The sequence below is a fragment of the Nelumbo lutea genome, chromosome 7, assembly GCF_056320005.1.
Source record: "Nelumbo lutea isolate HS-2025 chromosome 7, American lotus-T2T, whole genome shotgun sequence".
Taxonomy (NCBI): domain Eukaryota; kingdom Viridiplantae; phylum Streptophyta; class Magnoliopsida; order Proteales; family Nelumbonaceae; genus Nelumbo; species Nelumbo lutea.
The window spans coordinates 17,599,092-17,671,180 of record NC_142690.1 but is presented as its reverse complement, the minus strand read 5'-3'; the positions used below and the strand labels follow the sequence as shown (position 1 = coordinate 17,671,180).

The following is a 72,089-nucleotide window of genomic DNA, read 5'->3' as shown; positions in this document are numbered from 1 at the left end:
ATGTAAAATTTTATTTATATTTTATATTTTTGTTATTTAATATATAATGTCATTAATTGACATGTCACGGTAAGGGTGTCGATGGACTGGTTTTAGACTGGACCTTGTACAGTCCAAAATCAATTTAGATGGATTAGATGGACCAAAAAAGCATAGTGGATTGAATCAATTCGGTCCAAAATATTTATTAGATTAGACTGGAATTGGTCCGTCCATAATAAATTTATATTAGATTTGGTTGGATTAAGCCAATATCTGGTCCATTTAAATAAAATAAGAATATATGTGTCTATGGACCAGGGTTGGGTTAAAACCAATCTAAATTAAAATGAATTTGAACAAATTAGATGGTCCAAACATTGAATTAGACTGGTTCAAATGGTCTAAATTATTCGTTGGATTAAATTAGACCCAGTCCATTTGTAATGGACTCACATTAAACTGGATCGGATTGAACCAAATCCAGTCCAATTGACACCCCTTTGTCAAGGAATGGAATAGCTGTTCCATTTTCAAGCAAGTTTTCAAAACATTGATGTTATGATGTATACAAGCCTATAAGCATACAAGGCTAAGGTTGGGCCTATCTTCACTTTAGATGGGCTTTAGAGCAGGTTTACCAGAAGTTCCAATTCAAACCCAACAGAAGCTACCTGATTAATTTTCCAAGCTGATGTTTTTTTTTTTTTCAGTCCGGATGAGATGGAGACAAAATAGTACACACCGGACTGAGCCGCTTATCACAATTGAATACCAGTGTTTAGTGTTCAGTGTATGAGTTTGTCTCCAGCCAATCCGAGCTCTTTTTTTTGGGGGGGAAAAGGTAATTTTCTTTAGGCACAAGGCAAGAAACTGAACAACAAACTACAAGAATCAAAGAAAAAACGTCCAAAGCCACAGAATCAAAGAAAGAGAACAAAAACCAACTAGACTAAAGTTGCATTTGGTATTCTTTATTTTAAGGACTAATATTCTTTTTGCTGTTAAAATTCCTTTATGAATCCTGAGTTTTTAATTGCAAAAAAGGAGATAAATTCTTAAAATAAGGAACGCTAAGTGCAGCTTAAGATTTTAGATCTCTTATTCATAAGAATTCTACCCATACCTATTCATAAAACATTACTCCCGTGCATTAGAAACATCTCCATATACAGAATAACTTATAAGAGCATGAGATTGCAATCTCATGTGAGCAGGTGTGGGCAGAATCATCATGGGTAGAAAATCCGGATTCGCAACTTAAAACTAACAAAACAAAAACTTAAACTTGAAAATCTCCAACTTCTTGAAGGACGGTATGAGCCCAGTCTGGGACAAGAGAGACGAAAGAGTCTTCCAAAGATTGGCCTTTGAGAGCAAAGCCACGAGAAGCTCTGTTACAGTTTCTAGGGATGAAAGCAAATTTGACAGAAAGATTCTGCAACTAGCGTTGAATATCTTTTACAAGCCATGACCAGCTACGCAGAAATTTTCAAACTGACCATGCAAAAGGGCTAACCAGGCTTCGATTTGGACCAGCCAAGTTGTACCAACTAATTATGTAATTCTTAATAAACAGGCTGCATGTGAGGCCCATTGGCCATACCCCGTACCTGTGGTAAATGGGATCTGCTGCCACAACTTGCTTGTAAATGATCCTAGATCTGTTACTCATAAGAACACTACCCACACCCACCCACAAGTAGAGGCACATTCCAAATCCAATCCAATTCATTAAAATGTAAATGGATTATAATGAATTTAATCCAAATGGAATGAAATATAAAAAAATTATATAAAAGCATTTTTGGTATTGAAAAAGCATTTTTGCAAAAATATTTTGATAAAAGTATTTTCATAAGAGTGCTTTTATAAAAGTACTTTATTGAAAGTACTTCGTAAAAGTTCTTTTATAAAGTATTTTTAGAAAAGTACTTCCATAGACATTTGTAAAAGTACTTCCATAAATTTTTTCTGTAAAAGTGCTTTCGTGTAAAAATACTTTTATAAAAGTGTTTTCATAAAATCAATGTTCAAAATATCGATATGCCTGATACGCTGGTAGGGGCGTATCGGGCGAATCAATATTGCATTTTATACTTTTTTTTTATTTTTTTCGCAACCGGTTTAGGGGGCTGGTTTAGGTCTCCTCCACCCCTTGAACCGGTCAGACCCCCGGTACACCCACTGTAGGGGCATATCGGAGGGGTCCCGAAATGATATGAATCGATCGATATGGGTCGATATGTCGATACTTTGAACTTGCATAAAACTACTTCTATAAAGTGTTTTTATAAAAATACTTTTGTAAAAGTACTTTTATAAAAGTGCTTTCATAAAAATATTTTTTTTTATAAAATTATTTTTGTAAAAGTGCTTTTGTAAAAGTACTTTCATAAAAGTGATTTTATGTTGGCTTCAATTTTGATTGATTTCAAATTGGACAAGGGTTTGGCCTCATGATCAGGTTATTGGAAATTTGGTTTAGGTCCAATTCAAATCAATAAGAATATAGACCAATTTATTTTGGATTGGCCCAACCCAATAATTATAATGGACTGCGCAAATCCGGTTTGATAAGGTTTGGATCGGATTGGATCCAAACCAAAACCGGTTGATTGACACCCCTACCCACAAGACATACACCACAAATGAGTGTATCTTTCCATGAATGGATGACAAATAATTATAGGAGATGTTCTCAATGTGTGGTTACAACGGCCCGTTTGGCAAGTCTTTTTGCATCGTCTTCTGTCTTTAGAAGCTCAGAAGACCGATTTTTGGTCTATTCCCATTTGGTTTGCGGAAGATCTAGTCATCAAAAGTTAGAGTATTGAAAAGACACAAGAAGCCTATTTTGGGAAACTCCAAATGGAGCTTTTTACATTTTTCTTGCTTTATTCTCACATGGAAAGACACAGAATGACGCACGATAGCCAAACTAGCTTCGAATTACTCAAATCTTCATGCAAAAGCTCAATGCATCTTTTTGACTGTTATAACTATCAGAAGACATTCCTAAAAAGACTTGCCAAATGGCCCTAATTTCTTGTGGGTAGGTGTGGGTGTTTGGGTCATGGTTGAGCTGGCTCTGGATGGCACGTGGCTGCCCAATCACCTCAGCCACATCGGCCCTACTCTACCATCTCCGCAGCATACATTGACTCCATGGCCATGACCGCGCTATGCTACTTCTGTAGCCCCCACTTTATCCTCCCAACCACGTCGACTCCACGTCATGTGGATAAGTATGATCAAGAACAGGAGATGATAGAAACAACTCTGCTGGGGATTAGGACACTATCCCAAAGACCTTGGTGGTTAACCTCATCTCGGCAGCCCTGGAAGCCTAATCCGATTAGGACACGGATTTTTGGCTGTAAAAAGATATCTCCCATTCAAAGTAAGGGATTCCAACTTTTAGCACCCATACTGTTACTTTGTTCGAACCAGCACTGTTCTCTAACTGCTCGGCCTAACCGCCCACTACCTTCTAATAACTTGAGCATCGGAGTATCTATTTAAGGATAAATCCTCAAGCCTCTAACATATCTCTTGATTACATATCTTGGAGAACGGAGTCCTTCCACTTCAAATCGAACAGAATCAGATACCACTAGCAAATCTAAATGTCTTCCGAGTGGGCGAATATGCCAATGCTCCGTGTATATGAAAACGCATGATTGAGGCTAGGCCAGGTTCACACACTTGTGTTCGCAGATCCCTGTTCACTATGAAATTGCGTGCAGCTCCATGGTTTGATCCTCCACCTCAACTCAACATGGGCAATCAGGATTGCCTAAATCTAGACCTTGACCGAGCCCAAGGGAAGTCCACGATTTGTCTAAATCCGACCTATTGCAATCTCCAGTCTGGCTAGCCGGTTTTGTTATTAATAGAAATATATGTTTAGATCTAGGATGTTGGATTCTTATCCTTTGATTGAAAGAACCATGTCGTTACATTGAAATATATTTATCAATCAGATCACAATGATTCAAAGAAGGTCACATGGATATGCCTTTAAATAAAATTGGATTGAATAGGAGATAGGGTGGTACTAAATTTGGACTAAACAAGGAGACAGAACAATTACTGTGGGTTTTTGTCAGAAAGAGATATGGTAAACTACACCAGTGTTGAGATGAAATGAGATTTTTGTTCGGGTAAACAGAAATGGGATGAGATCTAAATACTGTAAATGCTACTTTTGTGTATATACATGATTAATCTCACTTGCATCGTCATAATTCAAAGTATTGATTGTGGGTCATTAATAGTTAACATCACTTTCGTTCCTATCAAATTTTTGGTACTTTTGCCTCATGGTGGATGTTAAAGCCACCTTATCTAACATTGAAAATTTTTCTCAGAATTTTTTTTTCTCAACAATGATATTAATATGTGAAATTGAACTAATTCCCTCATTCCTTTTCATTTAACATATTGACAAGGTTAAAAACCAATACATTATCTTGATATTTTGAACCATAGCCCATAGCCCATAGAGATTTTCTTTTTATTTATTTATTTGTCGGTCTTTTAGTTTGAGAGCAGTGGGACTAGAAAGGGCAGCTGTGTCTTTGACTTTCAACCTGAAAAGCTCTTGTCCTGCATTTAATATAAACCTTTTCTTTAATAAATCCATGATATTAAGGCTCCATTTGGAAAGAGTGTAATTACAAATTTGTATAATGCAAAAACATGTATATATGTATGAACTCTATCCAAGGTTTTGCACTCTTACTAAACTGAGCCTAAAAGACCGACACATTGGACAACTAGCAATGCTGGTTAAAAAACTCCGGTACAAGGCGAAGTTATGGGCTTAGGAAGAGTGAAGCTAATTCCCAGGGCCCTATGTCTGATGGACAGTTTCGGATTTGCTAATGCATCCCTTGGCATCATCATGTGGCAGACAGAAATAAGTGGGCTCATTTTAAAACTAAAATAAAAAAGAAAAAGAAAACCTTTTAAGCTCTATTAGGCTACTATTTGCACATTTTGGTTAGATGGCCCATTTAGGCTTATTGCCTAAAGGACCCTGAGTGATGGCCTACTCTATGTGGATGTTGAGGCTAGTACAATTCCCTCCATTAGACAGAGAGCATTCTTAATAGGTCATATCATATGCACTGCCTCTATCAATATAAAGGCTATTCCCCGGATAATATTAGTGATTGAAATTTGGAGGTTTCAGCTTGGAATTGAAGAAGACACCCATCAAAAAAATTTTGGTTTACCCCTTTGAAGGGACTTTGGAGTGAAAGTCTCCTACTAAGAGATGGCGGAGGGCAGAGAGTGATGCCATTTTGGCCCAAATTATGTTGATATCAAGGCATGATAGACAAATCTAGCTTCTCTAATTCATAAAATTTTGGCTGAAACGGAAAAAACATGATATTGAAAGAGTTTTGATCAATTAAAATTCACCCATAAATTTTGATAAATAACATCTGATTGGCTATCATGTTTATGATTCTACTTGATTGGTCAAGCTTTTTTTTTTTTTTTTGGATATCATAAACTTTGACGTTTAAATTCGTTTTAGGCCATTCCATCAGGTAAGAATGTCAACAGGTCGGGTTCAGGTTCAGTATGGATTTGTCTCAACCCGAACCTAACCCGACTGAATAGATAGGGGATACCAAACCATGCCCCACCTCATATATAGTACACTTGTACTCAATTGACACTATATAAACCAATATTTGAAAGCTGCAATGCAACTCGCCAGGTTCAGCACAGGTTCACCCCAATCCAAATCTGACCCAAAACCAATTAAGACTGTAGGTTTATCACCTACCTGACCCGGCTTCCAGTGTTGCAAGGTAGGCCCATACAGAAGATTAGCAATAATAACAAGATTAGCAATAATAACAAAAGCGAAAGAACCATCACAGATTCACAATAAATTCCCTAACAGATTACTTGGGCTTATGGAATATGGGTGGGAATTCATAGAAGCCCAACTGACATGTACCATTTAAAACGTTTTGAACCAGACCAAAAAGCTGAAAAACTTAGCGTCATGATTTTACAGATTAAATGCCGTGTTGATCATTCACCGGATCATTGGCTCAACCATCCGGTCCAATCTAAGGTTGACAATACTGGTTTGAACCCTTATCAACGTTTATTATATATACTATCCATATCATACAAGAGCCATTAATATTCAAAGAAAACAATTGACAAAACACAAATTTCAAAGAATACTTAAATAATCAAATAAATTCACTTCTCCAAAGTAGGGGTGCAACTTGGACAGGCCGACATGAGCCTGGACCAGTTCAAAAGTTCAGGCCACTGAGTTCAGACCGACCCAGCCCACAAATTTACACGGGCTGGGCTTCGAGTTTTGGTCATTGGGCTGGTCCTGGGTCCAAAAATTGGCTTTTTAATTTTCGGGTTGTGCCCTAGCCTAGCCCTTGGGTAGTCCAAATCAGATCCGAGGCTAACTTGCTTATGTACATACATATATGTATACATATTTATTTTATTTAATCATTCACATATTATACATGCATACAGATATACATATATTTACATTGTGGGCTGATTAACCAACCCAAAACCCAACTTAGGCCTAAACCCAACTCGAATGCATCAAATTTCAGTTTAAACCAGACACAAGTTGAAAAGTTCAAACTTGACCTTGTGATCGGGCCAACTCAATTCCACTTCTTAGAATTAGACCTGGGTTTATCTTAAACCCAATCCAGTCTGCCCAACTTGCACCCCCTACTCCAAAGGCTCAGCTTGGAAAGGATACACATACAAATATGTATACTAAAAATGCAAGGTTTAATATATAAGGTTTTACATGTTTATAATTGTACTCTTCCCAAATTAAAACAAAAGGAATATAAATGGGACGTCCTTATTAGTTGAAACTTGAAAGAGAGTAAAAGAAATTTATGAAGAACATTGACCCTTTAGATTCTTGGTCCAATGAGACAATCCAATCTGACATGGTACCTCTCGACATTAAAGGGATTGAACTTAGAATCAAATCACTTCATATGACTTCTCCAATGTTCTCCCTCTAAACAAACATCTTGAATTCATATTTATATTCTTGAATCAATTTGACTTTGATAAATCAATTAATTAAAACGCCATAATTAGTTTGAAACTAAGACATTCACAGAGTCTCTGTGGACTATGGAGTAAGATGAGAGCGCCACCATTATTAAGTGGTTTAGGGTCACGTGTGCTCCCCTTTATTAATCCTCATCCATGTTATAACAGCTGTTGCCCTGTTTATTTTTTTTAAGCTATCATATACACCCTATATCATTAATAACTGTCTTATATGATACCAATCCAGTAGTCAAAATCAGGGTCCCTTGTTGGATCAGAGTCAAAATAGATGATGGGCATGGGCCGTATGGCCCGTATAGGTCTTGCTTACATTCCAATTTAATGATGAAAGCACCCTCATAGGAAGGGACCCACGCCCACCAGAGCCCATCACCCGTGATTTGTTAAAATAGCATAATCATGGATTGACATCTGATGTTCTATTCACAGCTTTGTCCTTCTAATAGAAGGAGTTGGGAGATATTTGAAAAGATGACAACTTGGCACCACATGATTGTTGGCATAAAAGAGGCAGGAGGACAAACCTGGTGAGTGGTGACTGGATTTGGATCTGGATTTGGCTGAGCCCGAGCCAACTCGGTTGAATTCACCCAATCAAGTAAGCTAATTAACCCAAGATAAACTTCATAACTTTAGCCCCTGTTTAGTAGCTTATTTGTCTATACTCGGATTGTTTCACCCAATCAAGTAAACTAACCCAAGATAAAATTGCCCTTATCTAGCAGTTTACCTACCTCTAGTTCAACAGTTCATATAAATCCTTGGACCAGTTCAAACCAAATTTGAACCATTGTCAGCCAGCCGGTCCACCTTGCTTTTTGAACTCAAGTGTTTAACAATTAAGGTGGGGTTTGGGAATACGAAACATTGTCAATTAATGAGATAAGGTTTCAGCTTTGAAAAGTATTCTTATATATCTGTTATATCTCAAACTTTGCTAACTACTACTTATCATCTACTAGTGATGCATCTAAGATTCCAAGTGTTTCCTTCACTCTTTTGACATTTTAAATCTGTTTTTTTCCTACCAAACAAAACATTTTATTTTATTTTATTATATTCATGAAAATACCCATCATACCCATGTTCAAATAGAAGGAAATGTGATAACAACTCAGATCAATTGTTTTCACATGATAGTTTAATCAGACTTTCAGATATGGACTACTTAAACATGAAAATAAGCTCTTGTCCCAATAAGATCTAATTAGACTTCAGACTTCTAAGTTCCACCTAAATCTTTGCTTGAACTAGAATAAACCTCCCATCTTCTATACATTTTGTATCATTATATTAATGATAATTCTATTTGATTAATTGCACTCCACCAGTTGAGTAATCCATTTGAGCGTACAAAGTTACAGATACAGGTATTCAGCCACTAGATCTAGCTGATGCTCATTAATGGCTGAAATTGTTGAACTGAACTACTGAATGTTTTATCTTTTAGTGAATAAAAGTTTAAATTATAAGACATTTGAGGGTATAATAATCAACCCGACTTCGGCTTTCGATACTAAATAATTTACAATCTCTTTAATAACTTATTTATTGGAGACAAGATAATAAATCATTCAGTTCAGCCAGTTCAGCTATTATCAAATCTCCTTTATTCCCAAAAAAAGAAAAAAAGAAAAAAAGAAAAGATTGTATAAACCGTATAGACCGTAGACACTGGCGATGTTAACTCACCACCGAAATTTGGTGTCAATTGGTGTACTACTTTATCTCTTTGAATAGTAGTGATATTCTTCCAACAATGATGTACCTCACTTTATAATAATGGAGAAAACAAATGAATTAATTTTATATTCTTTAATCTTTATTCATCTTATTCTATAATTAATTTAATGAGTAAATTTAAAGGAATGCTTCAATGAGAAGTCCAACATCTTTTGTTACACTCTGATGAAGTGATGATTTACGTGGACATCAATCAATATGATTTTATCAAAACCAAATCAATGGCTTCTGATTGATCCATCAAAAAATTCAGATTCAATTGAGAGAGTGATGTTTAGCCTGTAGACAAAGCAAAGATGGGGGAGTTTGGATCTTTTACCAGCAAAATATGTTTCAACACCCTACCAAGCTGATCTATACCGCACATCTCATGGTGGGTGTCAGTCTCATGGTGAGATGTGCGGTGCTGGATCTTGTTGGTAAAGTGTTGGGTCGTGATATTGTTGTCAGGAGTGCAGATGGGATGGGATCAGACAATTAACTAGAGGGTATGGTTAGGAGTGAACTGGGGTTAGAGAGAGGGAGGAGAGAGTGTGTCTGCCAGGTCACATGGGGACTTCTCAACGTCATGTGACCCTGCCGCTAAAGCTTTATACTACTTTTTGTCCTTTTCTCCAACCCCTTAATTGGCTGGGAAATAAAAAATGGCGGGGAAATTAGTCAATTTACGAGATACAGTTGGTAGATTGGGTAGATATAATGCATTAAAATATCTATCTATGTACATGAAATTACAAGAGCGTCCTCGCTTTTAGTGACCAAAATGCCCTTTTCACTATTTTGGACCGACAGTGGTCTTCAATTTGAAATGACCAATATAGCCTTTAGGCCCTTTGCATGTAACAAGGTTATAAACTTATAATCTGGTTTTCTTTTGGTCTGAATTCATACCGTAAAATAGTAGTCTCATTGGATACTCGGCATCAGATAAAGTCGGGTCTGGAGAGGATCTAGTTAGATCTGGACTCAAATGTTGCACCTTATCGGGTTTAGATAAAAAATCAACCCACACATCTGATCCATTTTACTAATTCAAATATGTTTCATTGTTCTAAAGTGAATTGAACATGTAATGGGATCTGGTTTGTACATAAAGTTTATTGCACTCATGTCACCAAATATGGATATGATCCAGTTTTTAAGTACGGATCAAGTTTAATAATCCAGTAAACCGTGGAGGTTGATCAGCTAAAGCATAATGTATTAATGTGTATATAGGAGGATCTCGGGCATGGGACATTAGATCCGCATATAGGTCCGGGCCTTTGGGGGGCATCATTTTTATTTCCTTGTAACATGCCGCGTGTTTCAAGGATTGGGACCCACCGTCAAATGTGTCCAGAACTCAGAGATTGAGAAAAAATAAAATAAAATAAAATAAAAAGAATCCGCTTAATCAGTTGATTTGGAGCCATCTGATTTGACGATATTGCATGTGGGGCTGGACCAACATTATAAAGGTGGGTCATGTGTCCTATATCCATGATATTGCCATACTACATGTAGTCCTATTTATTTATTGGTATTTAATAGAATAAATTTGATAAATTGGTCAATCACGTAATTCACTATAATTCTTATGTTGATTGGCCATTATATTGGGTCTCATGAGTCATGACAAGTATATATACAAGAGAAAATCAATTACCCGGGTAATTGATACCTGGGAGTCCAGACTCAGTGGACCCTTGGGGGGGTGCGTGAACCCTCCGGTAAGAGGCGTTCATATTGCCTACTCTAAGTAACGTAAAATGCAACTCGTTTTTCTTGTCAGACTGGTTCAGCCGAAAAGAAAAAACAAACCAATTGAAATCTCTTTCCCCCTTCGTTTGAAATCCCTCTCTCCCCCATTTTCATCCAAGCCCTAGTTCAAAAATACTGGCATCCTCACTATTTCACCAACCTCTGATGGTGAAACATTCAATTAGTGGCAAGCAAAAATCCTCCAAGCTTTTTCATTTTTTTCTTCTTCTCCTTGACCTGGAATCCTGTTATTCATCTCAAATGTTATCTTCTTCTTCTCTACAGACCACCAATGGCATCCTCACTGTTTCACCAACTTCCGATGAATTGCTTTCAACTGGCGACAATTGGAATTCTTCTCGTGTACATGTATAAGTAATCATCGGAGGATAGGGGATAGGGGATTCTTCTTGACAATTGGGATTCAACCGGTGACAAAGGGCATTCAACCGGCTTGCGTTCAACTGACAACAAACTGAATCGTTTCACCGCTTTTGAGATAAAGATTGTGTTTTGTAGACCATTGGTATGTGGCTGTAGTAGAAGCATTCGAATGCATGTTGTTGATGTCAATTCCAATATGATTGTCGTTGATGTCTTCAACAGTGTTGAGTTCAACAACAAAGACATGATTTGATAAATTCTCCAATATATTAGGGCTGAGTATACCTAGATATAAAGACAAATAAAACAAGTATTACAAAGAATACAAAAATTTACATGAATTGCACAGGAAAATCTCATTACCAAGAATTTCATTGTTCTGGATTTGGACATCTCCATTTAAGCTTAAATTGGTGCCAACTCTAGCGAACCCACCACCATAGAAGAACTTATCGAATTGGGAGAAAACTGGGTTGCACAGGAGAAACAAAAGCCAAAGAAATCTGAGAGGGTTGGCCATTAGAAGCGAATGATATCAACGCTGTGATTGAGGGGTTTGGTGGTGACCGGTGAGTGGGGGAGTGGTGGATTTTTTAGGAGGAGACAGCAAACAGCATGTCTTACGGCAGAAAGAATCGTTTCCTTCTGTCGAAACATCAAAGCAAAAGAGGAAGCACAAGCAAGAAATTAACGAAACGGTTCAGTGGACCCTTAGGTTCACGGGGTGTTTGGTTCAACCGGACGAATAGAAGTTAACGACAAACACCCATTATGCAGTTAATTCAAGAGTGTCGATGTGCATGCCTCCTATTTGAGGGTTCATGCGCCCCGTGAACCTAAGAATTCACTGAATCCGGACTCGATATCGGACCTCTTGAAAGATGGATAAACAATTTATGGGCATGTCAATAATAGTCTCTCTCTCCTACTTCTTTCTTTACCCGAATAATTTATATCACACAAAAATGCTGAAACCCACTTATCCGAACAAGTTTTACTTGAGAAATACTTGCCGAGGTAAATATACTTATAACTACAAGTGAAAACCAACAGGGCTTATAACGAATTGATGGGCGCATTAAGAAGAAATGGACCCTACTCATAAACGGAGGAAATAAGACAAAAAAAGGGAAAAGATAAAATCCATTGGGCCCAAGAGATTAATTGACTCGTTGAGTGGACGCCCCAATTCTTCGGCCATTTTGTTCATCCTTGATGGTGGAAGATCAATAGTTACATGTGAAAGTCATGAAGCATCTGTGATAGTCTGCTAGAGCCCAAATAATTTTCAATCTGTTGGAAGCTGAGAGGATCACGTCCAACCACTGGATGGGTTCATGGGTCCTACCCAGCCTAAGCAACCATCAGATGGTGGGTCCTCTTCCTCTCAAAGACATGTGGCTACAACCAAGCCTATTCCAATCAAGTAAATGCCCATCAACAACATTTAATCAAGTCAAGCAAATAATGGGGGAAGCTTCATTTCTTGGGCCGTTCGCTGCTGCTTTCTTTTCAAGTTTTCATGGCGGAATACTGTTTACATGTGAAGGTCATTAAGAATTTGTACTTAAGTCAGAGAAGGTATATGCTGCCTTTTATGACTTTGGTGTGAAAGAATACTGCACAGCAGGCAGCAGCACAGCCCGTGACAATATATAGACGTGAAACTTGGCTTTAAGAGTGATGAGAGCGACCCACACCCATCTGGCCATCTCTATCTATCGCTGTTGGTTTCCATGGTTATCTGCGTCTTCTCAGTTTTCATTAATAGGAAGTTTGGAGAAGAAAACTGCGTACCAAAAATAAGATCAAACAATGAACAGATTGAAGATGCATGGGGTGAGGAATGAGGGCTAGCCCCCTTTGAGTGCTGAAGATAGGGAAAATGTAGCAATTAGCCCAAGTACAGTAGCTTTAATCTGCAGCTAGCTATTAGTCTGCTTCTTTGATAATCCCGCAGTCTTAAAAAAATTGATCATCATTGTTGTGTGTAGGTGTGTATATATTGTTCGCCAGAGTCCAGACATCTATATGGATAGACCACAGTTGGACGTAATGCCGGTGTTAGTAAGGTTCAGACAGTCAGGTTAGGTAGGGCTGTAAATGAGCCCAGCTAGCTTGTTGGTCTGTTTTTAGGGCTCAAGTCGTTAAAAAAGTAGATCACAAATAATTATTGAATTGTATAAATATTATAATGGTTTGTTATTTTCTACATGATATATATCATGTATGGACTTCAACAGTCCTAATTAATGTAAAAATATTGTGTAAAATAGCCGGATCTAAGCTCAAGTTTATTAGTTCATGGACCTGAGTCAAGAAGAGCAAAGCTATTGACTCAGCTGGGCTAGGGCTAGGAGATGCCGAGACAGAAGCAAACCCAAATTTAACTCGGTTTAAAGAGTCAAATTGAAATCATATGGGTTTGAATACAAATTGGGTTTTAAAATAAAAATAGTGAACATTTCTTAATCCCAAAAATTTACTGCAGGTGGAGGAGCATACGGGTGCAAGCCGGGCCGGTTTAAACCGATTTGGGTTCAGATCAGGTTTGGATTAGTCTTGGATTGGCTTGGCTTCTTTATTTCTATTTTTTAAATGTACTTATTTCCTTCCTAGATTGTAAGGGTTCTTGTCTTGTTAATTCAACGTTAGCATTATTATGCATGATTTTAAAAATGACCTAAAAATGGAACCGTTCTAACCATCAATTTTTAGGTTGATGGTTTGATCGTCTAGTTCATACGGATGGCTTGTTCTGACAAAAAATTAAACAAATAAAAAATAACTAAAAATAAAAACGGCCAAAACTATTGAACAGGTTGATGGTTCGATTGCCTAGGTCAATGGGTCGTTGAATTTTTCAACGGTTTTTTGCCAAGGACCAGATTTGAGGTAAAACGGAACCAATAGTCTGGATAGTTTCTGGGCCAAACGGTCTAACCATCCGGGTCAACAACGGATCGAAAACCATGTTATTATGTGTAAAATAACATGGTTAGCATTGCATGTTTTAGAAAATGTTTGCCTTTTTTTTTTGAAATAAAAAGAAGTGTACTACACACACAACAGGGGCTAGTACGTCCCCAAAAATCTACAAAACAAATAAGAAGAAGGGGCTAGTACATTATTGAAAGTTTTTATATTCTTACATTTCCAAACAGTCCAAAGAACAAATGCAAGTTTTTCCATCACTAAAAAAATCTTGTTTTCCTTTTTATTGCCAACCCTTGTCCACCAATTCCTCAAAATTTTATTCTCATTTGATCCATCTAGATGAGTGTTTAAGGCAAGTCACAATTCTCATTTGATCCCTCTAGAAGAGTGTTTAAGGTAAGTCGCAATTATTTTGTATGGGCACAAAACAATATGCATGCATATAAGTATACGAATAATTGCATATACATACATGCACGAATGGTGAATGAACATATACATTATTAGTTGCATGCATAAATACATATCTGTATGATATTTATACATGCGAATGCGTGACGTTAAGTCGGATTTGGTTTGGTTTAGGTTTACCAATCCAATTCAAAGTTAAGGTGAGTTCATAAATAATTTTCAACGACCCTGACCTAAACTTTGATCCAACCTGCTTTTTTGGATTGGGTTCGGACTAACCTGACCCAAGTTGTAACCCTAATTGAGTGGCCAACTTAGACAATCAACATCAGAAGAAAGGTATAATAATACAGGGGAGTCTGCATTGCCCCTTAACCCAATAACATGCATAACCTACTTCCTTGGCCCCTCAATTCTCAATCCAGCCCTTAAGCAATAAGGAAATATAAAAAGCTAAACATAATCAAGAAGAAAATGCATCTGTCAATATGTAAAATAGAAATGGTGATACGATCTTCCCTCAACAAATTCTTAAGGTATTGAGGAATATCTTTAGTTGACCTAACAACCTAGAATCTCTTTCCAGTAATGTCCATGTTCACCACTCTGTACATTTGCTAGTATGAGAGGATCTAATCCCCATAGAACTGCACATATGTTTGACATTTCTTAAAAAATAAGTAATATTCCAATGATAGGAGGCCTTTTGAAGCAAAATCTCTACTAAAGTTTCTTTTTTATTTTTATTATTTTTTTTTGGGGTAATCCATCCCCAACCTTGGTGGCAGCCAAGTCTCTACTACTATTAGCCACAGAACTTACCAACTATTCAACTAAAGTCTTAATTTTCAATCTCCACTTTAATCTCAATAATACCATTTTTATAGCGTACTTTATAACCTATCATAGAGAGCCAATAATTCAACCATCATAATAGTTTCATTTCCAAAAAAATTATAAAATTTAAAGACAAAAAATACCATTGATATCCCTTGCAATGCCTCTACTTGCACTCTCACCTAATTTTCCATGGCAACCACCATCAACATTAAGTTTCAAGTGGAACCCTATATTCAAAACATGAGTCAAGGAAGTTTACCTTGGAAGCTGACACATTACCTTGAACCAAGTTAATTTTCAAAATCCATGGAAAATTTATGATATATTCGTCCTCCTGATTTTCTTAATGTATTGTCTGAACCCTTACCACATTACCCCTTGAATTGTAATGAATTAATTTTGGGGTTTTTACTGTTCAATCCACCCTCAGAAATCCTAGCTCCATCATACAGTTGGGTGTAGGTGCCAGCTCGGAATTGATGCCAATTCATGGGTGGGTATGGGTGTTATAGGTGGAGGTATTTGTAATTTTGAATTGTTGCAAGTCTGTAGTTTAAATCAGAATTCTGAGATGGAGTGTAGTCTACTTATCCCATGAATTTTTCCTAAGGCCCAGTTTGGAAGGAATACAAATGCAAATTTGTAGAGTGCAAAACCTTATATTTTGTATTATTTTATATGTATTTGTACTCCTTCCAAATTGAGCCTAAGGCTGTGTTTGGTTGCAGTGCAAATTTATTTGCACTAGTACAAATGCATGGGAGTGCAAATGTAAAAGATGTATATTCTTGCTTAATTTTGTTTTGAATTTTACTTTATTTTGTTTCATCTCTAAATTTAAGTCATTTATATTGCAATAAAACAAAATAAGCTAAAATTAGAAACAAAAACAGATCAGAATTTACACTCAAATTATTTGCACTGCTATGATTTTGCATCACTGTAAATTTATTTGCATTGCAACATAACCAAATACAACCTAATCGTACAAACTCGAATTGTAATGAATTTTTCCTAAGGCTGAGTTTGAAAGGAGTATAAATACAAATATATAAAGTGCAAAACCTTGTATTTTATATTATTTTATATGTATTTACGTTGTAAAAAATTAATTAGATAAAATACCGACCTACTTAGTATTCTTAAAACCAATAAAACATGTTAGAATGTCTTTTATTGATATGACAGTTTTCAATTTCTTTTATTCGTGTCATGGAGCACACTGCACAGTGCACACCTCCTTGTGGGGCAAAAGCTAGGCCCACTTGATTACCAATTTGAACTAGGACAGAAGGAGCCGTTGGTTTTGTCTAAATCAGGGTTTGATGATTTCTGATTTGGCATAAATTTGAATTTGGCAAAACCGGCCGATGGAACTCTGACACACCACTTTTTATAAATTATGGAAATCCAATGGCTCGTTTGGTGGCTTTTGGAAGCTAGTGAACAAATATACACTGTAATGTCAACCTAAGTGAACAAATATACATATGGTAGCAGAAGTGCAGAAAATGATAGATGCCCGAAATTTGTGCATGCATCCCTATTATATTACTATATACTGGATGGGTCCCCTCTCTAAGCAAAACTGTTCATCTGGTGAACATAGCTCTCGTTGTCTCTGGGAATATACATGGAAGACTAGTGGGGAATTACTTACATTTATTTCTTGAAGATTATTGATAATTACTACGTGTTTTCAAAAAGTAATTTTAATGGTTATATATTTTTAAGTTTCAGTAGTTTAACATATTTATTGGAAATCATGTTAATCCAGTTTTGGTAATTTCTTGGATAATTTTTGGTAATTAAGACAAAATTATTGATACTTCATTTTTTGTTATTTTCTTGGTTAATTTCTGTTCATTAAATGTAAATTTTTGCTATTTATAGCTTAAATTACATTTAAATAAATATTTTAAATATAATTACTTTTAATTACAATTTAAAATTTAGTTTACTTATATTTTCAAATACAATTTAAATTATAACATACATTAATTAACAATTTAAAAACTTTTACTTAATGAATTAATAAAAAATATTAATATTTTTTAATAAACACTGTTAATTAATAAATATCGTAATTAATAATACTGCATTTATTGACGATACTGTAAAATACGGCTAATTATTAATATTGTTAATAAAAATAGATTATTTTCAATAAATGATGCTAATTAATTCAAATACTGTAATTATAAAATGTAATATATTAATTAAAATTACTATTAATTAATGAATTCAGTATTTTAACAAATACTTTTAATTAATTAATAATACTGTAATTATTTAATTACTGTTTTTTAATAAATTATAACTTATTTAATTACATTATATTTATTAATAAATACATTATTTAATAATGTTTTTGAATAAGTACTGATAATTATTTAAAAATACTATAATTGTTAAAAATACTCTTAATTAATAAATACATTATTTTTAATAAATACGATTAATGCATTAAAATAAGAGAGCCTTGAAAAACCCAAAGGTCCCTTCCTAATAGTGTGCAACTTTATTAATCTAATCAATATAAGCAATGATTATTTTTTATATTTTTAAAACAAAAAATAGAAAAAAAAATGCAAAACTTTGAGAAAATAGGTAAGTAGCTTCTCTCAAAAAGTAATTTTAATGGTTATTGATGAAGGAAGATTTGGCCCGACCTCTCTGTTACGTGACACGTGGCAGAAACAACAGTTCGGCAAAAGGGGCCAAGCCTAGGCGGGAACAAGGGGACACTAACGGACTGAGCTCCCTACCGGGGGCCCGAACTGACCCTTGTAACAGCTCAGGACACACATCGCCGAACTGACCCACCTTGTAACATCTCGGGATACACTTCGCCGAACTGACCCACCTTGTAACAGCTTGGGATACACTTCGCCGAACTGACCCACCTTGTAACAGCTCGGGACACACTTCGTCGAACTGACCCACCTTGTAACAGTTCGGGATACACTTCGTCGAACTGACCCACCTTGTAACAGCTCGGGATACACTTCGCCGAACTGACCCACCTTGTAACAGCTCGGGACACACTTCGCCGAACTGACCCACCTTGTAACAGCTCGGGACACACTTCGCCGAACTGACCCACCTTGTAACAGCTCGGGATACACTTCGCCGAACTGACCCACCTTGTAACATCTCGGGACACACTTCGCCGAACTGACCCACCTTGTAACATCTCGGGATACACTTCGCCGAACTGACCCACCTTGTAACAGCTCGGGATACACTACGCCGAACTGACCTGCCCTATAGATACCTCCGAGCTCAAGACCGCCTCGCTCCGCACTTCGCATCACTTGGCACCAAAACCAAACAAGTCGTACCACGCCTGACACTAAGGAAGTTCGTGCCCAAGGGTGCTGTGCCTGACTGACTTGGGATTTGACGTTTGGCGGCAGCACCCTATCTGGTATTACCTTGCTTTTGAAGGATTCTAACTTGAGCTTCGGAGCCTCTACACCGGGTTCCCCCCGGAGCTTCTCCATCTCCTCCGTTTCAGGTTCCCTACTACCCCGTTCGGAAGCAAGGCAGCAAACAGCTAAGACCGGCTGGATCGCGCTCCATCAATTGGCGCCGTCTGTGGGAACACGCTTCAAAAAGCCTCCCTCCAAACTTTGATAACCTCTTTTCTCCAAAAAAAAAAAAACCCAACACTCATGGCCTCCTCCAGCAACACCGGACGTGGCACGAAGACAAACGCCACCGGGGAGCGACTTCAAGTCATCGTAGTGTGCGTTGGATAGTTCACCATCCCCCTTTCGGCGGATGGGATCCCCAGCTTGAACGCGCCACAAGCAGTGGCACCCGTAAACCCTCCTACCACAAGCATCCCCTTTCCTCTCCCCATTGAGACAACCTTCACTGAATCGGCTGTCGTCCCCCTAGTAGCTAGCCAAAACCGGTTGGAGGACCTGATGCAGTGCATGCGGGCAATGCAAGCCCAAATGCAACAGTTCCAACAGCACCAGCTTCACCAGCACCAAGTACTGCACAACATCTCCCAGTATCACTATCAACAGCAGTTCCCCCAACTGCCACTGAACCAACCACTACTTCCGCCTCGCCACCCCGCTCCGAGGCCGGTCAAGGCCTCCCCGCAGGATGGGCGCCCCCACTAGGCGAAGGCCTCCTAGCCCCAGAACCACCCCAACAGCCAGGCCTCATCCCCGGGCCGAAGAGAGAAAAATGTCATCCCCGCCTCACAACCCGCGGGTGGGTCGGGAACCTCGCCCGTGAGGTCGACACCCCGGCACTCCGAGCCCGAGCTCCCACTCACCGGAAACCGATTCAGCACCCTGGCGGCAGACTACCAGCATTTCGGGCCCATCGAGCTCGGTAACACGGAGGCCAGCAGCGCTAGTACAAGGCCCGCTCAACGGCGAAGTCGCCGAACCACCACCCGTGCCTTGTCGGAATTCAGAGGCAAAAGCATGAGCTCGGGTGAGGTAGGGGCTGCCCCGGCTTTCTCCGTTCCTTCCCCCCTCGCATCGGAACTCCTGGCGGTCCCCTTACCCAGAGACTTCAAGCTCCCACCTCTGGACAAGTACTCGTAGATTCGGGCAGCTCAGCGGACTCATTAAACTAAGGATCAACGACTTCGAGGTCAGGCGCGTACTCGTAGATTCGAGCAGCTCAGCGGACATCCTCTTCAAATCAGCATTTGACCAGCTGCAGTTACAAAGGAGCGAGCTGAAGCCCGCGAACACTCCCCTAGTGGGTTTCAGCAGAGAGGAAGTCAGGCCCCTCGGAAAAGTAACTGTCCCTGTGGAAGTCGGCACATGGCCTTGTGCGGTCAGAATCAACCATGATTTCCAGGTAGTCGCGACCCCCTCCCCATACAAAACCATAATAGGCGGCCGATCGCGCATATCCTACGGGCGGCGGTCTCCACCTACCATTTGGCCATGAAGTTCCCTACGGACTTCGGTATAGGGGTAGCGCGGGGCAACCAGCTCGAGTCCCGCAAGTGCTACGTTGCCGCCCTGAAGGGAAAAACCAAGGCGGCCAATGATCTCGAACTGGAGCGGCCTGCGGAGCAAGGTGAGGAACGAGATTCGCCCATGGAGGAAACTGTTGCAATCCCGACTTCAACTACGGACCCAGCTCGCACACTAAGCATCGGAGCTTCCATCGAAGACCCCCTACGAGCCGAACTGGTGAGTTTTTTACTTCAAAATTTAGATGTTTTTGCCTGGTCCGCGGCCGATATGCCTGGCATTAGCCCCGGACTGATAACTCACAAACTTACTGCAGACCCTGTAGTCAGACCCGTTAGACAGAAGAAACGCAACTTAGCCCCAGAACGCTGGAGAGCGGTCGACGAGGAGGTCGAGAAGCTCCTCGCAGCAAACTTCATAAGGGAAGTCCATTACCCGAGCTGGGTGACCAACCCGGTGTTGGTAAAAAAGGCAAGCGGCAAGTGGCGCATGTGCGTCGACTATACCGACCTGAATCGAGCTTGCCCTAAAGATTGCTTCCCCCTCCCCAGAATTGACAGCCTAGTGGACGCGACCTCGGGAAACGAGTTGCTAAGCTTCCTGGATGCCTACTCGGGCTACAACCAAGTTAGGATGGACCCATCCGATGAGCAAAAAACCAGCTTCATAACCGAGTTCGGCCTGTATTGCTACAAAGTCATGCCCTTCGGACTAAAAAATGCCGGAGCGACTTTCCAAAGACTTGTAAATAGGCTATTTCGCCCCCTGATTGGTACGAAGATAGAGTGCAATGTAGACGACATGGTCGTCAAGACTCAGTTTTCACAAGAATTAATACAAGACAGATTCTGTTTTCCAAATCCTGCGTCAGTTTAGCATGAAGTTGAACCCCAACAAGTGTGTCTTCGGTGTCACCTTGGGCAAGTTCCTAGGCTACATTGTCAATCGGCGCGGTATTGAGGCCAACCCGGACAAAATAAAAGCCATTCTAGATATGAAACCACCTCGGAAAGTAAAAGAGGTTTAGAGGCTAAACGGCCGCATAGCCGCTCTAAGCCGCTTCTTGTCTAAGTCAGCAGACCACTGCCTACCCTTCTTCAAGGCAGTCAAAGGCAAAGGGTTCGAGTGGACCCAGGACTGCCAGTTCGCGTTCGACCAACTAAAAGGTTACCTCGCTAGTGTGCCAACCTTAGCCCGGCCCGAGGTGGGCGAGGTCTTAGAACTGTACCTCTCGGCGAGCGACGAGGTGGTCAGTTCAATACTGATAAAAGAAACAGACCGGGTCCAACGACCCATCTATTATGTTAGTAAAATTTTGCAGGGAGCAGAGGCAAGGTACCCGGAGATAGAAAAACTAGCATACGCCCTAGTAATAGCAGCTCAGAAACTCCGCCCATACTTCCAGACTCACACCGTCATCGTCCTAACTGACAAACCTCTTAGACAAGTTTTACTCAAACCCGAGGTCTCCGGTCGACTGACGAAATGGGCCATCGAACTCAGTGAGTACGACCTCCAGTACAAACCGAGAACCTCTATCAAGGCCCAAGCTTTGGCAGATTTTATCGCCGAGTGCACTTTCAGCCACGAAGCCCCACAGGTCGAGCCCGAGGTCCCCAGTTCGAACGAACCCAGAGCTCCTGAGCCCATAGAGTCCGAACCCCGTGAAGTAGTAGCCAGTGAGGCATCTCTCCTGGTCAGGCAAAGCGCGAACTGGGATGAGGAGCCCTGGATCCTTCACGTGGATAGTTCCTCGAACCGGCAAGGCAGCGGAGCTGGAATAGTCTTGTGTAGCCCGGGCGGCACAAAATTAGAATACGCACTATGCTTGGAGTTCGCGGCATCCAACAACGAGGCAGAGTACGAAGCACTGATTGCGGGGTTGGACCTAGCGCGAAAGGTAAAGGCAAAACACTTGGTCATTTGCAACGATTCTTAGCTCGTGGTGAACCAAGTTACCGGCGAGTACGAAGCACGCGATCTCTCCATGATCGCATATTTGGCCAAAGTAAAAGAAGCCCTGCTCAACTTTCGGTCACACATCATCAGGCAAATCCTGAGGTCAGAAAACACTGAGGTCGACGCCCTGTCCCGGTTTTCCAGTACGAGTCACAACAATATGAGAACTGTGTACATAGAGGACTTACCTCGGCCTAGTATTCTCGGGGGGACAGAGGAGGTCGCTCCCGTCTTAGAAGCAGAGCCGAGCTGGATCGATCCACTCGCGAACTTCTTGATAGACGGAACCCTCCCTGCAGAATGCAATGCGGCCAAGAGGGTGCAGCGCCAGGCGGCCAAATACGTCATAATAGATGAACGGTTATACCGACGGTCATACACGCTCCCCTATTTGCGTTGCTTGCGACCTACCGAAGCCGAGTTCGTACTCCGCGACATGAAGGCCTGTGCGGCGAACACTTGGGGGGCAGAGCACTCACCCAAAAGGCACTTCGACAAGGATACTACTGGCCAACGATGAAGGCAGAAGCTGTCGAGCTCGTCAGAAAATGCGACAAGTGTTAGAAGCACGCTAACATCCACCATCAACCTGCCTCCGACCTCAAATACCTCGCCAGCCCGTGTCCCTTTGCACAATGGGGCATCGACCTCCTAGGGCCATTCCCACCAGCAACAGGCGGAAGAAAATTCTTAGTTGTTGCAGTAGATTACTTTACGAAGTGGATAGAAGCCGAACCTCTGGCAACTGTTACGGCTCGAAACATACATAACTTCTTTTGGAAGAACATAGTATGTCGGTTCGGGTTACCTCGGGTACTAATCTCCGACAACGACAAACAGTTCGAGGATATCAAGTTCCAAGAGTGGTGCCAGAACATGGGGATTCGGCAAAATTTCACGTCAGTCGCGCACCCGCAGGCAAACGGTCAGACGGAAGTAATGAACAGAGCCATTTTGCGCGGACTGAAAGCACGTTTGGATTGAGCTAAGGGATTGTGGGCCGAAGAGCTACCAAGTGTCTTATGGGCTCACCGAACTACCGAAAAAGCAGCCACGGGAGAAACCCCCTTCAACCTCACCTACGGCACTAAAGTAGTGATCCTGGCTGAAATCGAAATACCAACGTTGCGATTAGAAACATACGACGATTGGACGAACGGAGACGAGCTACGTACCAACCTCGACCTATTGGATGAGGTAAGGGACCTCGCGCACATCCGAACAGCGGCATACCAGCAGCAGGTAGCTCGCTACTACAATAGCAGAGTTAAGCAACGAAGCTTCCGAGTCGGCGACCTGGTACTTCGTAAGATTATGGTGCCCGAACCCGGCATGGGCAAGCTTGGACCTAATTGGGAAGGGCCCTATAAAGTAAAAAGAGCGCTCAGGGGCACATACGAACTGGAAACTTTGGAAGGCAAACGAGTACCTCAAACGTGGAACATCGTGAACTTAAGGCGATACTACCTATAAACCACGAAGCGAAGTGGACGAAATCAGGCCCTATGTGCCACAAGGCAAGCCAAGAGGAACTTTGGCGTAGACAAACAAAGAAGAGCACATTATCAGCTCGGAAAAAAATCAGTTCGCGGCATAAAAGACCGCGGAAATTTAATAAACCGGCAAAGAAACAGTTCGGGGAAGATGAGCAAGGGGAAAAAGACATACTCCATTGCAAGAAACAGTACATTGGCAAAAAAAAAATTTTTACATGCCCGAAGCCACTTCGCCATCGGAAGGCACTTCAACAACACCCAAAGACCTTGCCTCTGCTTCAGAGTCCAGCTCGCCATCGGCAGCATTGGCCATCTCCTGAGTTATACGCGAAGTGGTTATGGCACTTACATCGAGGTCGGGGTACGTATTCCGGATCATCCACCGGCTCAACTTGAACCCCCTCCTGTAAGCGTCCACCATCAGATCGTCAAAACGCGGAGAGGCAATGTAATCTTCAATTGCCTTCTTCTTGGCATCTTCAATGCCTTGGGAAAAAATCTGTGTTCTTTCCCTGATGTCCTCTTGAAGATATTCGACTTGATGCTGCAAATCCAACTTCAAGTCCACCATATGCTTGACAACTACCCCCATGGCCTCGGCGTCACGCTGAGACCTCGCCTGTCTGGCCATCGCGACGCGAGCAGCCTCTTCAGCAGCATAAGCAGCTGCCTCAGCAGCCCAGGTATTTGCCTCTGCAGCACGGAAGGCTTCTTCAGCAGCATGAGCGGTAGCCTCAGCAACTCGCGCCTGTCGCGAGCTCCTCTCCACTTGGGCCGCCAAGGCATGAATTGAAGAATTCACCTACCAAAAGAAACAAGTGAGCAAATGACAGCAGAAGCAACAGAATAAAAAAGGAAGACAGAATCTAACTTACCACCATGGCATGTGTTACGGCGCGGCAAGCGACCTGATTCAAGGGAAGATCGGTCCATGCCGCGACCTCCTCAGGCGTCCCTACTCTTCTGAAGAGCGTAGTTTGGCGTCAACACGCTCCTAAACTCCCCTTGAGCTCCCGAGCCTGAGGGCCCAAACCGCGTATGAGCAGACCCGGAGTGAGTAGGAGCACTTGAGTACGCAGGAGTGCCCGTATGAGTGGTCTCAGCGTAAGGCGCCCCGGCAGTTTCGTGCACTGGTGGAGTCACTTCGGGCTACCTGGGCAGATCCTCCGGCGTATGGTCTCGAGCTTGGGGCTCCTCATCCAGGGGCAGCTCGGTACGAGTTCACTTGGCGACCCGCTTCCTCCTCTTCATACCTTGGAACAAACGCCCCCCACGAGTTCTCTTCGCGTCCATCACACCTGCAGAAACGAGTTCGACATCAGAAAAAATGAAAAGAACAGAGCAAGCAAGAACCGCATAGCTAGAAACCTACCCAAACTCAGGCCGGCTGCAATAAGCTTGGCCTCCGTTAAGTAGTGGTGGCACTTTAAGCCTTGCCGTGCCCATTGCCGGAGGCCCTTAACCGTCTCTTTATCGAGAGTCACGCCTAAATCGGGAGCAGCCTCACCCCACCCGGTTTGAAAAGGCCATCCTTGTGCACTTTGCACGCCGAAGTAGTCCCGCTTCCACGTTGGGACCTTGTTAGGAAGATCGTGCAGAAGCTTAAAACCCTGGCGAGGAGTAAGGTAATACGCCCGTCTCCCCCCAGGAAGAGGACCCGTCTGTCTCTTGAGCATCAAGATAGAGGAGAATATCTCTAGGTCCAAGGGGAAGTTCTGCTCGCAAAAAAGGGAAACTGTCCCCACCAGGTTCCGAATAGGGTTCGGATGAAGCTGGCCAATGGTGACACCGAAGTGGTTTATGACTTTGACGAGAAGGGGATGGAAAGGAAGTCGCAACCCTGCAACGAGCTGCTCTCGAAAAATCACGATCTCGTCGGGACCGTGTTCCCAAGGAAAGCTACCCGAAGGAATAAAATATGTGTACCCCCCAGGAAGATTGTAAGACAGAAGTATGGATTGAAGCCCCTCAGGCGTCATGGTCGAAGGACCAAACCTGTCTAGCATCCGACCTCGGCGGGAGGTAGACGCCAAACTGCCCGAAGCGACTCGGCCCACTGGTTCATAGTCCTCAAGCTCCACCTCAGGATCACTGAGGCACTCTGGGGACACGGCTCGGTTGGTGGAACCTACGTCGACCCTACTCGAAGAATCGTCTGAGCTATGAAAGCTAGACATTGGGGAAAAGATGGATTCAAGAAAGTACTCAGCGGAAAGTTTGAAGAACAATCCAAAGAACCGTGAAGACTGTATAACCAGCCTTGACGCGAGCTGGAAAAGACTTGGACGCGAGCTGAAAGGTTGGACGCAAACTCAGTAGACAAACCGCAGAAGTGACAAACCAACCGGGGTCCCCCACTATTTATAGCTACAGTAACCAAGAATCGACCGTGCAGACCGAAGATGATCCGACGGCCCACGTTCTTACCGACCGCACAACCCTTAAGGTTGAGAAGTGATTGGCGCACGTCTTTCTGAAAAAAGTGAAACGTCAGCGCACGTCTTTTTGAAACCGACGTTGCTTCGACACGCGTCTTTTCCAAAACTGACGTGCCACACGTCTCCCTGACAGTCGCCCGTGCACGTACAACAGTGGCGCGCCTTTTTGAAATGACCCGCTGTCACGTCCCAGTGGCGCGAATTGGTTTGAAATTTAAAACGCGCGCTGTTACAACCACCAGTGTTCTTGAGTAAGCACGTTTCCAGCCTTCTCGGAAACCGAAAGAACCCTAGCAAAAGCGTCTCGTGTAGTGAAGGTTCGAAGGACGGGACAAATCCACCTGCTACCTCGCAAAAACTCCCCGCACCATGGCAAGACCCCCGGCGCAAGGAGTGGGGGGCAATTGATGAAGGAAGATTTGGCCCGACCTCTCTGTTACGTGACACGTGGCAGAAACAACAGCTCGGCAAAAGGGGCCAAGCCTAGGCGGGAACAAGGGGACACTAGCGGACTGAACTCCCTACCGGGGGCCCGAACTGACCCTTGTAACAGCTCGGGACACACTTCGCCGAACTTACCCACCTTGTAACAGCTCGGGATACACTTCGCCGAACTGACCCACCTTGTAACAGCTCGGGATACACTTCGCCGAACTGACCCACCTTGTAACAGCTCGGGACACACTTCTTCGAACTGACCCACCTTGTAACAGCTCGGGATACACTTCGCCGAACTGACCCACCTTGTAACAGCTCGGGACACACTTCGCCGAACTGACCCACCTTGTAACAGCTCGGGACACACTTCGCCGAACTGACCCACCTTGTAACAGCTTGGGATACACTTCGCCGATCTGACCCACCTTGTAACAGCTCGGGATACACTTCGCCGAACTGACCCACCTGTAACAGCTCGGGACACACTTCGCCGAACTGACCCACCTTGTAACAGCTCGGGATACACTTCGCCGAACTGACCCACCTTGTAACGGCTCGGGATACACTACGCCGAACTGACCTGCCCTATAGATACCTCTGAGCTCAAGACCGCCTCGCTCAGCACTTCGCATCACTTGGCACCAAAACCAAACAAGTCGTACCACGCCTGGCACTAAGGAAGTTCGTGCCCAAGGGCGCCGCGCCTGACTGACTTGGGATCTGACGTTTGGCGGCAGAACCCTAAACGGCCACCTGCCACTGCCACTGACACCGCCATCTCCAGTTAGATGACGGTTAGGCAGCGACGGTTCTGTCTCAGCAGAAAGGACGATGGCCGAATTGACAAGCACAAGGGTAATCACACTTGACCTGACAAGGGCCCCGGGACGAGTGCACGAGGTGACTATAAGAGCCCTCTGCCCCCCGACAACAGAGGTATGCAAACTTTGCTCTATCTGGTATTACCTTGCTTTTGAAGGATTCTAACTTGAGCTTCGGAGCCTCTACACCGGGTTCCTCCCGGAGCTTCTCCATCTCCTCCGTTTCAGGTTCCCTGCTACCCCGTTCGGAAGCAAGGCAGCGGACAGCTAAGACCGGCCGGATCGCGCTCCATCAGTTATATATTTTAATTTTTGACAATTTATCATATTTATTGGAAACCATGTTAACCCATTTTTGGTAATTTCTTAGATAATTTCCTTGGTTAGTTTATGTTCATTAAATGTAATTTTTTGCTACTTATATCTTAAATTATATTTCAATAAATCTTTTAAATGTAATTACTTTTAATATTTAGTTTACTTTCAGTTTCAAATATAATTTAAATAATATTTAAAATACAATTTAAATTATAATTTACATTAATTAACAATTTAAAAACTAATAATTAATGAAATAATAAAAACTATTAATATTTTAATAAATACATTATTTGAACAAACACAATTAATTAATAAATATTGTAATTAATAATATTGCAATTATTGAAAATACTGTAAAATATGGCTAGTTATTAATACTATAATTATTAAAAATACTACTAGTTAATGAATTTAGTATTTTATTAATTACTTTTACTTAATTAGTAATATAGTAAATATTAAAAATACTGTATAAATTAAAAGTATATGTAATACTGTTAATTAATAAAATGCTGTAATTATTTAATTACTATTTATTAATAAAGACTGTAATTGTTAATACTACTTTTGTAATAAATTATAGCTTACATTCTATTAATTAATAAATACATTGTTTAGTACTGTCTTTGAATAAAAAATGATAATTATATAAAAATAATATAATTATTAAAAATATTGCTAATTTATAAATTCATTATTTTTTATAAATATGGTTAATACTGTTAATTAACAAAAGGACTATTGATTAGCAATTTAAAAAACTATTAATTATACAAAATAATTACTGTTAATTATAATTAAATGCTGTAATTATTAAAAGTACTATGTTAATTAAAAATACTATTAAATAATCAATTCAGTATTTTAATAATTAATTAATAATACTGTAATTATGAACAATATTTTTTTAATTAAAAAGTATAGTTAATACTGTTAATTCAGTAATTATTAAAGATACTGTTAATTATAAAAAAAAAGTACTGTAATAATTAAATACAGTTAATTAAAAATATTGGTAATTACAAATTCTGTATTTATTGAAATACTTTAAAATAGTCTATTTACTATAATTATCAAAAATACTTAGTTATAGATTTTATATTTTATAATAAAATTTTATTTATTATAGAAATAAATATTTATTAAGACTAAAATTATATTAAGAAATATTTATTTTATTTAATTGAAAACTGTGTGGTGCACGTCTTGGGTTGAACCGTGGCTACACGGTACACGTAACCCGTGTGTTGCACGGTTAGATGTTAATCGTAATCCGTGTGTTGAAATTAGGTCATGAAGGACCCGTTTCAACCATCTTCTTCGCCAGAACGCTATTTTTTTTGTTTTTTTTTTTCAATTTTTTCTTTTTAGTATACTTTTTTTTACCTATTAGATAATTGTTTTGTTATCCTTTTCAACATATTTCAATGAAAAATCTAGAAATAAAAGAGATAAATGTGAAAAATCAATGTGTTATAAGTGACAGGTGTATAAGTTTTTTCAGCATTTTTTTTCATGGTGTCGTTTTTTATTCACCAACCATCTACAGAAATCACCAATATGTTTTAAATGCAAAAAAAAAAAAAAAAAAATCTAATGCATAACTTGAATGAGCAAGCAAACGGGAAGGAGTAAATTGACGCTGTGATGTTTCTTGAATGTTGGATACACTCTTAATGACGTCGGGGCAAGGAGAGGGCTGATTGAAATACATTGCAGAACAATGGACGAATCCAAAAGTTTGGCACGTATGTAAGAAGGTAGTTAAAAGTAGGATAACTCAGTGTTTCAGAGAAAAAAAATGAAACTAACCTGATGAGCAGGAGAGTCCAGAATACAAAAGTTTGGGACATCTGTAAGAAAGTAGTTCAAAAGCAGGAGAGTCCAGAATACAAACTTGATAGAATGTGTGTAAGAATAGTTTGTTTTCTTGTAAAGAAGAGTTTTTTTGAAGTCTGTTGTAAAGATGTGGGCATGAGACGTATTGGAAGTGTTTGGTTTGAAATAAAAGGAGAGGGCTGTTGACATAAACCGTACAATTTTATTATATATAGATGTAAAATTTGAGAAAATCTATGATATGAAAAAGCTAACGTATAGAAAGAGTTTTGACTAATCAAAGCCCACCTATGAATTTTCATAAATGATACTTGATTTGCTACCATGTTTTTAATTCCAATTTATTGGTCAATTGTTTTTTCGATACATATCTTCTCCATATCATAGTCGAACCCGTAAAATTTTAAGCTGTATTTAGTTTGAAATAAAAGGTTGGGAAAGGAATATACCTTTTATGTACTTTAGGACAAAGGAATGTAGGAAGAATACAAACAATTAGGATTCAACTATGATACTAGAAAAAAAAATTGTATGAATGATACTTTATCATAAAAGTGTAAGTGATAACCAATCAGGTGGTCTTTATAAAAATTCACGGGAGGGTTATTTGGTCAAAGGCTCAAAGCCCTTCTAGTATCATGTCTTTTTGGAACCACAGATTTTCCCTTCTAATTAACATTGATAAAGTTAAATTTTGGTTGCATGCAAATGAAAATGGGATTTTACTTTCTTTATAGTTCAATAATAGTTACAGGTGGTTTGTATAGAAAGAAATTTAAACCATAAATTGCAGTATTTTTTGTCCATAAAACTTGGTTTGGAAGGAGTATAAATACAAATATATACAGTATAAATATATACAACATAACACAAAATACAAGGATCTAAGTGAGAAGTGTGATGGAAGTGGGTAACTAACAAGGAAAAGTGTAAAACAGAATTCCTACAGGAGCTGGTGTTTAGTAAGGTGTCATATTCAAAGTATGGTAATCTATGGGATGGTGTAATTGTATGAAACTTAGGCCCGTTTGGTTTGGGGGAATTGGGGTTTGGAATCAGAATCGGAATGAGCTATTTCAATTCTAACTGTTTAATTGAACGGAATCAGAATCCCATTTCTATTCTTGATAGAATGGCATTCCCCCATTTGAGGGAATGGCCATTCCCTGCCCCTCCCTTGGGAATGAAGTCTCATTCCAATCCTGTCTGAGTCAAACAGACTATGAGAATAAAGTATTCTGATTCGGTTACAAACCAAATAGACCCTTAAAACCCTGTATATCTTTTTTTTTTCTTTGCGGACCATGTTCCTCAAAAGCCCCTTCTCTTAGGTACAATGATAAGCAGGCTTTGGCTCTTTGTTGCTTCTTCTCGGCAAACTTTGGCAATGCAGCCAAAGTCAACAATCTTTTCTTATGGACTGTTTGAAATGGTAGCACATGTCTACAAAAGAGTAGGACAAGCTTGTTTGATTTTGATGTGTCAGCTACTTTAAGATATGGTTGTCACTATAAGGATATGCTAAACTAAATTTGAGACTCCAACAATTGGTCTAACATCTTTTCATCATATTGCTTAATGTTCTTAGGGTTCTCTTAATGCTTAAATTGGCAAAACTTAATTATTTATCAGTTTCTCTTTTGCTCAGTTTATTTGCAGTGCATATTTCATTTCATTTGCATTGGTGCAAAGGCATGAGAATGCAAATAAGTTGGGTGTAAATGTTCTGGTTTACTTTTGTTTTAGATTTAACTTTATTTGATTTATTTATGAGAAGTAGAATGATGTATACCCCCACCTTATATGAAGGAGAATGGAGGTAGGAGGGGCGTTAATTGTTTGAAAGCAAAGTGAGAAATAGTAAGTGCAAATAAGACAAAAAGTATACATTTTGTATTACTATAGAAGTGCAATTCATAGTTACAAATGGATGTGAAAATGAATTCGATGCAAAATTTGTATCAGGTTCAGATTTGCACTTTAAACAAACACTACTTTAGTGAATATGCAATTAAGTAGGAATTAGTTATTCAAATGCTTAATGACAAGAGTGAATGCCTACTTTACCTCTAAATATTCCATTTTATGGCTATTTTATTCATTTAACTACAACTAAATTAACAATTGAGTAAGTTATCAAGTGACCTCCTCTCTACCCTTGCTCGGAAGTTTTCCCAGCAAAAAGAGATAAGAATAATGGGAAAAAAATATAACACATAAACCCAAAACTACATTCAACCCAAGATTCTTAACCCTAATCGGCTAATCCAATGGTTGCATAGCCTATGTTTGGTTTCAAGGAAAAGGTAGAGAAAGGAAGGAAAAGGTGGGAAAACCCATACAAGATTTGTAAAGGTTTCCCTACCTAAAGGTTTAGCTTCCAAGTTTAATACAGACATCCAATACGCATTATCATATTCAATCAACCTCAAGTTAATAGGGAAAATTCCCAATAGGTACCCTGTACTTTAAGCCGAGTACCAATTTAGTACCCAAACTTTAAAATGTGATAATCTAGTACTTGGGGTTAATTCACCATTAAGTGTCATGGAAAAAGACATAAATGCCCTTAAGTTTCATCTAATTTTTTACTGTTCACCGCCACTCTTCATCATTTCCTTCCTTGAACACCGCCGTTGTTCCCAGCCACAGGATAAAACCAAAGAAAGAAAACTAGTGTTCATAGAGTCAGAACTAAACAAAAGTTCACCGCCACTGTTCCGGTCTATGAACACTGTTACCGCCATTGTTCACCATCATTGTTCGTAGACCTTGGCTTTCCACTCTCCAACAGTCTCTGTTCTCTCTTGCCTTCTCCAGTTCGTTTTCCCTACCAGCTCAGCCTTGGTAAAGTCCATGCTAGAGCGGTAAACACTCATCTACGAACAGAATCTGCCAACATTGGCCTCTGACATTGGAGTACTAACATTTTCGAAGGTGTAGAATATCTTTCGCTTGTCGCAATTGAGTACTAGTAAAGAGCCAGAGGAGACACCAAAATCTCGGTCGCCATCTCCAAGGAACAAAAAGCTCTGATCAGCCCGTTGTATCTTCAAACCATCGAATCCGACGAGAGAAGCGTCGACACAAAGATTGCCATCACGCTTCCAAATCTTATAAGTGTTCGAAGGAGTGATCTTGCTGACAAAGGGGACAATGGGGCTCTTGAAGTGAAAGAAGATCTCCATGTAAAAGTCTCGCATTTCTCAAGGAACGACAACGAGGTGAGGCGGTGAAGGCAGAACGGTGGTGGAGGCGGAGCAGAGTGAGAGCGATCTGGGAGCTGCGGCTACGGGTGGCAACAAGCCAAGCTTTTCACGAGATGCTCGAGTTCAACTCGTGAAAAGCTTAGCTCAGCTCAGTTTCAATCAGCTTCGAGCCGAGGTTGAGCCCAATTCACTGGCTCGATTAGGAAATGAGCCAAGCTCGAGCGTATTAGAGCTCAACTTGTAAAGCTCGCGAGCTGGCTTGAATATATATAATAAAATTATAGAAAATAACATATATATATATATATATATGCAATAAAATATTATAATTATTAATCATTATAATTCTTAATTTTTAAATGCCAAATAAAAATAATTTTATATATACTTTTTTATTTTTATAAAACATTTTTTTCTCAAAATCGAGCTCGAACTTATGATTTTTTGACTCAAGCCAAGCTCGAGCTCAAGGTTTTGGCTCGAACCAAGCTTGAGATCAAGCTTGAGCCTTATAGAACAGTCTCAAGCCGCTTGAGCCTTATAGAACAGTCTCAAGCCGCTTGAGCCTCGTACTATTTGGCTTGGCTCGGCACGAATCCACCCCTAGCTACAGCGACACACTGCTTCTTGTAAGGGGTTTCATCTAGAGGCATTCTAAAGGGAGACATTGGCACTGGCAACAACAAGTGTACGAGCAGTGAAAGAGCCATTGAGATGGACAGTGGGGTGGAGAGGGGTTTCACGATGAGGAACATCATGGCGGTCGAGAGGAGTCAAGAGTTTGACTCTTTCATGGGCAAGCGAGTCTGACTTGGTGTGAATTTGGGAGAGATCAGCTAGTGATGGAAGGGAAGAGAGGAGTCAGGAGAGGGTGGTATGGTCTCCAAGTGTACCGGCATAGTGGACGGGACTGTGCTTGTAGTCTTCTATTCTAATAGCTGACGACGAAGGCGACAACATCGACAACTTCACCATTTGGGAGACGCAGGGATTGCAAAAGGGTGTGTGTGCGTGTGTGTGTGTGGCTAGGTGGGTGGAGTTGAATGAGTGTTGTTAGTAGTAGATTTTGTCTTGAATGTGTGTGTGTGTATGAACAATGTATTCTGTAAGGGTAATTTTGACGTTTTCAAAATTCTTAAATCGCACATGAGGTCACATGATATAGACAACTACGGTCCATTAACAGTAGGTACTAGATTGTCGCAAAATGAAAGTTCGAGTATTTGATTGTCGCATTTTAAAATTTGGGTAGTAAATTGGACTCGACCTAAAGTACATGATAACTATTGGGAATTTTTGCAAATTAATATGATACATAGAAACCATGTTATAGTATTTTATTATAATAAACCACATTTTATCATCATTCTAACATACCTACATACAAGATTAACACATAATGTACAAGCATATAAGATTACAAGTATAATTACATTGTGTTGGGGGGTTGGGTCAATTAAATTGCCCAATTTATGACAGGTTGTTTTTTGTTTAGAAACCCTAACCTTGATCCAATTGTTAACCCAACTCACCTATTTATTATTTTTATTGGGTTAAATTTGGGTTGGCCCAACCCTAACCCAAGTTGTATCCAAATTTGGACCGATTACCTAAGACATCTACATCCCATTCATGCTTGGGTTGACCCTTTTTTGGTCTTTGGTTACTATCTTCTTTTTGGTTAAAAACTTGTTGTCAAATAGTCATGGTTCAATGACAAAGAATTTGGATGTAGTTAAAGAGGCAACCAGCTTAAAACTTTTTAGGCTCCCAAATTTATAGGCCCTGTTTGGTTTGCAGGAATAGGGGTCTGGAATCGGAATGAGAATGGGTTATTCAAATTCCAATTGTTTGGTTGAGCAAAATCAGAATCCCATGGAAATGGGTTATTCCAATTCCAACAGTTTGGTTGAGCAAAATCGAAATCTCATTCCCATTCCTGCTGAAATGGCATTCTCCCATTTGAGGGAATGGCAATTCTCTGCCCCTCTCTTGGGATGAAATCCCATTCTTGCTGATTCCAATTTTGATTCTAAAGGATTTTGATTTTGATTTCAATTCAGACTACAAACTAAATGACCCTATATGTTTTTGTTTTTCATAAAATTTCTATATAATAAAAGGATTGTCATATTTTAGCTATAATGGAAGGGCACATGCCATGCAATGGGTGTGAGTAAAAATAAAAAGGTAAAAGAATGATATGGCATTTAGGTTTTGAAAGATTTTTAATTACTGTACTTTTTTAAAATTTAAAGTATTTTGATATAAATACTGTTTGCAAACATTGACATGCTATTAAAATACTTTAGTTTAGCTTGTATGTCTTGGACATGAAGTCAATAAGTATGGACATTATACACTAAAGATGGTTGGGTTAGTTGGCTATCTTCAGACTTTAAGTTTAAGTAGGAGCAAAATTATAAAAAACTAACACATTGTATTATGTTATATTTTATATAAATGAAAAAACAGTTATTGTATATGAAATATACGTACCTTCAAAGCCTTGAACAAGATGAGATGGGTGGAAGAGTCCCGCATAGTACTAAGATCAATTAAGTTAGGTTTGGGAAGAGTGTAAATACAAATATATATAGCTCCACTTGTATTTGCACTAAACAAAACAAAACATTGGACTCAGTTTTTTTTCCCCTCAAAGGCTCAGCTTGGGAAGAGTGAGTACAAATACACAAATGTTATGCACTTACATATTTATATTTATATTCTTCCAAAACTGAGCATTAGGTTGTATTTGTTGGTGGTGCAAATGGCAGTTCAATACATACATAGGCTCCACACGCGCTTTCGTCTGCCTAAAAGAGGTTTCGTCCATCTAAAAGAGGCCTTCCAGAAGTGGTGGGCTTTCTCCCACTTCTATCTTCCACTCTCCACCGCCCCTTTCCCCTCAACATGAATTCTTGCGATTCAGACTTGTTCGTGAATGAGTTGGGAAATATGATAGAAAAAAAAAATCTTGCTTTTCCAGCTCAAAAATACAAATAGATGACAACTTCTAGGAGGAGGACAAGACCAAGCTTTGTCTACTCGTTAAATTCATAGCCAACAAAGGTTTGAACCTAGTGGGGTTCAAAGAAGCTAATCATGCATCCTGGACTACCCTAAAGAGCTTCACAATCCACAACCATTCTGACGAAGTCATGTTGATCAAATCCCCTTATTCTGAAGGAATGGAACCCTGATATCCCGGTAACCCAACTCCAATTCAATAAGTTCCATTTCTGGATCCATATACTTGATTTGCTTGTCAATTGTATGAATTCCAAAACAAGAAGGCAAATCGCTTAAGCAATGGGTACCCCCCTTGAAGAAGACATGGAAAACAAAAACCATTGGGGCCCATTCCCTACGTATCCAAGTGGATGTTGATATATCCAAGCCTATTTCAATGGGAGTTACCGGAGTGATGAAAAATGGAACAAAACATTGGTTTAACTTTCAATACAAGCGGCTAGCTACTCTATCTTACTACGGTGGTATTCTAGGGCATGAGCATCAAAGATGTCTGAAGAAGTACGAGGAGGAAGAAGAGGCCATAAACGAGGGTATCCCATTTCTTTTTGAGCCAACATCACAACCGGGTCCAGGATCTTATGGGCCATGGATACTTGCACCATCCTCATCAATCTCACCGAAGAAGGAGTATGACTTCTATATGTCCACAGACTGGAGGACTAAGGTCGCATTTGGCGCATCTTTTTGTGTGGTATTTCGGCTGTTTATAAGCCGAGAAGACCAATTTTTGGTCTATTTCCATTTGGTGCAAAGAAGATCTAGCCGCCAAAAGCCGAAACGTCGAAAAGACATGAAAAACCCATTTTGGGCTGATTTTGGGAATTTTCGAATGAAACTTTTCGTGTCTTTCACAGTTTATTCTCGCACAGAAAGACGCATGAAAAGACGTGCGTCTTCCAAACATGCTTCGGGCTGCTCAGATTTTCATGCAAAATCTCAATGCGTGTTTTGACTCTCAGAACTACCAGAGGATCTTCCCAAAAAGACACGCCGAATGGGCCCTAATAGGGGAAAGAACAACCTAATCAACTCCACTAATGATTTTCAGAATCTAACTAAGGGGAGGAGAATTAGTTGACCATCGCTAATGGAAATCTTGCTGGTCAGAAGTTCTCAAGACGTTGGTTGCAGTTTGACCACTAAAGCCAATATAGAGGTGGGCCTAGCTAAAGCTACCCAAGTTATAGGCAATTGTAGCCAAATAGACTGCCCATAAAAAGTGAGCCTTACCATTCCCAATGTTTGTGTCCAGAAGGCAGACAAGGAAGTTAGGCCTCTTTCAAGTTTAGAGAAACATCGAGTAGCGTATGTGATTTTCCTTAAGAATTTTGTGGAGATTGGGCCATCTATTCTAGGAAACCCTTATCCCTCTTCTAAAAAAGCAAACAATGACACTGAACAAGCCAATCCTCTCCCAGCTACAAAAGAGCCTAGTCCTTGTATTGAGATTAATAGTTCTTTGGGGCAACGAGAAATCCTAAAATCTATCTTCGATGATAGTTCGAGTCCGATTAAAATAGATGGCCAAACACACAGAATGGAATGATCATACAAGAGTGGTGCAAATCCGAAGGATGCTACTCGCACTAAACGCTCTCTTTCTTTCTCTACTAGTGATTCAAATGAGCAGTAGTAGGATCCAAAAAAAATCAAGCTGGTCAACTTTGTCATTGCAGAGTGCTCATCTGAAAAGCTCTCCATACCAGATTACTTGTTAACAACAATCTTATAGGTATCTACTCCTGCCCTCCCCTCTGCCTTTTTTATTTTTAGCTTTGACCACCATAATAACCATTTTTTATTCATCGCAAAAAAAAAAAGAAAAAAGAAAAAAGAGGTTGGCTACACACTTAGTGAAGGAAATAGAAGGAATTGCCTTTGTAAAGACTTTCTCAAAACAAGGTGGGTTTTCAAAGAAGAAAAATAAAAACAATATGGCTAAGTGCCACTAGTTGAAGCATTCTATGAACCCTAAATTTATCGGCTTTTAGAATGATGGCACCGGTCCAGATCTCTGTATTTTTTTCTACAACTTTGGCTACGGTTCAAGACATCAAGCACCTAATTACTAATGGGTTAGGGAAGTTGTCCCTCAACAGCCCCACTGAGATCAATGAGGCTTTTAAGCTAGAACTACAGAGGAATGAGAGATCCTTGTGCAGCTTGTCTATTAAAAAATCTCTCCCGACAGCACAATCCTGGCATTATTTTCCTTTCTGAAACTCTTTTAAATCTTGCCTCAACAATAAAAAACTATGGTTTTCTTAGAAAAAGGATGTTCGATGGGGTTGATGTCTGTGGTAGATTTGGAGGTCTTTTGCTAGTCTGGAATCTCCAAATCAACCCAACTATTCTCAGATTCTCAAACCATTGTATCAATGACTTGACTAAAAAACTAGGATGGATTTGAGTGGTTTGGATCATTTGTTTATGAGGGTCAAGATCATATACAAAGGACTTCTTTCTTTGATCAAATATAGAGTTGGGCAGGTACAATCCAAAGTCCGTGGGTTTGTATAAGGGACTAGAACTTCATTGCTAGCAAAGATGATAAAGGAGGGAGAGATCCCACTGAAAGGTCTATTAGGGAAGCCCACACTTTTTTGGACTCATTGTCTTCATGACCTGGGTTTCCAAAGCTATCCGTTTATGTGAAAAAGAGTATGGAATGGTGTCCTAGTTAGAGAAAGATTAGATAGGGCCTATGCTAACCCAAATTGGACTAAAATTTGAAAATGTAGTAGTTACCCATTTCCCTAATTCAAAATCTAATCATAATCCAATTCTCCTTTAACACTAACTTCAAAAGAAATTGGTCTCCTAAACCTTTTAGGTTCAATGAGAACTGGTGTTCATACCCTGACTGTGAAGAGATGGTTAAGTCAATATGGATTAACCCCCAAGAAGGTTCTAGAACATTTGGCCTTGCAAAAAGAGTCAAAATCCTATGCCTTTAAATGAAGAAGTGGAACCACACTATCTTTGGGGATATATCCTTTATCATTCAAAAAGCCAAGGGTGCACTACGAAAAGCTTTTGATGATCCCCAAAAGAGAAATATTGAGCAACTTATTAGAGATTTGGAAATCAACCTGGACCTAAAGTTCCAAAGAGAAGGGACTCACTAGTAGTAGAAATCCATAATTAGTTGGTTAAATTAGAGGGACAAAAATACTAATTTTTTCCATAACTCCACTATCATTAGAAGGACAAACTTCATTCATGTTAAGGATGAGAGGGGAAATTGGTATAGAAAGCAAGAAGACGTTGTTAATCACTTCCATGACTTTTTTTAGTAACCTGTTTACCACTAGTGGCTCAAAAGACATTGATAAGATCATCTCCAACATCTTTGTCCAACCTCCGAGGAAGAGAGGAACCTCCTTGAGTAGCTTATCACTAATGATGAAATCCTGACAGCTTTGAACTAAAAGGCTCCCTCCAAAGCCCCTAACCCAGATGTTCTTCCTAACTTTTTCTATCAAAGGTATTGGGGAATTGTTGGTAAAGATGTTATGGGGGCAGTGCATGAGTTCTTTAAGACAGGTAAAATGCTGAAGGAGCTCAATAATACTCTCATCACCCTCATCCCAAAGACAAATAACCCTGGAACTGCTTCCCAGTATCAACCAATCAGTCTCTATAATACTCCCTACAAAATCATTGCAAAGGCCCTGGCAGATAAACTAAAGACGGTTCTTGATAACCTTATTAGCCCAAACCAAAGTGCCTTTATCTCTACTAGATTGATCTCAGACAACATTCTCCTAGCCCATGAAGGTTTTGAAGCTCTTTCAGCTACTCTAACTAAGAAAGCAACTAGCAAGAAAATCTCCAGAATTAAGATTAACAAATATTCCCCCTCCATCACACACTTCCTCTTTGTTGATGATAGCTTTCTCTTCTCAAGAGCAAGCCTTTAATAGATAAAGGAAATCCTTCACTCACTTGAGTTATATGAAAGGGCCTCGGGGCAAAAAATTAACCTCCAGAAGTTTGAAGTTTATTTCAATAAGAACACTCATGAGAGATTGCAAAGACTCATGTTTAGGTGCCTAAATTTGGGGTTGCCTTTAGAAATACAAAGATCAAAACAAAGCACATTTGGTTTTATCTCTGATAGGGTGGATAATAGAGTTAGAAGTTGGAAAAACCAAACCCTCTCCCCTACTGGTAGAGAAGTGGTAATTAAATCTATATCCTCCTCTCTACCTGTATATGCCATGTCTTGCTTCCAGATCTCCAAGAGTCTTTGTGACAATATCTAAAAGCTCTAGAGAGGCTTCTTTTGGGGTGATACCAATCATAAGAAAAAATTCCATTAGTTAAAGTGGGACACACTGTGTAAAAACAAGTCTATTGGAGGTTTAGGCTTAAGAGACCCATATGGTTTCAATATGGCTCTGCTGACCAAGCAAGCTTAGAGAATCATGTGTAACTCAAATTCCCTCCTAGCTCAAATGCTTGAGGCAAAATACTACTACAGAGATACCTTTTTTTTGCCAAAATCCCAACCAGGTCTTCTTGGGTATTTTTTAGAAGGCCCCTTAGGGAAAATTCATTCATCAGCAAACTCAGTTTACATCTCTTGTACAATAGTATTGAAGAGGAAATCAGGTACTTGAGACCGAGTTTTAACTCTTGTACAAGTAATAACAAATTTAGCCAATTTATATGCAGCCATGTTAGCTCTTCTAGGAATGTTATAAACTGAGTAACTTGAGAAGCAACGCAATAGTTGTTTGCAGTTAGTGACTAAGATGCTAATAGACCACGATGGATGCAACGAATCCACCAACAAACATTTGATTAAAGTGAGGGCATCACTCCCAACCAGAATGTGACAAATACCCACATCTAAAGCCAGGGAAATAATTAATAAAAGAAGTTTATGGAGAATATAAAATGGGAAATCAATGAATGTGTGGAGTGACCCTTGGATCCCCACATTAAGAGGTTTTAGAATCCTTATCCCTATGCTGGTGGGATGCCCAGTTTCCAAAGTCAGTGATCTAATAGATGAAAACTCCCTCTCTTGAAAATCCCAAGTAATTAGGGACTTGTTCACTTATGTAGTCTCAGAAATTCTTAAGATTTATACTCTCTCAATAGATTGCAATGACAAAACCTAGTGACCTTTGCAAAAAATGGAAAATTCACTATTGGGTAGGTAAGTCTCTTTGTGATAATTCAGCTGATAGATCCATAAGCATCAACCCTCAGGAAATCAAGTTGTAGAAATTTATTTGGAAACTACCCCTGATCCCAAAAAGTAGTCTTCCTCTAGAAAGCTTTAAATGATGGAATTTCAGTGAGAAGCCGCCTAGCTTGTAGGTTGCAAATTGAGGATCCTAATTGCTCCCTTTGCCATTCTGAGGCTGAATTAGTTACACATGCCTTACTCTACTGCCCCCAAGTAAAACCCATTTGGTTATTATCAAATTTAGGTCTCCGAATTGATCCCTATCCTGGACTACACCTTAAGGAATGGCTTCTCTCCCAAATCCAAAGTTTACTGAGATTCAATTGTTCTTATCTTCCTTTGATGTGTTCTTTTGTGTATTTGGCTTAGGAGAAACAATTCGATCTTTAAGAACCAACTAGAGGACCCTCTTCTAACTCAAGCTCATGCTAACAGGATCTACCAAGAATCTTTACTAATCCGAGATTAGGGCCAAGCTTTGGCCCCCTCAAAGATCATTAGTAGAAGCTTGGATTTGCGTCTCCAGTTTCCCCACACAAGTTTTGCCTATTTATGGACCGACGACAGTTTCCCTCAAAATTCCTATGCAGGTTATGGTGTTTTGATGTGGAGTGATGAAGGTCAAATCCTAGCTGTAAGGTGACATCAGATATCCCTCACTCTACTTGAAGTGGTTGCTATCCTTTAGGGTATAAAACTCGCAAAATCTCTAGGTTTCTCGAATATATTTCTCCACAACGACTATAGAATGGCTATAAACCTCTTGAAGCTGCGATCTCATCTCCTAGTGAATGACTGCTTCCCCCTATTCATTAAGATCTTTTGTGAGCTAAATGGTTTAAATTATTTTGGGTGTAAGTTTATTTAATGAACTAGAAACTCTATAGTGCATTTTTTGGCTAGCCGGGACTGTCAAAAGGGGTACTGGTTATATCCTCTCCCTAGCATCCTCAATACTCGACTTAGGACCTTTGTTAATGATCTTTGTACTCCCCTTTCTAGGGGTTCTATTAATGAATGATTTCACTTTTTACCAAAATAAATCACAACTTAGGCATGCTTGTACTCAAAATGTGAACAAAGTTTGTATTAAAAAAATGATACAAACTTTACATTGGTAGTTGGTCAATGTAAAAATGGTAGATTTCAATATTTGAATCCATGTTTATACTCATTATAACAAAAATTGTTTGGTTGGAATATAAAATTTAAGCAATATATACATAAACTTGTCATACAACTATACTTGTATTTACACCCAAAACAAATGCAAGGAAAATAAGAAAACAAGGTTGAGTAGGGTGGGGGAAAGAGCTTCCTACACTTTCTACTTTAGCATGTGTAAGATAATGTAGCATATAAAATTTCCAATTAGGTCAACTGGTCTATCTCCTTAGATGGTCTAATCAATTTCTTTGACATCTAAGGACCTTGTGCCTAATCTTGAATCTAGACTGTCCAAATATATGACTCTCTAGGCATGTCATGTAGGACTTCATATAGATTGTATTTTTCTACCAAAAAAAAAATGAATTGTATTTACTTCAATTGGGATTTTAATTCAATTTATTTAAATCAAATCTAGAAATCCATTTATCCACAATTGAATCTGAATGAATGATTAATCTATTAATCATATAGCATTTGAACATTGCTGGATTTTATTTGCTTATACATATATTAGCGGTGACCTGTGCGATGCATAGGATGCTGTTTAAAAATATATTTTTCTAGGGAGAAAAATGAAATAACAGTGATTTATATTTCTATATTTTTATATGTAGAATAGTAGAAAGAAATAATTTCCTTTTCTTTTCTAGTTATTGATCTTTAAATTTTCCTTACTACATTAAATTAATAAAAAGAAAGGAAGAAAACTTGATAACCCAAGGAAAGGAGCAATGATTTGTTTAGATTGGTTTATGCCATGTACTTGTGGGCAAATTTGTGTTTTTTACGTTGGGTCGAAGCTAAGGTTCACATTTAGGTTGACCCTTAACCTAACCCAAGTAGGGGTGTCAATGGTATTTGAAAATTTGATTTTGAATTCAAGATTTGACATAATTGATTTGAATTGTGATGATTTGAATATCTAATCGATCGAATTTGGATATCCTATTCATACAAATTAGCTAATTGGGTTCGAATTCAAATATGACCTGATTCAATTCGATAATATCCGAATTCGATCGATTATTTAATTCTTATATATAATATATAAAATATTTAAATGTTTTATATAATTTATGTATATAATAATTAAAGTATATAAATAATTTACATATTTGTATACTTTATATAAATAAACTATTTATTTTATATATTTAGTAATTACCTAAAATAATTAATTGGTCAAATTTTAATGGAATCAAATCAAATATTTGAACATTTAATTGAATTTTAATTCGAATATTAATTTTCAATATCTGTTGGATATCAAATTTTCTAATCGAATTCAAATTCAAGTGTTGCTTGATTTGATTCGAATTCCATTCATTTACACCCCTAAATTCAAGCTATCTAATTATACCCCTACTTTATTAGAGAGAGATAAATGGGATGAAGAGATATTTAAGAGGAAAATAAGGATTTTAATGGGGAGGGGAGATATTACAAACATTAAATATTCGAGAGGGAGAGAGATTTAAGAATGATCTTATTAGATAATAAGTATGAATTTTATGAGAGACAATGAAAACCCATGAAATTTTTAATGATTTAATTTAAAAATAAATATGCAAATGAGAGGAGGAAGAGGAAGTACCTATAAGCTATGTGGTGAGAGGACCTTGACCTCCCCTCTTTCCTCTTTCTTTTATACATGTAGATTTGCCTAATTAATATGATTTAAAAAAAAATTATTTTAATTTGAAAGTTACTAAAAAAAGAATTTTGTACTTGTGTTGGCTAAGGCATCAATTGATGCCCAAACCAATTATGAATCTTCCCCAGGCGCTGGTCCAACCAGTTTCATAAAAGCAACCCGACTCAGTCGCAGCCGGTTTGTTCGAATTCAGCTGGTTGAGTCTGGCCCGAGCTGCAGGCACCTTGCGCCAGCTGGTTCCATGCCTTCCACGTTAGGATGCAGATGCCAGAGTTCCAGGCAACCGTCCACAGTAGCCAATTAGAACCTGTCGTTACAAGTTAAGCTTTGCCTCCGACAGGCGACAGCGACCTTCCACCTGAGGTTAACCGTTAACCTCATTGAATTTAGATTCTAATGAAAAATTTAAAAGAATTGGGTGCATTTGTCATTCGCGGACAATCCCTGGACATCATTGTCATTTCGTCAAACGTAAAGAGATTTCTTTGTGCGGACATTCTGATCTTTCAAATACCCAATCAAGGACATGTAAGTCAATTTACAGGAGGGTATATTTGCCATTCGACTTCAAATTTTGAAAACAAACAGCAGTTTTTCCGGCCAGGCAAAAGAACATCTTCGCCGTCCCAATTTACCATCCAACGGAATCCAACGGCGATCAAGAAAAAGGAGGGAAAGAATGGGGGCCATTGGATCTCACTGAGTTGTCCTTCACTCACCTATATATACATTTCTAGGGTTCACATTCTTCCTCGTTTCTAATCCCCGATCGAGCTGTATTCCTCCCGCTCGATCGTCGGAATCTTGCCGAAAATTCACGAATTTTCTTCTTACTCCCCCGGTCTCGCCACGCTCCGGCCATCTCGCCGGAAATTTTAAGTTTAGTCACTCGGTACAGGTAAATCATTGATCTCTGTCTCTTCATTTTTCTTTACTCCTCTGTTGTACTTCCAAATTTGAATCTTCACAATACATTTCTGATCGCGGATCTGATCTCTAGATTGCTAAAACAGTTTTGCTGTTTAGCCAGTTGCAGAGAGCTTTCAATCTGTAGATTCCAATCAGAGTTGGTTAGTTGCCTTTGCTAATTTTTGGAATTCTGTTAGTGATTTCAGGAAAGATGAGAGAAATCCTTCACGTTCAGGGTGGGCAATGCGGTAACCAGATCGGATCGAAGTTCTGGGAGGTAGTCTGCGATGAGCACGGCATAGATCCTACCGGTAGGTATACCGGAACGTCCGATCTGCAGCTTGAGCGTGTCAATGTTTACTACAACGAGGCTTCCTGCGGGCGGTTCGTTCCCCGTGCGGTACTCATGGATCTGGAGCCCGGAACCATGGACAGTGTACGGACTGGTCCTTACGGACAGATCTTCCGCCCCGATAACTTTGTTTTTGGGCAATCTGGTGCCGGAAACAACTGGGCGAAGGGGCATTACACGGAAGGGGCGGAGCTAATTGATTCCGTTCTTGATGTTGTGAGGAAGGAGGCTGAGAACTGTGACTGCCTTCAAGGTATAACTACTTATTTCTCCAGATCTTTTGTGGTTTTATCGCATTGATCGTGTTTTATCTGGTTTGGATCTAGTTCATGCTCGCGTGGACTCGTAGTGTTTTATTTTGAATTTATGTTTTGACTTCTCAGTTGATGGCATCTACTTCCGATGATTCTGAGATTTGAAGTTTTATATCTAATCTGCGTTGTATAATTGCTATTTTTTAATGCTTTTACCTAATTGTGAAATGACACTGATTTTTTATTTGAGTCTCTGACTCCAAAACACTAGAAATTTGTTTCCCGTTAATTTTTCTTTGCCAAAAATCAGTTTTTTTTTTTAAATTTGTTTTTTTTTATGTAATTCTATATTTTTCGCACTCAATTATGGTGGAATTTTGTTTTGATTTCCAACCATTTAACTTTGATTCTATTGATTTTCTATTTTACTTTTTAAGTTAAAAGTACTTATTGTTTTTTCCTGTCCTCCTTTATTCAGGTTTTCAAGTGTGTCACTCATTGGGTGGAGGAACTGGATCTGGAATGGGTACCTTGCTCATCTCGAAGATTAGGGAAGAATACCCTGATCGGATGATGCTCACGTTTTCCGTGTTCCCCTCCCCAAAGGTTTCAGACACAGTTGTTGAACCCTACAATGCCACTCTTTCTGTTCATCAGCTCGTTGAAAATGCAGATGAGTGTATGGTCCTTGATAACGAAGCTTTGTATGATATATGCTTCAGGACTCTGAAGCTAACTACTCCTAGCTGTAAGTATGCTTTTCCCAAAATTATTTTAATTGTGCAGTTCTGACATTTTTTTACCTGCTTACGTATTTAGTTACTTAAATCTAGTTTATTTTCAACTTTGTTAATATAAAACGAAACATGATGTCTATCTTCTAATGTCATCGCGCTTTTATGCCATATTGGCTCTTCTGAATACTACTTGTTTCAATTAATGATTTGTTGTAGTTAATATTAAATTTTGTGATTTATATCACGTTCAAGTATTTGTTTTCACGTAGGTAATTAATTTCATGCTTAATCATTAACTGTTTATCTCGGTTGAACCACTGAATTATTGGATCACAGAGTGGAGACTGCTAGCAACCTTTTTGACTGGATCTTTAGGTTTGGTAGGTTGTCGCCATCTAGCCCGCTTGTTCATATTTTTGTCCTTATCTATGGATGCCCATGGAGATTGGGGGAAAGAGAAGATATATGGTTTTCTGTGTGCAATACCTTGAGCACATCTGACCTGCTTATGGTGGATGTTATTCCATCCTCCCAACTGTTATGAGACATGTATGTGGAGATGTAGTAGTGCGTTTTTCTATATTATGTGCCAATTTGCCGCCAGATAATTGGCATTGGACATGCAAGCTGTGAGAATGGATCCTCCCTTTCCAGATCCCTGTTGTTTGCAATATTAGTAGTGGGTCACATAAAATCTGTTCACAATACATAATGCATCTACAGGGAAATGGAGCGGTGTGGACCCTTCTTATAATTGTGCCCCATGTGCTTATGTGAAATGGTGTGTTACCCTGTTGTGTTCACTAGACAGCTTGTTTTTTTGAGGTTTTTGTTGTGTTCAATGGATTCCATTGGCTATTTGACTTCTGGTTTCTACAAAGTCTCTGTCCCGTTGTGCTGTGCAAGGCCATTACTGTTTATTAGAGTACATATTTACTTGTTCCAGTTTTTGGTTCCTTTCTTGCAATAATTGACACCCGTTTATTTGTTTGTTTTTCCACAGTTGGCGATCTGAATCATTTGATCTCTGCGACCATGAGTGGTGTCACCTGCTGTCTCAGGTTCCCAGGTCAGCTGAACTCTGACCTGAGGAAGCTTGCAGTGAATTTGATCCCATTCCCCCGTCTCCACTTCTTCATGGTTGGATTTGCTCCTCTAACCTCCCGTGGTTCCCAGCAATACCGTGCCTTGACAGTACCAGAGCTGACACAGCAGATGTGGGATGCCAAGAACATGATGTGTGCAGCTGACCCACGTCATGGCCGCTACCTTACAGCCTCAGCTATGTTCAGGGGTAAAATGAGCACCAAGGAAGTGGATGAACAAATGATCAACGTGCAAAACAAGAACTCTTCGTACTTTGTGGAGTGGATCCCAAACAATGTCAAGTCCAGTGTGTGTGACATTCCACCAAAGGGGCTGTCAATGGCGTCCACCTTCATTGGAAACTCCACTTCCATCCAGGAGATGTTCAGAAGGGTGAGTGAGCAGTTCACTGCTATGTTCAGGAGAAAGGCTTTCTTGCACTGGTATACTGGTGAAGGAATGGATGAAATGGAGTTCACAGAAGCAGAAAGCAACATGAATGACCTTGTCTCAGAGTACCAGCAATACCAGGATGCCACTGCTGATGAGGAAGGTGATTATGAGGAGGATGAGGAAGGCATCCAGGAGATGTGAAGAAGGAACAACTAATGTAGACCTACTTGATTTATGTTGAATGATGCTAGTTATGTCTACTACTTTTTTCAAGTGCTTGAAAATTTTTGGTTTCCCTCTGATTGAGCTGGTGATGATGGGAATAGTAGTACAAGTCCAAGAGTTGGGAAAGTTGTGCACTTTTCTTTCTCTTGGGATGAGTAGATGTAGCAGAAATGATTCTGGTGTAGTGAAAAATTGATGGGATGTTGAAAGATGCTATGTTTTGTTACTTCCGTTCCTTTATATTGCATATTCTATTCAGTGTATGTAGTATAAGCACCTTTTCCGTTGTCCCAAAGTCTCTTGTCCTCCATGTTTTATCAATCACTGTTGGTTTCTGTTACAATTTAGTAAGAATTGGTTTATGCGCCTATTTTTGTTCCTTCGTTCTATTTGATTTGCTATGCCTAACCCAAACCAAATAGTTACTTGCCTGAATGATTCGCCGATATGTTATGTGTCGCAATTACATTTGGAAATCTGAGGCCCCAAATTTTGGGCTTAGGTTAGGTGATTCGCCGATATGTTAGTGGGCCAACCTGAGCCATATTCATCACTGCCGCTCAATTAAGATCTCCACAGTCATGGGGATATTGAATATTCTTAGGGATTTCTTGGCCATGGACACAGTTTGCTGCCAGGTAATTAGGGTTTTGGTCTTGCATGTAGCCTGCAGGAACAAAATGTGCTTGTAGTGAGAGTGCTGACTACTCGAACCATAGCCAAACAGCATCCATGGTGATTGGTGCGATCTGGCCAACCTTAACCAGTCACCTTCTCCCTGTTTGTATTGCGTATCAGACGTTTCATTAACGGGCTCGGGCCCTAATATTACGCATGAAGCTGGCCCACGAACTGAAATATATAAGTCAAACCTCTTTGATGGATCACAAGGCCCGATGCTGGTCTCTTGCACATGAAATTGATATAAGGGCCTGGGTTTATTTTGTTAAAGACTTTCTAAATGGCAAAATATCAATGGTAGATAAAAGATTTCCTGATTGGGTCAACTGGCTGTTTGGTTTGAAAAAAAATGAGAAACAGATAGTTGAGAGAAATCTCCGGATTTTTGCTTTTTTGAAATGCATTGTTTATAAAGTTTCTTAAGGACCTCAACTTTCTGTTTCTATCTTATTCTCCATCAAACCAAATATAGGTTAGGGAATCGCCGTAGACAATAACTCCATATATTTATGTCAATATGGAAGAATCCTGTGACTGATATGTTCTGTTTATGGACTCTCCGGATCAAGGTTCAAAGTATCATTACGTACCGACCCGTATTGGCCAATATGTATCATTCCGGGACCTTCTTGATACACCCCTACAATGGATGTATCGGGGGTCTGATCAGTTCAGGGGATAGAGGGGTCCTAGACCGACTCTCCTGAACCAAGTTTGAAAAAAAAAAAAAATCGAAATGCCCGATACACCCCTACGGACATATCGAGCTTATCTATATTTTAACCTTGCTCTGGATTATCAATGTAATGCACTTATGGGTCCACATTTTGACATTAATCGTACTCTTATACCTTCTTTTGCCTTCAGGCTTTCAATTATTTTTAATATGAAAAAAGTAATTGCAAAGATGATTTTATTCTGAAACATGTGGAAAGCTTTCTTGCTGATATTTACCAATTATAACTGAAGAACATTGGGAAGAACTCTTGGGGTCTCTTCTGCCCCATAATTGGTTGCCACATGGACGGTTATTAAGTCATTTAGGAAAGCTAACTGAATGACCTTAATAGCAGACCCATCTCTATATTAGTAATATTACAAGTGGGCAATGGAGGTCACCAAAGTACCTTGGATCTCTGAAGTTCTGGCCTAGCTTCTTTGCTATGCAATTTCATTTCCGCTGTCCCAAAAAGTATGGGAGTGCAAATGAGTTAAATGCAAGTACTTATCTGGGCTGCATTTGGCATTCTCTATTTTGAGGACTTACCTCCTTTTTGCTGTTAAAATGCCCCTATGAAGATTAACTTTTTCAACTGTAGAAAGGAGATAAGTCCGTAAAAATTATAAGGAATACCAAATGCAGCCTCATTCTTGGTCTTAAGTTTTACTTTTGGTTTTATTGCAATGTAAATTAAAACAAAACTTAAAAGCAGTAAATTAAAAATCAGTAGTTAAAAGTGAGTCAAAATTTACACTTCTGATTTGCGTTTCTTTGCATTTGTACTAGTGCCAAAAAAAGTCCATTGCAAACAAAGGGAGTCTTAGGATTAGAATAAGTTTAATGAAAACCATCATGTACATTATTATCATGTTTTATTAATAAGGCAACTAAAAGCAAAATTTGCATTCTCTAGTATTACAAGCAGTAAAATTTGTACTCTTGATTACATTACCAATTTATTTAATACAAACACTTGCACTAATTATTCAAGGGTTCGCACATAAAGGAACTTAAGATTTTTGCAAGACATTGGGCTAAATTCTTAGCGTGCAATATCAATTGCCAATATGAAGTCGTCTCCCAAGCTTTCTTGACCTGTTGCATTTCCATTACTAATTGTATAGTTTGAAGGTTCACCCAGAAAGTGTTCAGTTTCCTCTTGATTTCCTTGTATCCATGGATGCTGTTGGGACTTTCTCACGCCTTCAAGCTCTGCTGCCACTTCTTTCATTGTGGGCCTTTCTTCACCTTTTACCGTTAGACATCTCTTTGCAAGCATAGCAACATCCAATAATTGCTCTTTGTTTCCTTCATTCAGAACTCTGTTCTCGAGTATTTAGAAGAGACGGTTCTCTTTGATTGAAGAAAGGAAATACACGGCTAAACTTTTATGTTCTAGAGGCCTCTCTGGTGACAGTGGTTTTTCCCCAGTTGATAGCTCCGCAAGGACTACATCAAAACTATAAACATCACTTTTGTCTGTTAATTGACCTGTATGAAAACATTCTGGATCCAAATAACCTAATGTCCCTTGAACCAGTGTAGTCATTTGAGTTTGATCCGTAGGAACCAACCTTGAAGCTCCAAAATCAGATACTTTTGCAATATAGTTACTATCCAACAATATGTTGGCAGTCTTCGTATCCCTATGAAGAACTGGTATGGAATGTGCAGAGTGCAAATAGGCTAATGCTCCTGCAGTTTCAGAAGCAATTCTCAGGCGACTTTCCCATGGAATAGATGATGTGTGATCTTCATTATGGAGGTGCTCGTAAAGGGTTCCGTTGGAAATGAGTTCATAAACCAACAAGGGTACTTCTGTCTCAAAACAACAACCCAACAGCTTCACCACATTCCTATGGTTGATTTGAGACAGGATGTCAACTTCATTTATGAATTGTAAAATTTGGCTTTTATCCATTATTTTAGACTTCTTAATGGCAACTACTCTTTTATCTGGTAGAAATCCTTTGTAAACCATGCCATAATCTCCTTGACCAATGACTTGACTTTCACCAAAATTGTTTGTTGCCTTCTTAAGGTCTTCTTCACTAAAGATCTTGGCAATGTCCGAAACACCTCTACGGAAAGAGATCTGATGTTGTAATAATAAACCATCATTTTGTTGAAAGTAAGGGTGTCAATGGACCGGTTTTTGATTAGACCCCATCCAGTCTAAAATCAATTTGGACGGATTGTATTGACCAATAAAATATATTGGATTGGACCAATCTGTTCTAAAATATTTATTAGATTGGATTGGACCTGTTCCATCCGTAACAAATTTATATTGGATTAAACCAATATTTGGTTTATTGATATAAGATAAGAATATATGTGTGAATGGATTAGGTTTGGGTTGAAACCAATTAATCAAAATAAATTTGAACAAATTAAATGGTCCAGACATTGAATTGGACCAGTCCAAATTGATCCAAAACATTCATTGGATTGGATTGGATGTGATCCATTTATAATGTACTCACATTGGACTGGATCGGATTGGACCAAATCCAGTCCAATTGACACCCCTAGTGAAAGAATTTCTGTCTAAGTTTGATAAGCTTTATTTCTTGATTGTGTAGTATAACAAAGAAACACAAACAAGCAGAAACAGAATGCTGAGACCAGTACCTGGAAAGAAAATTACTATATAGCTAGTATGTGAACCAGAAGTAGTTTGAAGCCCTTAAAATCATCATTAATAAATTGTCAAAAAGTTTAATGGTGTAAGTCTTGCCAATTTATTGGATTGAGTTTAACCCCGACCGACCCCCAATTGATCAGTTTAATGGCGCCGTTGGTTGCATTTATAGAAAATGGAGTTTACGTGGGAGTTGGGCAAGTTGACCATCATTGTCTTAGGCATAGCTTATTTTATGGGACCGTTCATTTTACTGGTTCTCTCTCCAAGAATATGGACTCTCTGGTACATGATATAACCGGTCTCAAGGGAATTGTACTGTCCACAAGGTGCCAATTAGCTACTATTGGTAAGATTTCGTACTGGTAGTAGTGGAGATTTGGGATTGAATTCTATCTGCACCTGAATTTGGGGGGTTTATGGGTTGGTGGATGGGTTATTCCCCGTTGTGTAACCTTTTAAAAGAAATAAAAAAGACAAACTTTATAAATAAATAAATAAATAAATAAAGAGGCAATTGTACTGTCCCAGTCCCAAACCAGACCCTATAGGAATTTCAGACACCCAATTATATAACCTTCAGCTTCACATGTGATTTAACAGCAAGATGAATATCGATATAGGAAATTGAGAAAGGGGTCAAGGTGGTTGCAGAGCCAAGACAAGAGCAACTTCATAAGGCTGTATTTGGTTGTGATACAACTGTAAATATATGCTCTGCATAAGTACTTTTTTCTTGGTTCGAAAGTTTAAAGTGAATTCACATTATAACCTATTTTTGTGTTCTTTGTTTGAAATTGATGCAAAATATTGGAACAAACATTAAATGCCACAGTGCTACTGCCTTCTTGGATGGTTGAGTGAGATCCTTGACGGCTGTCTCCACCAGCCACTGTTGCTGCAATTGTTACCCACAGTGGATCTTAGGATGGGTGAAGACTGAAGAGATTCTGAGTTCAGTCGAAAAAACAATAGAGGAAGACTAGAAATGTTGGGGCTAGGTACTGGTTACCATGATGTATAGATTAGAGGAAAACAATAACATAGACTAGATAAAAACCTTAGATGGCTCCTTGACATCAAGTGGTGCCTCAATAGTCCAATCATTTAAAAATTTAATTTTGGATATAAGAAATTGTGAGTTCCAGAAAGCTCATGGCCTACTCAAAGAGATGGAGTCGCCACCCATTTTTTAGAGGAAATGACTCATCATATTCGGATTAATTATTTGATAGTGACTCCATTTTCTATGGAAAAGGTACTGAACCGAAAGGTTTTGGGTTCCAAAGATTGGGAGAGGGAAGGTATTAGGCACCCCTCTCTCCAAGTTGCTATAACAACCCACTATGGGAGTAATTCATGCTCAAATTCTAGCGAAGCACCAATTAATAGGATTGCTCAAAGATCCTGAAATCCAACAAAAATGTTTCCAACTTCGCCCAAAATTGATTTAAAGTGATGTTATTGGGTCTTAGGTATTGGTTTTTTTAAGACCCTCGTCTCTCTACCTTATTTTCTCTATTTGGAGGAAATTGGGAATACAAGTTTCCTAAGATTTTAGGACTTGAAACAAACTTTCCTATAACTGAAATGACTTCAAATAAAACTTGGGCAAGGAACGGAGCTGGCTAAGTGTTTATGGTGTTAAGTCTGGAAAACAAGAGATGAGGCTTGAGCTTGGCTTTAGTGATTTCGGGATTTCAAGCAGAATGAGTGTTTTACAGAAGTTGGAAAACTGCTCCATTCTTCAAGGTTGAGCTAGGCCTCTATTTATAGAGAAAATGGAGGGTGATGGATTTGGAACTTGTCCAGCTATAGTGTCTGTGATCCAATAGAGTTTTTCACTGAAATAGACAAGGATTTTGAGAGAGAAGGGCTTATAGTTGATCATTCCTTCTTTGTACAACAATTTTTCTCAATTTTGGGTGGCTTCTTATGGATTTCGTGCACCTAATAAGGGATTGGGGCGTGCCAAACGTTACAGCCCCGTATTTGGGTATGACAGTGGCAAAAAACATAAATTTGAAGAACTTTTAAATGAGGTTTTGTTATTTCTTAGTTTTAAGTGGGGGTTTGTTTGGTATTTTGAGCTCTTTAAGCCTATTAGGCTCAAATTCATTGGTCCACGTGTTTTAATGGGGTCAAGTAAAGACCTGACATCAGTCCCTACCCTCTTAAGATCCTAGGTGGGACAGCTGATGTGGTGGTTCAATCTGGTGCGTCAAAATGGTATCTCTATATTTTAACGGTCAAATGGATGAATTTGGTCATGAAATTTGGCGTGCTAGGGTTTTTTGGGTCTCGGAACGCAGTGGTGAGGCTTGATCGGACAAATAGGGATAGGATGATTGAGATCTATGATTGACAAGTTCGGATCAATAAGATTTGCTAAACTAGAATCTTTGTTTGATGAAGGGTCAAATGGGGGAATTTTGGGATGAAATTTGATGGGTAGGAAATTTTGAACATCCTAAATCTGATGAAAGTGATGGATCTTTGATCGGAAGTTTCGATTGACTGATTCATTTCAAATCATGGTCTTAGCTTATGGTTTTCTAATCAATGAGAGGGTCCAAAATGGAATCTTACTTTTTTAGCGGTCAAATGGAAGTATTTGGTCATGAAGTTTGATGTGCCAGGGTTCTTTGGGTATCTAAACATTGTGGTGGGGTTTGATTGGTCAAATAAGGCTTGGACAATGGAGATTTGTGACAGGTGAGCTTTTGATTAATATTACTCACCAAAACAGAATCAAGGCTTGATGTTGGGTCAAACAAGGGAATTTTGGGATAAAATTTGGTGGGTAGGAATGGATTGCAATTATGAGGTAGTTGGAAGGGTTTGATCATGTTAGGTATGCATAGATCACTTGTTTTTGGTTCGAGGAGCATCGTAGTGTTAAACGCATCAAAATAGAATCTCTGATGAATGATTGGCTAAATCTGAGAATTTAGGGTTGAAATCCTATGTGATTGGTTGTTTGAGGATTTTGTTTCACATGATGGAGTTTGATTGGGGATCCAATATGGTGATGTGACAATATCAAGACCATCGAAAGGGAATCATGTAGGTTTAATGGTGGATTTATGTGCAATTGGGCTAAAATTTGGTTTTTTAGGGTTTTTGGCATGTTTTAAATTGATTGGTGTGGTCCGATCGGACTTTTGGAATATGGGAGATGGATCAAAGAAGGGACTGAGCAAAAATCAGGTGCTAACAGAGGCCAACAAGAGAACTTTGGTTCAAGCATGTTGCATAATATACCCCTCCCTACTCTAACATCATCTCAAAAAGATTCTTTGTTCATCCCCCTACCCTCAAAGAAATATCTTTAGTGGTTAAACAGTTGAACCCACACAAAGCTCCCGGTCCCGATGGTTTCACACCTTTCATCTACCAACACTTTTGGAATCTGATTAGCTAGGACATCTCCTCCATAGTTCTCAAATTCTTCAATACAAAGTTTATGCCAAAAGAAATAAACAACACTAACTTGGTCTTTGTGCCCAAAAATAATAAACCAGTGGATGCTTGAAGTTACCAATCCATTAGTTTATGCAACGTGCTCTACAAAATAATATCTAAATGGATTGTTCTCCATCTCCAACTTGTATTGGAAGAACTGATATCCCCCTTATCAATTGGGATTTCTTAAAGGGAGGCAAATTTTAAATAATATCTTATTGGTGAAGGAGATTCTCCATATGATGAAGTCTCAACAAAGAGGAAAATGTTATATTACAGTTAAACTGGACGTGTCCAAAGCATTCGACAGAATGGGGTGGAACAATTTGTATCATGTTTTAGAAAAGATGGAATTTCCCACAAAATGATGTAATATGTTACACCAATGCATATCCACTGCCACATTCTCAATCAAAATTGCTGATGAGTATCATAACCACCAATTTGCACTGTGGGTTAAGACAAGGTGATCCCATTTTCCTTTATCTACTTTTCATTGGTACGAAGGTCCTCACTCAACTTCTATGTCATGCTTCGACCTTGGGACAGATTGATGGTGTGTAGATCAGCCGTAATGGTTCTCCAATCACCCACCTCATCTTTTTAAATGATTGTATCCTATTCTACAAAGCCGATATAGTCCAAGTTAAAGCACTTTCCAATATGCTTAGATCATTTGAAATTATGTCTGGCCAAAAAATCAATCTCTCCAAGTTAAGTATCATTTTTAGTAGGAATGTACCCCGCCAACACCGCAAGTTCTTCTCTCATATTCTACATGTCAACAAGTCCCTGATAGGCACTACGTATCTTGGCGTCCAAGTTGGAACTTCTCATAAAGAAATCTTTGATAGGGTGTCTTCAAAAGTAAACTCTTGGAATTCTAGACTATAACCACCAGTGTCAAGTCAGTTATGCAATCCATAGCTACTTACTCAATGTCAACAACACTATTTCCTACCTCAACAAATTCCCAACTTGACAAATTGGTCAGATCCTTTTGGTGGGGTAATTCCAATAGTAAATCCAGACCTACTATCTCTTGGAGTAAACTATGTTGGCCTAAAACCCAAGGAGGCTTGGGCTTTAGATCATATGGAGTCATGAATTAAGCCATGATTGGCAAGCAAATCTAGCGGTTACTAACTGACAACCATGAGATTTGGAGTAAGCAAATAAAAGGAAAGTACTTCCCTCACACCTCCTTATTTGCAGCTGAAAAAGGTCGACATAACTCACATTGGTGGTAGCAATCTCATCGGTTGTTAAGGTTGCTACGTACAAATCTACTGTAGTCAGTTAAAAATGGTTCTACTATCTCAACAACATCAGACCCTTGGATCCCATCATTGTCAGGACATATACCACATTTGAATGCACCAATAACTCTAAATCAAAGGGTGGATATAAAGGTTTCAGTGTTACTCAATCCTGATTTGTCATGGAACCTCCTAAAGTTGAAACAATTATTTGATGTATCCACTATCAATCATATTTTATCAGTTACACTAGAGCCTAACCAATCCGCTGACCTACTTATTTGGAAGCACAATGCAACGAGGATTTACTCCGTAAAATCGGCCCATCACTTTCTATCTTCATTGGGTGGCACTAGTTCAAGCACCCATTTTAATTGGAAACTGATATGGAAGCTCAGGGTGCCGTCCAGATTTCAGGTCTTTCTTTGGAAGCTCCTTTGAGATGGATTACTATCTAAAAGCAACTGTTCCTCTTAGTTAAGTGAATTAGATCAGCTTTGTGTCTTCTGTAAGTACTAGAAAGAAACGATATACCACCTATTCTTACAATGTCCATTTGCACGGGCTGTCTAGTGTGGAGCCCAGATCGGGCTTTCATCTCTATCATAGTAGCCAACACACATCATCATTATAGACTGGTTCAGGTCCTTATGTGTTCATCTAGGTAAGCAGCAAGCATTGACGAGTCTTGGCAACTTCAGCTTGATCAACTATCATATATGGAAAGCACGAAATAAATGTTTTTTTTTTTTTGAAAATAATGCACCAGATCCATCACAGGTGGTTCAATAAGCTTTCCAATACTCGCTGGAGCACAAAACATCTCGACCACAGTCACAATTTCACCCACATTCATCATTAAACATCGATACTCCCACTTTGTTTATTGATGGTGCTTTTGATCTAGATACAGGTAATGTAGGAAGGGTTCATCCTCCAACATGCTAGTAAACAGTTTATCATTGCAGAAGGCAAACCATGCTGGGCCCTCAACAGCTATGATGCGGATATATGAGCCATACTAAGAGGACTCCAAGTAGCTTTTACTAATGGCGTAGGCCATCGTTTGATATTCTTAGATAATGTTGCAATAGTAGACTTTATAAATGTAGATCGTATATGCACCCAATGGATCGAGCAGCTACATAAAAGTCATCTTGAAAGACTAGTTTCCTCTTTTGATTCTATACATTTTGTGTATATTTATAGATAATATAATCAAATGATCCATCTTTTTGCTTATATATCATGTAAGAACCAGCTTAATTTGCAGTACAGCTCTTTAAACCCTACTCATGTAAATTTTTCTTTATGAATGAAGCTTAGGTGTTTCGGTTAAGAAAAGAGAGATTAGAGGAAGAGGGAGAAAGAAAAAAACAAAATGAATATGAAAGCGTTACGTGTCTACTAAGTGGGGCCATTAGTGGGTCCATGGGGTCAAACTAATTAGAGAGGTTGGCGTTAGTAGGCAATCCAGATTTCCTGCCCACAACGCTCTACCGCACATATCTATCTTGTAATGTGAGATGTGCGGCTGCAGCTTATCGTGGGTAGAGATAGTGAGTAGGAAATCTAGTCACGTAGGGTCATAGGAATGAAAATAGAGGGTTGGTTAGAGTGCATGTAATGTCCAAGTTAAGTCAGTTCATGTTAGCTTGTTATGGAAAGAGTTGGGACACGTGGGTGGGGCTAAATCTGTAGAAGTTAGTTATAAACTTGTAATGGTGGGTTAGTAAGAGTCCTTTTTTTTTTTTTTTTTTGAAAATGGTAAAAATCTATTTATTTAAGCTGTAACTCTTCTGAATCAAATTATTTTTGTTAATCGATTGTTATCTCTTTGGAGGTCTTCGTCTCCCTTGAAGCAAATAAATCCAAGTTACACTCCACACACAAACAGACTTTTGGTCAAATCAATGATAGTGTTGCTTTCGATCTAAACCTTATTAAAATTACACTTTTGGATATATATAATCTTAAATATTACATATAAAACCATTTAGTGTATGATATATCATAGTTTTAAGTAGGTCCATCAAAACAAACCAAAAAAAGAAAAAAGGATTTGCTTGTAAGAATGACTGGGGTGGGATGGAGAAAATTTGGGGGTCTCCATTCCCTGAGGCATGGGGATAAGGTTGGGATTTCTAGTCCCAGGTTTTGCATTGCCCCGTTCCCATTCCTACAATTAACTTACAAAAAAGATTTTTCATTTGACTGTTATATGATCGTTAAACATTTCTAAATCCTTAAACTATCCTTTTCCCTTATTGGACCATTTAGCCGTTTCTCATACATGCTTGTTAGGGATGACAATTTCTACTGTCAAAACGGGTTTTGAGATTCTACAACCTTTATGGATACGGATAGAATAAGGCAGTAGGCTAAACCCAGCTCCCTTGAAAAAGAGAAAAATCTACAGAAAAAGAGAACCCCATATCTATATCCTTGCTCAGCAGATGATCAAGAACTCAAAAAGAAGGCATTCAAAGATAACAACATAAGGAAAGAGAGGTTCAGATGATTCTACAAACCTGTGCACAAAGTAAAGAAGTACATCCCAAACGCCATCGACCAGCTGATACACAGATCCTCTTCATGTTGAGAAGGGGAATGCGTATGCAGTCCACCAAGAAGAATTGGCTTCTTGATGGATAGCTCACTCAAAAGTCAAAACACATTCGCCTTCTTAGACATAGGGGAAGATTGTGTACTCCATCCACTCTATCTCTCTGCACAATACCATCCATCGCTACGGTAGGTTTATTAGTTTGACAAAGTAGATTTATATATTACATTGATTTTGTTTCTTTCTGCTCAAGTATTTGACTCCCATTTGAATTTGGAAGCCGACGTTTCATTAAACCTGCCAAAAGACTGCCGGAGGTATATCTTGTTCTTGGAGGATAAAAGCTAAAAAGGTGCAGTTGCCAGAAATATCAAGAACGGTGTTGCACCCAAAACGTGTAAATATGGAAGTTTCTTTATTTCTGCTGTAATAGCCCAACTATATTGCTGGGATTGAGGATTGTCCATTTTTTTTTACGTCTGAAGATGTGTGGGCTGATGATTGCTAAGGCCCAGTTGTATCTATCATGCAATGTTAGTATTAGAAGGCCTACGAAGAGTCTTAAGAAGTTGTTTCCTTGGGCTGTTACTGAAGAGGGGGATTCAAGCTTCTACTAGGCCCACCAATGGCCCAATGAGTAAGCTGGTTTGGTGGAACTGTAAAAGGGGGGGGGGGGGGGGGGGGAGGGAGATGGTGTGGTGGGTTGGGATAAGGGAACCAACCGGATAAGCTCCATAGGCCCCGTTTGGCATCACTCCAAAGAATCATTTCTGGTGATTATTTGATTTTAAGAATGAGATTAGTGTTTGGCTCACACAAAGCATACATTTCTCATTCGAAATGGAATGAGAAAACTCATCCTGAAGTGCGATTCCACGGAGTGACAAAATTTGGATTCTAAAAATGAGATTCTTTGGAGCGCTAATTCTCGTCTTTAAAAATCGAACACATGTGCCATGTTTACATGTGAGGGTAGGGGTGTGATGCATTATAGGAGAAGGCCAAAACAAGTTCTATGCAAGTTGGGACCACTCCAAGACACATAAGAAGCTCGAATGACGTCACTAATCCAATTGAGTAATCAATTACCAAGTTAGCACTAGTGCAGAACTTCTAGTCTGGTTAGAATTTACCAAGTTAGTGCCAACACAAAATTTTCATCTTAGTTTGAATTTACCAAGATAACACCAACACAGAATTTCCATCTTATTTCAAATTTGCCAAGATAGCGCCAGCACAGAATTTCTATCTTAGTTTGAATTTACCAAGCTAGTGTCAGCGTAGGACTTTATTTTATAATTACCAAAATTGTATTAAATCATGATTTCCAATTTTTTGTTCAATTAAGACTTTCTTTTCGAAGAGTTTTACTACGCTTTTATTAAAGAGTGTTTTTATAGATTAGGAAACTTTCTTATAGGAGCCATAAGGGTGTATGCCTATATAAAAGTAATTAGGAGAAGGATTAGACAATTTTTGATATTGAATTTTCTCTTAATTATTCAGTGAAGAATTCTTCTTCCTACTAGTTCGATTTTTGCTCTTTTTTTTAAGTTTTTCTCAACATGTTTTGTTTTCGTACTGTACTAAGGTGAAATAGTAAATTCCCACAAAAAGAAAACCTCTATTGATCAAAACTCCAAAAACCCATTGTTTTTCCTCTCTTTCTTCCCCCCACCCTCTATGACAACTAACTCTACTTTTGAACCACACTGGACGAAGTAGAACTCTCAAGTATGCATGGTTCTTTTTTTTCATTTTCATTATGAAAACGAATATACACATGATCCACTAAACTGTTTTGGGTCCATCGATCACAACCCTAGACTAATTGTTTGTTCATCTCCTACTTTCCCACGCCATCTCTAATAGCTAACTCTGCTCTTGAACTACACTTGAATATCAAACCCGATTTTATTTATAAACCCATTTTAGATAAATACTGTTATCTATTTATTTTAACCCAGTTTTAATAATTACTAATTGTTACAGTAATTTAATAAATATATAATTAGTGATTATAATTAGTAATTATTGTTATTATAAATATTGTTAATAAATAGATATTTACTTTAAATTAAAATTATAAATACTGTTAATAAATTTAGTAACCCGGTTTTAATAATTACTGATCATTATAATAATTTTATAAATATATAATTAGTGATTATAATTAATAAATACTGTTATTATAAATATTGTTAATAAATAGATATTTACTTTAATTTTACTTTAAATTAAAATTATAAATACTGTCAATAAATTTAGTAATTATTGTTATGTTAAAAATAATTAAAAATGTTATTAAAAGTATTGTTATTGATTATTTAATAAGATATTATAATTACTGACTATTACTAATACATAAATACTGTTAATTTAATTTAATTTTAGTAATTATTAATTTAATGAATATTGTTAATAAATCCTATTAATAAATTTAATAATTACTGTTATGTTAAAAATAACTAAATAATATTATTAAACTATGGTTACTGATTATTTAATAAAATATTATAATTACTTACTATTATTGATAAATGCTATTAATAATTAAATATTTAATAAATAATGTTAATAAAAATCAACAAAAATAATGTTGGCCTTTTTGGTTATTGAATTTCTTTGGTTTAAATTTTTGGGGTTTGTGCTTTGAAGATTGTTACTTCAAATTATCAAATAATATGAACCTAAATAAATTACAATAATTTGTCAAAAATTGCATTTCGTTTTCCCGTGCACCGCATGAGTCCCCGCTAGTGATCCATTAAACTGTTTTGTGTCTACTGATGAAAACCCTATACTGATTGCTTGTTCCTCTTCTTTCCCCCACCATCTCTAATGGTTAACTTTGCTCTTGAACCACACTTGGACAACAGTAGAACTCTCAAGTATGCATTTTTTTTTTTTCATTTTCATTATGAAAATGAATATACGAATGACCTGTTAAGCTGTTTTGGGTCTACCAATCAAAACCCTATACTAATTGTTTGTTCATCTCCTTCTTTCCCCCACCATCTCTACCGGTTAACTCTGCTCTCCAATGGCATTTGGACAGTGTCAATCTCTCATGTAGGTATTTTTTTTTCTTTTCTTTTATTTTATTTTCATTTTCATTATGAATGGTCATTACTGAAATATCCATTATTCTGCTTTATATTTACAAGTTGTTGGTTTCTACATCTACTCAGTGATAAACACCCACTTTGCATTTTTTTTTCCATTTTTCTCGAAATTTCAGTATGAAATTTGTTAACTTCCACATTTGTTCGATTATTGATTAAAACCCTCTTTTGGTCTTTATCTGGAATTAGAAGACAGGGTCATGTGAAACATGATTCCTAGCCTTAGAATCAATAATTAGTACTCTATACCATGGTTTTTAAAACCAACCTGACAACTGAACCTGTCAGGGGTCTAGTTACCGGGTCGAACAGTCAGCCTGTTCTGACAAAAAAAAAAAAAGAAAAATGGTCAAAACCGTTCCGAACGGTTAACTGACCGGTTCTGCGGTTTGCTGACCAAAATCAATGGTTTTGGGGAAAAATGGAACCCGTCAGGTGACCGATTACCGGTTTTTCCGGTCCGGTCCGGTTGTGAAAACTAGGCTCTATACCAAACGCATGTACTAATTCTTAGGTTCCAGAAAATCCAGAACCCATTCTTTTTTGGATGGATTCTGAGAATCCAAAGAATTGATGCCAAACGAGGCCTTAGTTTGTTATAAATAGTGGTATATTTAGGGTTTTTCATTTTTAAATTGCAAAATGAAGAGCAAATCTATGATATGTTGCTAGGTATGGTGCGGAAGAGCATTGACAAACCAAAACGCCCCTGTGATTTTTGTTGAAAACTAACTGATATTTTTACCAAATGTCAATAGTGGATAAAAAAGGTTTCCCTACTGGGTGAGAAAAAGTTCTTACCTCAACTTTCAGTTTCTCACATAGTCTTGGGGAATCACCCTAGACAACAATTCCAGCTATCTTTATGTCATGATGGAAGAATCCTGCGGCTGATATGTGCTGTTTATGCACCCTCTGGATTAGCCATGTAATACAGTGAATGCCACGAGTATGAGACCCATCTCTATACTAGTAACATTACAAGTAGGCAAAAGTCTGGAAGTGCAAATGAGTTGAATGAAGTTTCTGATATATCTTTTTCTAAGGCTCCATTTCACTGTAAAACTTTGGTCCATTTTTGTATTTCTAAACCTTGTATTTGCACTCTCCCAAGCTGAGCCTAATTTTTACTTTGTTTGGTTTTCTTGAAGTATAATTTACACCAGGTAAAATACAACTGAACCAGTATTTACATTTTTGTGAGAAAAAATTGCATTAACAAAGGGAGTATTAGATTAGAATAAATATAATGATACCCAGCATGGCCATTATCAATGATATCCATGCTTTATTCATAAAAGCCAATTTTGAATTCTCTAGAATTTCAAGAAGTAAAATTTACACTTTTGATTACATTCCCAATTTATTTAATACAAACACTAATTATTCAAGGGTTGGCACATAAAGAAATTACGATTTTTGCAAGACAATGTTAAATTCTTAGCGTGCAATATCAATTGCCAATATGAAGTCATCCCCCAAGCTTTCCTGACCTGTTGCATTGCCATTTCCAATTGAACAGTTTGAAGGTTCACTCAGCAAATGTTCAGTTTCCTCTTGATTTCCTTGTATCCATGGATGCTGTTGGAACTTTCTCAATCCTTCCAGCTCTGCTGCCACTTCTTTCATTGTGGGCCTTTCTTCACCTTTTACCGTTAGACATCTCTTTGCAAGCATGGCAACAGCCAATAATTGCTCTTTGTTTCCCTCATTCCGAACTTTATTCTCAAGTATTTCAAAGAGACGGTTCTCTTTGATTGAAGAAAGGAAATACATGGCTAAACTTTTATGTTCTGGGGGCCTCTCTGGTGATAGCGGTTTTTCCCCAGTTAATAGCTCCACAAGGACTACACCAAAACTATAAACATCACTTTTGTCTGTTAACTGACCTGTATGAAAACATTCTGGATCCAAATAACCTAGTGTCCCTTGAACCAGTGTAGCCATTTGGGTTTGATCCATAGGAACCAACCTTGAAGCTCCAAAATCAGATACTTTCGCAATATAATTATCATCCAATAATATGTTAGCAGTCTTCATATCTCTATGAAGAACTGGTATGGAATGTGCAGAGTGCAAATAGGCTAATGCTCCTGCAGTTTCAGCTGCAATTCTCAGGCGGCTTTCCCATGGAATAGATGATGTGTGATCCTCATTATGGAGGTGCTCGTAAAGGGTTCCATTGGAGATGAATTCGTAAACCAACAAGGGTACCTCTGTCTCAAAACAACAACCCAACAGCTTCACCACATTTCTATGGTTGATTTGAGAAAGGATGTCAACCTCATTTATAAATTGTAAAATTTGGCTCTGGTCCATTACTTTTGACTTCTTAATGGCAACTACTTTTTTATCTGGTAGAATTCCTTTGTAAACCATGCCATAACCTCCTTGTCCAATGACTTGGTTTTCATCAAAATTGTTTGTTGCCTTCTTAAGGTATTCTTCACTAAAGATCTTGGCAATCTCTGAAACACCTCTACGCGATGAGATCTGCTGTTGCAATAATAAACCACCGTTCTGTTGAAAGAACCTCTGTCTAAGTTTGATAAGCTTTCTTTTCTTGATTGTGTAATATAACAAAGAGACGGAAGCAAGTAGAAAGAGAATGCTGAGACCAGTACCTGGAAAGTAAATTGCTAGTTTATGAATCAAAAGTAGTTTTAACATCTTAAAATCATCATTAATGGATTCACAAGATATTGATGGTAGAAAATGTTATTAAGGGTGTGGGTCTTGCCAGATTATGTTGGGTTCAATGCCGTCTCAACCCGAGTTGTTGAACCCCTAAATCCTTCACATCATTTTTATTCGAAAATATATTCTCAGTTCTCTGATTTAGAAGTTGAATCAGGTTGTGAGTTTATGTTTTATAGAAAGAAAGTAATGGTGGTCTAGGATTTCTATAGTCATGTAACACTAAAACATCCTAGCCTTCAAACGTAAAATTATTTATGCGCACACACACAATTTATATTAACACTAAAACATCCTAGCCTTCAAACGTAAAATTATTTATGCACATATATTTTCAACCATAATATTATGTCCTAACCCAAACTTTAACCAACTCAACTTTTGGGTTGGGTTGAAGCAAATGTTTAAGGCCCACCTATATGAATAGCACCTTACAAACATGCAGAAATGCTTTGCAGTTTCTTCTAGTAGCCGGCTCAGGGCTCGGACCTTTATCCTTTATTGAATCGATCTGATTAGTGATTAAAGCCCCATTTGGTTTGCAGGAATAGGGGTCTGGAATTGGAATTGGAATTGGAAGGGGTTATTCTAATTCCAGCTGTTTGGTTGGACAGAATTGGAATCTTATTCTCATTCCTGCTAGAATGACATTCTTTCGTTTGAGGGAATGGTCATTCCCTGTCTCTTCCTTGGGAATGAAATCTCATTCCTATTGATTTCAATTCCCACTTCCATTTCTCTCTGAACCAAACAGACTATGGGAATAGGCCATTCTGATTCTGATTCTGAAGGATTTTGATTTTGATTCTGATTCCGATTCCGATTCCAACTGCAAATTAAATGGACCCTAAGTGGTGTTATAGGGAAATTACTTTTATAACAACCACTACAAAAGTTTCCTTGGACAATAAGAGGGACCTTTTTTCAGTTTAAATTTATAGTTTAATGGATAGAGGTGTAATTTGTGATATCACACCAGATGAGAGCAAGAGTTGCACCTTAGTGGGCCCAATTCGAACCTAACACAATCTAACCTGAGCTTTTTATACAGATATGGCTTGAATTTTTGGGTTTTGGTCTGGGCCTGGGCTTAAAATATTGGGTTTGATCTAATCTCAGGCTGGCCTGCTGGGCATAAATTTGAGAACCTGGATAGCCTTAATGCGAACCAAGCTCGGTGCAGTTGAACTCAAATCCTCCTTGATTTGTAATATATTTGCTCCTAAGGCTGTGTTTGGTTGCAGTGCAATTTTATTTGCACTAGTACAAATGCATGGGAGTATAAATAAAAAGAATGAAATTAAATTCTGGTTTAATTTTGTTTCGGGTTTTACTCTATTCTGCTTCAGATATTATTTTACTTCATTTTTACTGCAATCAAACAAAATAAGGTAAAAATTGAAATAAAAATAAATTAAAACTTGCACCCAAATCATTTGCATTACATAGGTTTGCATTAGTGCAAATAAATTTGCATTGCAATGAAACACACCCTAAGGCTCAGTTTGGAAAAAGTACAATACAAATATATACAAAATACAAGGTATTTTTTGCACTGTACTAGTACTTTTTCCAAACTGAGCCTAGTATGGTAAAGCATGTATATGTGTTGTTTATGTAATATGAACTATATATATTGAAAAGATAAAATTACCTCCAACAACCGATATAATTGGAAGTGCTTTGGTACCACGGATACATCCTTTTCCATTTGCTTTACCATCACCACGATAGCCATGCCGACAGGAGCAGCTGTAGCTACCGTTTGTATTTATGCACCGGGCTTCTTCCACGCAGGGATTATTGTGTATGTCACCACATTCATTGATGTCTTCATCATCAGTTCCAATCCAACAACAACATGAACAATATTAATAAATTAAATTAGAAATGATTAAACAAAAAAAAAAAAAGACTTATTAGATATTGTGTACCCTACCTACCTATGATTCTTTTGTAAGAATACAAACATTCAAGCCAATTTTTCTAGTGCATGGAAGGAAAATTTAATTACCTAGGCATCCTTGGGGAAGGTATGGATTGCCTTGGAAACCTTGGTTGCAGAGACAGAGATATCCAGAGCCACTGTGGGAGTTGGAGCAATGGCTGTTGGGGCCACATGTAGTATTTCCAACTTGTTCACAAGTCTTCTTCTCGATTACAAACTCGACCACCGCCGGAGCACTTCTGAATATATCCCCACTGCCGCCGGACGACAGGTTTGACCTTGAGAAGTTGAACCAATCTTGGTCAGCCACAAAAGCATAACTGCAGGGATTGAAATCAAAGCATTTTGTATGGTTGTAGACGCTGCTCAAAGTAATAGTCAAATTCTTAAATCCAGTGGGAATGGGTGTTTGGCAGCATCCAATTCCAGAGCAAACTCCATCCGTCACGTTGTCAAAGCTGTTGCAAAGAGAAACGCAGCCAGTCATAAAGCTTTCGGCGCTGGAATCTTTAATGATAGCGATGGTATCACAGCCTACGGCTGTGAATTTGTTGCGAGTCTGTGAGATCATGAAAGGTCCTCCAAGTGTGAACCACTCATCGAATTTCTTTACACGGATACCCGATTTGTCGTAGCAATCGAGAGACTGCCAGAGGCTGGCCTTCACCAAGCCTTCCTCTAGTGATATATTCAGGACCGGAATGTTGCTTTCCTTTCCAAGCAAAAGCACCGGATCAGGATGGTCGCGAGAGGAGTCATTGCAAAACAACTTGAAGGATGGATTTTTGAAACAGGGGGGATCTCCGACACCGAAAGGGTAGGGGATACTGACGTTTCCGCAACGTTCACGGCAGCCGGGCATCGCCATGGAGTCGCCTTCTACTGCTGTAGCCGGTGCTACTGCTATTACACATAGTAACAAGATTATTGTTGGAATTAGGCCCCAACCCATTCTCTGATTTTGTCGATAGGCTTTCTTCCTCTTTCAGACAGGACTACTGCATGCAATCCCTGAGCTAGCTTGATGGTAATGGAGTCATTACTTGGAAAGCATCTGAATTTATTATTGGGCTTCGGAGGAACTTGCCGTTGACTGACTTGTTAGCTAGATGCTTGTGATTGATTAAATGCAATTAGCAATTTGACCCATTCCTCCACTTACTTTTCTAAGTTCAACACGGGATTTACTTCAATCTTATGACCTCGATCTTTTCAGTTCCAGTAATTCGCTCTACGCACCTTGTTTCTAGTGAGTTCATATATGTTTCCTCCTTTTTTAATTTGCAACCCTCTCCCGGTGTGAGTCCTGGGTTGCTTAGAAACGAGATTAACCGTTGTAAATTCTCAATTAGTGAACTAGTAATAGACTGAATTTGACTTGACTTTGTAATGGCTTAGGGTTGAGCCAGTCCAATCCAAACCTGACGAGGGATAATTTGGCCGTCCAATAATGAGATGACACGTGGAGCGAGAGTAATATGGTGATACTTCAGCAATCTCAAACACCTCAACAATTCTAGTCACTTTGGGTTACTCAGCCAAGATTGAGGCCTAAGCAGCTCACTAAATCCACCGACCTGTCGAGGTGCCATGTAGCATCTTTCTAGAAGCAAGCTAACTATCACCAATCACCTCGGGATTACGATGCACGTCAACAGATCTTATCTTCACCTCGCCTGATTTGGATGGACCTGGATAAGCCTTACCAATTTACTTGGAGTCCATCCTCGGGTGCAAAGCTAACTCTGAGTTAGACGGGCCAGTGATCTTAGACACGCATCATGAGGCCCATGGCAACTTGCCTATATAAAGCCTTCGCCTCTAGCCTCACAAGGTACGTGCAATTTAGTTCTCGCACTCTCACTTTCAAGCTATCAACTCTCTCAAATCTCCAACGCTAACTTAAGTATCAAATTGCCCACATCGAGTAAAGCATCCTAGAACACTTTTGATCTTCTTGCTTTGCAGTTCGACCCGACTATGTAGCTAGTCCGACGTCTGAGCTTCCTTCCAGTAGGGAGCGACCAGATCACACGTCATCAATTGGCGTCGTCTGTGAGAAACACAACAAAAAGTTGTATTCTCACTCCTTTCCTACTTTTTATTGTTTCAATGGAATCCTCAACCAACAACCAGCCCACCAACAACAACAATCAGGTCATAGGGGGGCAAGACCAGCCTGGAGCACATCAAGAAGTCCCCTTTGTAACCATTGGGTAGTTCACAATGCCCTTGACTTTACCCGGTGTGCCAGCAATGCCAAACCTAGCCTTCCCTTTGCACCAAGTGAACACGCCTCTCCCTCTGGTTGGGCCATCAGTGGTTCCCGTTGGGATCGACATGCGCCAGTTCCATGAATTGGTGTAGTATGTTTGCCGTATGAATCTCCAAAAGCAAACATGGGAGGAAAGGTTTGCTTCCCTGATGTAGTAGCAGCCACAACAATAGCAACCCCAGCAGCAGCCGCATAACTAACAGCCTGACTATCAACAACTCGACAATAGAAACCAGGACTAGGTCCCCGATGCACCTCATCTCACTGACAACCGGAACCAAGTCCTGGTTGAAGAACATAAAAGAGCCACGACACCCATTGGAACCGAAGGCAACAACACAACCGAGGTGTCGAGTAGAAGGCGTTGCCAATGTGCACGCCGCCACACCAGAAGAAGCCACCTCGCTCCCACCAACAATGAGGGGGCAGATAGAAAGGGAGAGGTAAGCCAGGTTGTAGCATAGTCAATAGTACCGCAAGTGACCTGCACCTCTCTACTTGCACCCGAGATCTTTATGGCCCCATGACCTAAGGATTTTAAAGCCCCAAGATTGGAGTCATATGATGGCACAACAGACCTAGTTGACCACATCGACAGCTTCAAGGTCCTCATGTAGCTTTATGGGGCAAATGATGCAAGCCTTTGTATGGCCTTTCCGATGACTTTCCATGGTATAGCTTAGATTTGGTACTTGGGACTAGCTGCAGGCTCAATAAAGAGCTGGAATCAATTCGTAGACCTCTTCACAACACACTTCACCTCCAGCAAGAGGTTTCCCAAATCAGCAACCTGCCTACTGAATGTCGTCCAACGAACAAATGAGAGCTCTGAGACTACATTAAAAGGTTTAACATGGAGCGCCTCCAAATTTTGAACCTCGACCTAGCAGTCTAGCTCTCCATAAAGGTCAATGGTGTCTGCCACCTCGACTTGTTTTAGGAAGTAGAGTTGAACCATCCATTCACTATGGAGGAGTTCCTCCACTAGGCTGACAAGTTTACAAAGGCGGAGGACGCACTAGGATCTCAGTTAGAGATAACTAGGAAGAGGAAGAAAGCTGAAGAAGAAGCGAGGAGCAGCAAGCAATGGCGTAAGATACAACTGAGTCATCAAGCACGACAACCGAAATCGACCTCCTAACTAGCCAAGAGAAGTGCCAGAGTCAAGAAAGACCCAGGACAAGGATCAACAACCTCGAGATCCACCACCACTAGAGAGGCCTATTCATGGTGTGATCACCATGATCATTGAAGGTTCGATAGTGGCAGGTTGTACCAGTATAGTGGGGAGGAACTCAGTCCGGGAGCTCGAGCACGAGGAAGAGAACCCGCCAACAAATCCTCAAGAGGAAGTCATATACTCTATTGAGGATGACGCTCATGGGATCCGGTATCTGTACGATGATGCCCTCATTATCAAGATGGTAATTGATGAGGCACAAATCTGCTCACTCCCTTGTGTCCAATGATGTGGCTTGAACTGAGTTCAGGCCTGACAATGCCGAGCTATATTGCCAACCTGAGAGATGCTATAAAGAAATAAGGGTCAAAGTGCCTAGGCAGGTTTTACCCAAGAGGACACTCCGATGCTTGAGTCAGTAAGGAGATTTTGTGAGAATCTTTGAGAGAGTTCAAGAGCTTCAGTGTGCATACCTTTCAGAGTGATCATGGGGTCCTTTTATAGCTATCTAAGGTTCAGGTGCCATCAGGCAACGTTTTTGAGTCTGCTGCAGAGCTGTTTTTGTAGTTTAGGGGGTGCATTGGGCTTTTAGTTGATTGATTTGCACAGTAGTTACAAGTCGCTTACGGGTCTTGTGGCATATGGTTCAGTGAGTTGTTCCTACAACTGCGGTAACGGTGTTCGTGCAGGTGTACTGCACAGATTGATTTCGGGGCGAGTTGTTGTTGTCGACAGGCTGAGCTTGCCTCAGCTCGGCCATGCACCTATTGTAGACTACCACGTGTTGATCTGGTGAGTTGTTTTGCCGAGTTGGATGATGTGCTGCTGACGGCGTTAACGTGTCTACAATCGTGTGGGGTGGTCAAAATTCCCCTCATCAATAATCAATGACTTCAAGGTAAAGTGGATTCTCGACGACTCTAGAAGCTTGACTAACATTCTTTTCTTGGAAGTCTTTGAGAAGATGCATCTGGAAAGGAAGGACTTATAGCCAGTCAATGTGCCACTCATTGGCTTCAGTGGAGACATGGTGAGGCCTTTAGGTTAAAGTGCCAATTATAGTTTGGTCGGAACCCAACTCAATTTGCTTTAAGCATAACTTTTTGGTGGTTGTGACCTTGTCCCCCTATAATGTCATTCTAGGTTGGCCCATCCTGCATACACTTTGCGCAATGGTGTCAACCTATTATCTCTCGATGAAGTTTCCAATGAAGTACAAAATAGGGGTTGTACGAGGCAACAAGTTGGAGTTGCATAAGTGCTACATCACAGAATTAAAGGACAAGGGAAAACTAGTAGATGGCATCGACTTGGAGCCACCCCCCAAGAACATCAATGAAAAAGCTCGCCCAATGGAGGAAATCGTCCTAGTCTCGGTCTTAGATACCGAGCCTGAGAAGATGGTCTAGATCGGAGCTTGCATAGAAAAACCACTTCAGTCGCAACTGGTAATTTTTTTTACTTAAAAATTTATATGTTTTTGCATGGCTAGTAGCAAAAATGCCTAGAATAGACCCATCTATAATTACTCATAAACTTAATGTGGAACCTTTAGTCAGACTAGTCAGGCAAAGAAAAAGCTTCTCGTAGTAGACTTTGTTAGAGAGTTTTAGTATTCAAGCTAGGTAGCCAACCCAGTGATCATGAAAAAAGCCAACAGCAAGTGGCACATGTGCATTGACTACACCGACCTTAATAGAGTGCCCAAGGCACAGTTTCCCACTTCCCAAAATAGACCACCTGATAGACACAACCTCGTGGCACGATTTGCTAAGTTTCATGGACGCCTACTCCAACTACAACCAGATTTGGATGGACCTAGAAGATCAGGAAAAAACAACCTTTGTAATCGAATTGGGCTTATACTATTATAAATTAATGTCCTT

The 72,089-nt window shown here is 39.2% G+C and overlaps 2 protein-coding genes, 1 long non-coding RNA gene and 2 pseudogenes across 4 annotated transcripts; 1 reads left to right on the top strand and 4 right to left on the bottom strand.

Moving 5' to 3' along the window:
• Window positions 1–10,368: 10,368 nt before the first annotated feature.
• LOC148845412 (uncharacterized) lies at window positions 10,369–11,614 on the bottom strand. Its single transcript, XR_016102390.1, has 2 exons — window positions 11,320–11,614; window positions 10,369–11,241 (listed from the first exon to the last, which is right to left on the bottom strand). It is a non-coding gene; the product is annotated as an uncharacterized LOC148845412 (long non-coding RNA).
• A 20,310-nt stretch (window positions 11,615–31,924) lies between these two features.
• Window positions 31,925–33,598, bottom strand: LOC148845411 (uncharacterized; annotated as a pseudogene).
• Window positions 33,599–44,296: 10,698 nt separating this feature from the next.
• LOC148845410 (tubulin beta-1 chain) lies at window positions 44,297–48,010 on the top strand. 2 transcript variants are annotated; one of them, XM_088954087.1, is made up of 4 exons: window positions 44,297–44,584; window positions 44,802–45,200; window positions 45,680–45,949; window positions 46,942–48,010. In XM_088954087.1, the coding sequence occupies exons 2-4, from the start codon at window positions 44,807–44,809 to the stop codon at window positions 47,616–47,618; spliced, it is 1,341 nt and encodes a 446-aa protein (XP_088810213.1). In that variant the 5' UTR covers window positions 44,297–44,584; window positions 44,802–44,806; the 3' UTR covers window positions 47,619–48,010. The 2 variants fall into 2 exon arrangements, with proteins under 2 accessions (XP_088810213.1, XP_088810214.1); XM_088954088.1 differs by having other exon boundaries at window positions 44,301–44,584; window positions 44,793–45,200.
• Window positions 48,011–50,086: 2,076 nt separating this feature from the next.
• On the bottom strand, window positions 50,087–58,980 carry LOC148845409 (wall-associated receptor kinase 5 pseudogene; annotated as a pseudogene).
• A 4,420-nt stretch (window positions 58,981–63,400) lies between these two features.
• On the bottom strand, window positions 63,401–67,780 carry LOC148845408 (putative wall-associated receptor kinase-like 16). Its single transcript, XM_088954086.1, has 3 exons — window positions 66,815–67,780; window positions 66,455–66,631; window positions 63,401–64,727 (listed from the first exon to the last, which is right to left on the bottom strand). Exons 1-3 carry the CDS (start codon window positions 67,698–67,700, stop codon window positions 63,544–63,546), a joined length of 2,247 nt encoding a protein of 748 aa, XP_088810212.1. The 5' UTR covers window positions 67,701–67,780; the 3' UTR covers window positions 63,401–63,543.
• Between the last annotated feature and the right edge of the window lie 4,309 nt (window positions 67,781–72,089).

Excerpts from the sequence above, each read along its gene's own strand:
- LOC148845410 (XM_088954087.1), top strand. The coding sequence starts at position 44,807 with ATGAGAGAAATCCTTCACGTTCAGGGTGGGCAATGCGGTAACCAGATC. Across the intron at positions 45,201-45,679 it reads GAACTGTGACTGCCTTCAAG|GTTTTCAAGTGTGTCACTCA; the intron begins GTATAACTACTT and ends TCCTTTATTCAG. Across the intron at positions 45,950-46,941 it reads GAAGCTAACTACTCCTAGCT|TTGGCGATCTGAATCATTTG; the intron begins GTAAGTATGCTT and ends GTTTTTCCACAG.
- LOC148845408 (XM_088954086.1), bottom strand. The coding sequence starts at position 67,700 with ATGGGTTGGGGCCTAATTCCAACAATAATCTTGTTACTATGTGTAATA. Across the intron at positions 66,632-66,814 it reads CCTTCCCCAAGGATGCCTAG|ACATCAATGAATGTGGTGAC; the intron begins GTAATTAAATTT and ends CTGATGATGAAG. Across the intron at positions 64,728-66,454 it reads AATTATATCGGTTGTTGGAG|GTACTGGTCTCAGCATTCTC; the intron begins GTAATTTTATCT and ends TTTACTTTCCAG.